This window comes from Cupressus sempervirens, chromosome 7, assembly GCF_028749045.1.
Source record: "Cupressus sempervirens isolate cs-2001-9-10 chromosome 7, ASM2874904v1, whole genome shotgun sequence".
Lineage (NCBI taxonomy): Eukaryota > Viridiplantae > Streptophyta > Pinopsida > Cupressales > Cupressaceae > Cupressus > Cupressus sempervirens.
Genome location: NC_143124.1, coordinates 647898640 through 647970728, shown reverse-complemented (window position 1 = coordinate 647970728; position 72089 = coordinate 647898640).

Sequence of the window (72089 nt, the reverse complement as noted above, 5' to 3'; positions counted from 1 at the left end):
GATCAACAATACATCATCTCATCCATGTCTTACTTGGTCTTAGTGCTCCTTACCAAATAACTCAACCTTTCTCTAGGTACTCTTGTTATCTTATCTTTCAAATCCTCTTCATCAATCAAACTAATGATAACATTATGACCAAAAAGAAATGGTCTCACTAGCAGGTTTGGCATCATTGACAAAAATAATGATTGTTCCATGATAGGTTCTACACTTCAAACAATCTCTTTTCAATAACATCTTCGTTAAATTCAAAAGAAATCCCATTTAATATCATATGACATTCATTCCATTTTGAGATAAACTGGCAAAACACCATCTCATCATACCCTCCTACCATGCTTTCCATGAAGAAAAGGATTCTACCTTCTTTGCAAAAAAACATGATTGCAAGGGTTTTTTTCGCAAGCTTCATCAATTTTAGTAGGTTCAATTCTGAGTTTGGGTCCTCCAAAGGTGAAGAATTGAGACCACAAAAGGGAACAAGTGATGGCAAAAATGGTAGAAAGGCACTTGTTAACTTTAAAAATAGACCCAAAATGTCTTATTAAGGAGTAATTATGACCATAACTCCACATTTTTTCATAATCATTGTCATTTATAAGAATCCACCTCACACCATGTGAAGGACACATGTACATATACAAGCTTTGATTAATATTAATGTAGATAGTTTTCACAAGATCGTCAAATCTATCACAATCATGCTTCTTGGGAAAGTTTCCAGACTCATATTTTTATTATGACACCATAAATACTCATGCCAAGTTATCATCCTATAAATCCATATGGAAGTAGTAGGCTACCACATCAATCTAATAAGTATGCTCCACAAATTCTAACCAGTCACCATGTTGACTGAGAAGCCACATTGGTCATATGAAACAAAAATAAAAAGAACCTAGGGTAGAGCCCCAAGTGCACAAATTTGAAAAGGTGTCAGTCATAGAAAATCATGGTAGTGGAATTCTCCTCTTTCCCTAAAAGGCTTTGGGTGTTCTTTGATAGTTGTTAGTAGTACAACAACATCTCAATCCCTCTAGCTCTAATCCAACCACTTCCATAGAGTCTGCTAGCACATTACCTTCCTAGTAAATATGGCCATTTTTTTGTTCCTAAAAACTATGATTTAGGTTAATGATACCAAGGAGGCTCTAGAACAATCTCCTACCATCCTTATCCTTTCTTTGGAAAAGTTCAATTATGATTTTGGAGTAACCTTCTATCTTCAAGTTAGTGATGCCCATAGAGGAATCTATTTTAGACCCCAAAGAAGATCCATTCATTCAGCTTGATTAACTATATGGTCAATGCATGGGAGGCCCAACATAAGATGCCTTTAAGTGACTAGAGTGATTTCTCAATATTTCCCTACCAACCTAAGTAGTAGTAATGAGAACACCATCAAAATCAAATTTTAACTATCCAAGAAGGGGAGGGGTTCATCTAACCATAGCTCTAGCCATTTTTTTATAATTTTCAAATTTGTGAAAACCATAAGATGGGATCCACCTTTTGGTGATGCATTGCTCCATTAAACATAGGGGGAATTTGGGTATTTTTTTTAAATTAGAGACATTCTCATGAATTAGTTTCAAACTAGTTTGTAAAATGACCACTTGGATGACTTTAGTGTCCTTGGAATGTTTTTTTTCCTTTCTTTCTAGATTCACCAACATATGCAGGGAGTATTTGTTTCCAAAGGATTTTGAGCAATGGTTTCTTGGAGGTGCTTTTTGGGTGGATGAATTGCTTGATATCCTCATTAATACCCCATTTGATGTGCATCTTTCTACAAACATGATACCATATAGAAGAGGAAAAATCACAATGTATAAAGAGGTAATTAATGCTTGCTTATTTTGAATCTCAACATCAAGATTGAAGGAAAAACACTCTTATTTCTTTTTTTGTATTTAATGCATTTCTCAAAAAATTTAGCATGTAGATCAAGAAGGTGTCTCCATTCTTAGCTTGCTTCCACCATAGAGGATTCACCAAATATGAGAGTATCATCCACAAAATTTTGTAAGACTAAAGGGAAGATAGTAGCAGAAAGTTTAATTCCTTTAATTCTTCCTTGGTCCAATAGATTCTACATATGCCTTCCCATCACTTTAGTAACAAGAATGGACAAGTAAGGGAATAAAGGGTCCTCTTGCCTCAATCCTTTATTCAATAAGAATTACTCACTTCAAAAGCCATTAAGGATGACAAAGTAATTGATAGTTCTAAATTAGTCCTTAATAATATTGATGTTTTTTTTGGTTAAAGCCAATTATGCTTAGAACTTTGTAAAGGAAGGTCCAATTTACTTTATCATAATCCTTATAGATACCAAGTTTAAAGGCAATGTCTATATTTTTTCTTTTTTCCATAAAGTGAATGATGTTATGGGTAGAGATATCCATGTCCAAGATTTACCTCCCTAGAATGAAGACTTTTTGGTTGTGGCTGATAATCTTGTCCAATTGCAATTTCACTATGTTAATCAAGATCCTAGATGTGATCTTATAAAAGGTAAAAATGCTAATAGGTTTGAAGTCATTCATAGATTTGGGATTTTTTTGTTTAGGGACAAGCATGATAAATTTTTTTCATTGTTTTGTTTTAGGATTTTTCCCATTCTTATAAAATCTCTTGCAACTCTAGTAACATCAATCCTAACAATATAACAAAATTTCACCTTGAGCTCTGCAAGCACCCATAGAAAAGACTATCTTTTTGACTTTCTCATTAGATACTCTAGAGATGAGGGAATTGTTATCTAGAGAAATGATATCATCAGGTAGGTGATTTATTAGAAGATCTTGTAGTATCAGCTTACCTCCTCCCTTATCAAAATAGAGGTTCTTGAAATAGCTAGTGACTAGGTGTTTTAGGAGTTTTTTATCATAAATTTTTTCCCTTTCATCATTGAGAAAGGATCCAATATTGTTACTTTTGTAGTGGTTTGTCACTAATCTATGGATAAAAGAGGAGATATGATCCCCCTCCTTGAGCCATTGCACTCATGACCTCTGCTTCTAATAGATCTCTTTGTTAACTTAAAGATTTTTTCCACATATTCCTACAAATTTCTTCATTTTAAATGGCCGGGGAGGAATTTATATCTACCAACTATTTTTGGACATAATTCAATTTAGTATACAAGCCCTTCTTTTGGGAGAAAATATCCCTAAAGTTAGTTTTTCTCCAACCTTTAACTTATCCATCAATAATCTCCATTTTACTACAAACTCTATGTTTAGTGGTAAAATGGAAGCACTTTAAAAAAGATGTAGGCTTCCACTTCATGGGATCACTAAGTGATTCAAATATATGTGTGTAGGAAAGAGGGGAATTTCCAAATATGATTCTGCTTATGATCCAAATTAGATTAGCTAGGACCCAAATGAATAATAGAGCTAATAATGAATTTGAATTGTAAGGAGGAATGAAATGCAAGGAAATGTAACCTCTTAGGCCCTTAATAGGATAATGTGAATGTGAAATTGAAATAATTTCTTGGATAATGTCTAGATGCTATGTAAACAAAATTAGCCCACTTAAGATGCAAATCTAGGGAAAAATATTAAAGAAATTAAATTATAAATGACTCACCTCGTAATGTGTAGAGGAAGATATATTTTTGCTCCAAAACTTGTAGATCTAAACTATATGTGAATATTTGTGCACAAATCTTAGAATGAAATGCTGAAAGGAAAAAATCTTGACATTTCCCCAGAATCTCAAACTGAAGGACGAGGTCAAAATGGTAATCTATACTACAACTAGGTTGACATAGTCTAACAATCTACAACTAATGATCATAGAAAGCTTGTGAACTGTAGGTTCCAGATCAATAATCCTTTTTGCTCCCAACCTGATAATCAACATAGAAAAGAAAGGTTTAGAGGTTGGGTTTTGATGAGGGCTTTCCTTGGTCAAGCCATAGGCTAAGAAATTAACCATAATTGATAAATGTAAATGTAAGTGACTGAAAGACAAGATAAATGTTAATATTCACCTTATTTATATATATGTAAATGTAATGTAGATCTTGAGTTAGGAATGTAGGGTATCTCCACTCTTTGCAATAGATCTACCATAATCCCATCATGGTGTTATGGATATAAAAGTGTATCAATAAAAAAGATGGATTCTTCAATGTAGAGATGATACCATGATGACCAACAATAAAATAGATCATGAAGAGGAAATTCTCACAAAGGATTCTCTAATGCTAGATAGAAATCTCAATGCTTGAATGCTTGAAAAATTTGAATACTTATACTCCTTGAATGAAAAAGGTAGAAATATTCATTTGAGAACTTATATTACTTGAGGGTGTGTTGTCATGAATGAGATGACATATGAAAATGAATCCTCCAAGTCTCCTTATATATGATTTTTTGGGCAGGAAAATATTATAGGATGACTGGATAATGGTCAAAAACTAATTAAACTTGTTAGGCCTTTTGGGTCCCAAGCTCTAGAATTTATGGGAACTAGGTCAACCTGGGAGGACTAGTCAACTTGAGTCAACCTGGTCTAGACTAGGTTGAACTAATTTGATCTAGTCTCGAAGGTCCATTCCTAGGTTCCATAAAAAGAAGAGGTAGGTGCCATAAAGATAGGGTGGATGGATGAAGAAGACAAGAGAAACGAGATGTAGTGCCTCTCCCATTTGACTTCTTTGAGTCATCTTGAGGGATGCAACCTTGCTAATCTTTTGTTGAGATGGCATCATGATTGTGACCATGAGTGGTCTACACCATTGAGGTGATTGGATTTATGTTTCTGTATCAGTTGCTTTAATTATTCTTTTAACTAATCTATGAGATTATGATGTGATTTATGGTTCACTAAGGTTTGTGCTAGTGGTTACCAAGACCGATGTGGTATCATGAGGTTGTTCCATGATTACCTTGAGATGTGTGTAGAGATTGTACTATGTACTATTACCATGCTACACTGGACTAGGTTCCTATAGCAGTGGGTAGTCATGCTTATGACTGTGTTCGCTTATATCTTTTGAGTGCCTTTAAGTGTTGTTTAAATAATCATTAATTAATTCTTAAGCAATTAAAAATGGATTGTTCATGTTGGATTATTTGGTTATGTGCTGCAGACATTTACCTTGTTATATTTTGATTTGTGAGATATCTGTTACTTATGTGATGATTTACAATTGAGACGACCCAAGGGTTAGATGTTATACCTTGATTTTAGTATCATAGATATTAGACTACTATGCTGTTTAGTTAATAATATTGCATGACGATGCCATTTTGAGATGACAGTGTGTTTTATGATGATATCTGGTTATCTAGTATTTGGACATACCTCTGATTATGTTAGATGATGGATTTAATGCTATGGTTATTTACTTCATTCCTGCATTGTTATGCTTTATGCGAACATGAGTGATGTAAATAAATTATTTTAATATAATTAAATAAATGGTTAAATTAGGTGATTTAATGCATTTATTTCTTTGGCTATGTTATTATATGCAATTGCACTTGATCGTGTTGTTTAGTGTATAGGATTTATATCCCTGGTAGTGGCACATGGAGTTAGTGATTCGACCTTTCATATATTGCCAATGTCATCTCTGTATGGTTGACATATCCTTATTTTAAATGTTTAAATTAAACCTTTCGGTGATTATTAAATCTAAACTCATTTGCATTATGTGATTAGACCAGTAAGCGTGTTTGTGCATTTAGAGGTTCGCATTGTCGCGAAAGTTATTAAGAAATTTATGTGTTTTTGGGATTTTGGTCTTTTTAATTGAGTTATTTTAATTTTTGGCAGCTTTGCCATAGATGAATTCCTATTTATAAGAATAGCCTATTTTCATTTAGGTCAATTCAGGGTTTAACTAGGTTGGCTGGTTATTTACCCTAATCGATTATTCACTCAAAAAGTGAATAAGTATCCAAAAAGGAATTTAATTCCTCACTTCTCACTTTTGAATTAGAAAGTTGGAGAGTAAAACCCAAAATCCTCTTCATGAGGATTTATTATTTTGTTCGTTGTGGGAGCTACAGGCATGGGATTGTCGCGAGGTTGAGCTCGTTGGATCCAGCTCAGGGAAACCTTGGATTGCCGCAATTTTCGGCCACTTTTGTGGGCGTTTTATTTTCTGATTCAGATTTCCATTTTGCCCTTTTGGCTATGAGGTAGGGCTTTCTCGTTTTATTGTTTCGGCTCCATTTCTGCTTCTGTTTTTGGTAGCCATTTGTTTGGAGGTTGAGAACTAGTGTCCCCCTCCGTTTTTGTATGTTAGTTCTACCTGGTTGGGCGGGTATGAAAATTTCCCTATTTTTTGAGATGAGGGTTTGGGGTTTTACGTCGTTATGCTGGCCGTTTTTGCATACAGTGTTCAATTCCATTTGTTTTTGGATTTTTGGGGTTTTTGTGCCTAAAGGCCAAATGGGTTTTAATTTTGCAATTTTTCCAAAATTTGGGGTTTTCACCTCATTTTACGTGCTGCCCTATTTTCTTGAGTTTTTTGGGCACAATGTGGGTCATGGACCTTGATGATCTGTTTGGATATTAGTCATACCAGTATTACACTTTATATTGCATTGGGATGCGTGTTACATTCGTACTCCCAATGTTGTGTTCGGTTGAGTGATTTTATACTTGGTGTTATTGTTTCTTTTTGACCTTTGATTTTGTTTCATGAGCGCTAGGATTTGTGTAGAATCCATACTCTTAGATTGAGGCCGGTTGAGTGAGTTCATGATGTTTGGTCTTGTTGCATCATTGGGATTCGTGTAGAATCCATACTCTCAGATTGAGGCTGGTTGAGTGATTTTATGATGTATGGTTTTATTGGCTTTGGGATTCATGTAAAATCCATCCTCTTGAGTTGCTTTCAGTTGGGTGTTTTGTTTTGCATTGTGTTCTCATCGTGCCCTTGTGTTGTGATCTTTGTGATGGTGGTGCGCCACACACAAGTACGTGCGTGCACATTTGTTGGGTGACTTGTGAGGCCTAATCTTCTGTGGTACTTCCAGAAGTTATGATTATTGGGGTTGGGATGGGAGTATGCATGCCCATGGGCACTTGTCATAGGATGAGCATGGGTAGGGTAGGGTAGAATATGGAGGGGACTTCTATCTCATAGCTTGGTGATCTTAGTCCCATAGGGTTGGCAGAGGATAGGAAGTTTTAAATAAGTGATAACTAAATAAAATGTGTGAATGGTAATAAAAATTAAGATAATAAAATGCTATGCCGAGCCATTCTATTGAGGGATGCTGAATTTGCACGATCCAAGCTTGGGCTTTTCGATGCCAAGAGACTGTCCATGATGTCAAACCCTACTTAGTAGCCTTTTGAGTGTCTAACCAGGACCTGTACTCCTTGCAACCATCATACTATCTAGCGTGAGTGTTAGCCTTGGATGTTGTGCTTTATGTGTGGTTGTGGTTGGATCATTATCTCCATCAGCATGGTGGGTGTGGACCTACAAGTTTCACATGGTTGGGAGGCATAGCTACCTTCACCACTGCTAGGGATAGTGTACAAAGATAGTCTTTTGTCCTAGTGTGACCGTTGCTAGATGTTTTCACTTGGTACTTTGGGTTCTAGAGTATGCTTTCTTGTGATTTATGCTTTCATTGGAATGCTTGGATATCATGTTTAGATGATGTTAGTTTACTTGATGCATTCCCATATTATTGATGTTTAGCATGTGATAGGTGATGTTATCTACTGTAGGATTATCTTATGCTTTTCTACTAGCATGTTAGATTCCTTATCCTTATATTGTTGCATGTTTTAGTAGTGACATCCCTATTACGACAGTACTGACGATCTGATCGGTGGCTTGGGATGTTACGCACGAGGGATGGCTAGGATCCATGATGGTCTTATGATGCTATTGATGGTTGGGAGGAACCGCGCACTTAATTTGGTTGTTTTGCTTTTGGGATATTATCTCTGTACATTGCTATGTTGCTTATGTTCACTACGATGTTGCATTCAATATGTTCATTACTGTTATGGTTTAGATGGATAGATGTTCCTCTTCTATTGTTGATTATGCTTTGAGTGTTCATTCCTCAATTTTTGTGGATCTGGTACTCCCCGGTGTGGAGGTTCTGAACTCAATTTTTCTCTATTTTTCCCCTTTTGTGTTTTTCTTAAGTGGTTTTGTGTTTCTATGGGTGATATTTTATTAGCATGGTGCGACATAAAAATGTATCACATGCCCATAGAAGCTGTGTCGTACGATGTTGGAAAGTATCGCACGCTTCTTGAAGAAATATCGTGCGATACTGGAAAGTATCGCACCTCCTTTGGAGAAATGTCATACGATACCTTGAAAGTATCGCACGCCCTTGAGAAAAGTGCCACTCAAACTCTGAAAGTGTCGCCCTCCTTCTTTAGAAATGTCGCGTGATACTTTTTAGTGCTATATTAAAGTATCGCATGGGTTTTGTAAAAACCTACGTAGGCCGGCAGCGGGCACTTTTCGATTTGATCCAAACTTTTTGAGAGTTGTTTTGGATACCCTTTTCAGTGTTTTTTGACCCTATGTTGTTACTTTTGTATTCAGGTTGTTTTCTTTCAATTCATTTTTGCGTGTTTCTGTTATAGTCCTTTGGGGTTTAAAATATATCATTTAAGTATAAGGAATTATATATTTAATTCCTTATACTTAAGATATATTTTAATATATGCGACGAATATTTTGAGATAAGTTTCAGACCTCTTGGAGATAAGATAAAGATTCTAGGAAATTTTAGGGCTTCAAAAATCTAGACTTAGCCAATTTTAAGGGCTTCAGGATTTCAGGCTTAGCCAAATTTTAGGTTTCTGCATTCTACCCCAAATTGGTGTTTTGTTGATGAGTGGTCATTTCTTGAGCCCTCATCATGTGCGTTGTTGTTGTTGGCTTTGTTTGTGTGTGTCAGTTTGGTAGTGGCATTTGGAGATTCGTTGGTTGCCAAGATTTTGTTGAAGTCTTCCATTGTGATCATTGCAATCCCTATATGATGTTGTCATGTGCATTCATACTTGTAAAAAAAAATTCTTGGCTTGTATTTCATCCTTGTTTCCAAGGATCTCTGGGCAGGGCATTACACGAGATATTGAGCCAAGACATATCTTGTTGACAATTGGCTAATAGAGATATGTAATTATTTTCATTTATGGAAAAACATGATGTAAATTCTCATAGGAAACCTTGAAAATAAAGATACTTAGTTTTTGGTAATTAAAAAATTGTATAAGTATAGAATTTGGTATACAATAGTATATTGTTTTGTTTACAACTTATTGGTAATGTCATATTATGACTAGAAAAGTTAGATGGAGATAGTATACATGTTAGTGATGATGTGTATAACCTTGGAAGTCAGTATAGATTGTACAAATTAGAGATACTCATGTTTGACATGAAACAAGATAGTGGAATTGAAGGAAAGGATTGTTTTGTTTACAAAATAATTACTTGTCCAATTAGGGCCGACATCCTAGTTGTTTACTCTAAGTTGGAAAAGTATATTTTCATCTTAGCTAACCCAAAAGAAATTTGTGTAAAGGCATGGTATTTATGTAAAGCACATTTTGTGATGAAAGATGTAAGTTGTGTGAATATTGTGATGTACAAACTTACTCTTAAAGCGATATATGTGAAATTTTGTATAAGCTATTTTGTGATCTTAGATCAAGATGAAGATCAAAGATCAATCAATGAAGAAGTTATAGTACCAATAATCTAGAAGTCTGATCACTTGTTTGGGCAATGAGCTCTTCTTGTAATTAAATGTGCATGTTTGGCCAACGAGCTCATCTTGCATCTACTATACTACAACTCCTAACAGGGTTGGAGTCTCCTAACATGGATTCAAAGTCTCCTAATAGGGACTCCTTATAATAATTTTTTCATTGACTCCTAATAGGGCCCATCCTCTGACAAGGAACTTATTTATTAGTATATTATCTAGTGGGTATCATCCCCACCGAGGTTTCCCCTTGGCCAAGTTTTCCCTAGTTGACAAAATATGGTGTTATGAGTCATCTTTGTGCATGGTTACTATTACTATTCAACATTACTTTATTGTTTTATTAATCATGGTTTAAAGTAAGAAATAATATCTAGTTGGCAACTAAAGTTTGTAGATTATTGATTCACCACACCTCTCAATAATTCCTATTTCTAACAATTGGTATCAGAGCACAGTTACTTTGAATAGGCTTAACAACTTAAGTAAGACCCCTATGGATATGGAATAGTTGATGAAAAACTTTGAAGAAGCTCTTGAAAAAATTGATCTCCTTACTAAAGAAAGAGATAAGATGAAGGACATATATGAAGACTCCAAATTATACATTGGTCAATTGAAGGAAAAGATTGAACATCTCAAATCTAAGCCTAAGTCTACTGAATCGAGAACTAGTGATGACTATTCAAAGCTGAAGACATAATACAAAATCTTGAAGCATGAATTAAAGATTATGAATCTGAAGTTAACTTTGAGAAATGATCCTATCAAAGTTGAATTTGATTTGAAGACTGAGAATGTAGATCTTAGAGTAAGTTTGGAAAAGAAAACATCTAAATTTGAAACTTTGAAAGAAGCTCTTGAAGAACTTCATAAGTACAATACCATTGTGAAAGGTGAATTAACTCAGTGCAAGCAACAACTTGAGAAGATTTATTCTAGAAGAGAAAAGCTTGATGATTCAATGTCAATACAGAGACCTACTTATGATAAGACTAGTCTTGGTTATCTAATTAACATGTCTATGAAGAAAATTGAGATTAGAACAAATCCAAAAGAAAAAGGTAAGTATGATGATAAGATTGAATCCAGTCAATCTTATGATAAATCCAAAGAAGTTGGACAAGAAAAGGAAGTTGAAATTTTGAATGAACCAAAGAAAGTGGAATCTCCTAAGAAAAATAGGTATGAATTTAGAGGTAAGTGTTTTTCATGTAATGAAATAGGTCATATGAAAATAGATTGTACAAATAAGTCATTTAATCATGTTAAGGACTTTTATTGTCATAATTTTCATGGTATGGGTCATAAAGAAATTGATTGTAGGAAACCTAAGTATGAAAATGATAAAAGGAATAGTAGAATCTCTAGAAATACTAACCCTATAGACAAAAGAAGATCTAATGAAAGGACATCGAGAGAAGGAAGATCTTATGAAGACATAAGATAGATCGTGTGTTATAAGTGTAACAACTTAGGATACATTGCTCAAAATTGTCATGCACCTAATGATCAACAAAATCCTAAAAGAAAAGCACCAGTGTGTTACTTAGACAAAAACTTCAGACATACAACAAAGTACTACAGAATGGATAGAAACTTCAGAGATAAAAGGAACAATGGAAGAAACTTCAGGAATAGAAGAAATGATGGAAAGAACATTGGAAATGATAGAAGGAACCATGAAAGGAACTCCAAAAATAAAAAAGATAATGAGGAACAAAGAAACATTATCAGTGAACTTTGAGAAGAACTTAATAAAGTATTTGTAAAAGGAGTAGATATCTCAAAGGAAAAGTTAGATGATGATGAGATAGGAAGATCAAAGTCAGTTGTTGAGTTTGATTCAACTAAGTTGAATTAAGCTTGTTCACAACATCAAAATTTGAGAACTTCATCTAGAAACTAAATTAGAGGTAGTGAAGTTGGGAAAAGGTGTATCTAGTTAAGTTTAGATAGTACCTAAGCTCACTTCTAATTTGGAGCTTGTCTAAACAAGTTATGAAGGAATTAAGAGTTATTGGTAAAGGGTTAATTCTATAGCAGAAGATGGAAAGTATGTTTTTGCAAAGAATTTTATATAGAAAAGTTTAGTAGAGTTTTTTCATGGTGGAAAGTAGCTATGGAAAACCTTTGGTGGCATTTGAAGATTGGATAAATGATCTTGAGTAGTTGATTACAAAATGTAATTGACAGCTTTTTTATGTTTGCAAATTATGCAATTAATGCAAGTTTAAGTTGATTGAATAAATGGAATAAAAAATTGATTTTCACTTCATTTCAAATACATCCAAAGTGAAGATCACTCAGAAGTGACTTGTCAAGGTGATTTTGAAGTAAACCCTATTTTTAGAAAGAGGCATTTTATCATTTTTTTGCAAATTTGTTTGGCAAAATTTCATATTTGATAGAATCATAGATATTTCAATAGTACACAATGTTGAGAATGAGGATAGACCTAAGTTGAACGTTGTTTCCATAAAACCTACTAAAGGAAACCCTAACTTAGTGTTATGCATTACTCCAAACAATGTAGTATATCTTGAAGATGTAGGAATTTATCTTAATAGTAAATTTGAGTCTATCGGTAGTGAATACATGAACAAGGATATGGAATTAGTTTTCAATCATGACATGACAGTGAAGTCTAGATTTGAACATTTAAAGGAACTAGACCTTTTCAAATATCATTTCTATTGTGAATTGGATACAAATGAATGGACACATATCATATTAAGTAGGATACATGATGGAAAACTATGGATGCAAGATAATGTAATTGAAATTTTTGTCAACATTATTCATGAGGTAACTAGTCTTAGTATACAAGGTAGTGTACCTATAGGTGAGAAAATGGTCAAGAAGAAAGTTGAGAGTTATACTGAAGTAGTGTACAATGGAAAGGCTATGGTGCTCAACACCATCAAGCAAGATGATGTAAGATTTATGAGTAGAATCATTGCCTACTCTGTATGTGCAAGCTCAAAGATTGATGAATTATTAGTTGGATTTATCTATGTAGCATATAAGATATGTGTAGAGAAGGAACAAGTAATTATTAGTGAAATTCTGAGAATGCAATTACTTGAGAACCTAGAAAAGATCAAAAGAATTAAGAATGGTGTGTTTAGATTTCAGTGATTGATCAATCACATATTCTTTCATGCGCTTAAGAGATTTCCATATCTATCAATCACTGAGATAATGAGTAGTGAAAAATGTCCAATGAAGAAGATCATAGAAGTAAGTAGAAGGTATCTTGTAGATAAGATATTGGATAGTGGAAATCTAATAATGAAAACATTTTAGAATGAAATGAGATAGAGATTCAAAATTTCACCTACAATTGTAGATAGATTTAAATAAGACATTTGCATTATGGTTGATACAAATAATACTTATATACAAGTAGTAGAACCTCAAGAAGCATTTCTTGATCCCTTGGGTTATGAATTGAATGATGATACAATAGTTAGTCATATTGATTTATTGTTGAAATCAGAGAAAGATAAAATAGAATACAAATTTGGAACTTATGATGAGATTACCCAGTCAACTCATCAAGAAACCTTGGAGAAGGCATCACAAAAGAAGATAGAGTCTATTACAAAGAAAACCTTATTAGAGGCTAGTATGACTAAGAGTGAGTATGAGGTAGTTAGACAAACTATGAAACAAGGCATACTAAATATACAACCTTTGTCAGTACCTATTGTAGAGACATCTTCAGAGCAAAGCATTCCATATGCAACCATGTTAGATGTGTAGCCTAGTGAGCCAAAGTAAAAATATGAGAGATTGGTAGAAGCTATGACCACTAAGGCAAAAAGGGTAAAGCAACAAGCCACTGGAATAGGAAAAAGGAAAAAGACATTGTTGATGATTGTCAAATCTAGTAATGAAGAGGAAGATGAACAAGAGATTAAACAAGTAGAGAAGGTGACATCATCAAAGCAATCAACAGGAAAAGCTTGGCAACCCTGGAAACCAAAGATAGAAAAGATCAACATATCTATTGCTAATGAAGTTAACTTTGTTTAGATGAACAAATTTTATGATTTGTATAATAGTTTTGAGAAAGATCAGATTGATATCTCTACTGTGAGATACATCATAGAAAATAATATGAAATTGAAGGATATTGAGGGCTTAGTAAATTAGAAAGTCTATGATAGACTTATTCAAAAGAAGGCTTCAGTAAGAGAAGAAGATCTAGAACTTTGGAAGTCTATGCTAAGAACCATTTGCAAGATTGATGACAAAGAAGAGATTAAAAGATTATTGACTAATATCACACCTTACTTGAGAAATAAAGTAAGACCATTTCTATTTATGGTGGGTGAAAAAGATAAATTAAAAAGTGAAACAATGGTAGCTATCAATCAGATGTTGATAGAATCAAATACATCATCTTCACCAGCACCTAGAACCTCAAAAGTGTCAGTGAGTAGTGACACTATGTAGATAGATCAGACCAATGTTACCATTAACATTGATGATACTAATCCATTTGAAGGTTCCAAACTTAATGAACCTAATACCAAGGATATTGAAGACAAACAAAGACTAATTGAAGAAGAAAAGAGGTTACCTGAAGAAGAAAAGAAGAAAATAGAAGAGGCCAAGCAGAAATTGTTTGAGGATGAGAAGAAAAGAAAGGAAGATGAAGAAAAGAATAGAATAGTGAAAGAAGAAATAAGAAAGAAAATAGAGGAAGACAAGAAGAAGAGATTGGAAGGGAAAGAAGAAGAAGAGAGAATAATGAAAGAAGCAGCCAAGAAGCAAATGAAGGATGAAAGTAAAACTTCTAGTTCATCTACTCCTCTTTCACTTGCCATCTTAGCATCTGATGATGATGATCAAATAGATTTGATCTCATCCCTATCAAAGCTTATTCAAAAGAATAGAATAATAAAGAGCCTGCAAAAAACCTTGATGGAGGTTCTTGATAGATTGCATAGTACTTTGGCAGTACAACACACAGAATTAGATCCTAAATAGAGGGCACAAGCAATGTTGAAATTTTTTGATGAAGAATTTACTAAACTGTTAAATGTTGTAGAAACAAAGGTACAGATTTCACATGATGCTAACTTGTTTAGCACCATCTGTCAAAACATTAAGAATAATTTGGTTAGTCTTGAAACTTGTATCAAGGAACTTTAGAAATGTCATTAGGATGGTAAGATATTGTACATTAGGTGTACTTTATCATAAAAAGTGACTAAAGACATTGACAGTTAGATTGGAAGTAAGATGAGTGAGCTAGTGGCTCTATCTAGCTAGATCTAGCATCCATCTTGTAAAGTTGATGATTTTGAAGGACAAGTGGCTAGCATCCACAATGATATCAGGAAACTAGAACTTTGAAAGGAACAAGTTTTGTAGAGGATATTGGATTTCAAAGAGTCTACTGCCATGAAAGTATTTTTTTTGAGAAATAGTTGGAAGAATGTGTTAAGGCCAAGGACACCTATTCTAACTTCTTGTATTCAAATCTTAATGTAGTTGAGATTGCATCATATGCTTTATGTTCAATTCTCATCTTAGCTAAATCCACCAAGGTGACATGGAATAAGGGTATGGGTAATCTCAAGGAAAAATTTGATGATTGCATGATCCTATCAACTTAAGGCATAAGGATAACATTTTTGATAGTTTTTGACATTTTGACCTTTGCCATTGATGTCAAAGGGGGAGTACACATTAAAATTGTTAAGGGTAGAAGTACATCTAAGGAAAATAAATATTGTAAAGTATATTGTAAGGGGGAGCATATGTTAAGATGGAAAAATGTAATAGATGCAATGTTATTATATTGTTTATGTAGTTTTTGTTACTTAGCCAATTTTCCCTATTTTTTTGCCATCAATGCCAAAGGGGGAGATTGTTGACAATTGGCTAATAGAGATATGTAATTTTTGTATGGTAACACATGATGTACATGCTCATAGGAAACCTAAAAAATAAAGAAACTTAGTGTTTGGTAATCAAAAAATTGTCTAAGTATAGAATTTGGTATACAACAATGTATTGTTTTGCTTACAACTTATTGCTAATGTCATATTATGACTAGAAAAGTTAGATGGAAATAGTATACATGTTGGTGATGAATTTTATAATCTTGGAAGTTAGTACATACTATACATAAAAGAGATACTCATGTTTGAAGTAAAATAGGACAACAAAATTAAAGGAAAGGATTGTTATTTTTAAAAAATAATTACTTGTCCAATTAGGGCTTAAATCCTAGATGTTTACTTTAAGTTGGAAAAGTATATTGTGGTCTTAGCTAACCCAAAAAAAATTTGTGTAAAGACATGGTATTTATGCAAAGGACATTTTGTGATGAAGGATGTAAGTTGTGCGAATATTGTAATGTGTAAACTTACTATGAAAGTGATATATGTGAAGTTTTGTATAATCTATTTTGTGATCCGAGATCAAGCTAAAGATTAGAGATTATTCAAGGAAGAAGTTATAGTACCAATAATCTAGAAGTTTGATTACTTTCTTAGGAAGTGAGCTCTTCTTGTAATTAGATGTGAATGTTTGGGAAGTGAGCTCATCTTGCATCTACTATACTACAACTCCTAACAAGGTTGGAATATCCTAACATGGATTCAAAGTCTCCTCATAGGGACTTCTTATACTAAATTTTCTCATTGACTCATAACAGGGTCCATCCTCTAACGAGGAACTTATATATTGGTATATTATTTAGTGGGTATCATCCCCACTAGGGTTTTCCCTTGGCTAGGGTTTTCCTAGTTAACAAAATATGGTGTTATGAGTTATCTTTGTGCATGGTTACTCTTACTATTTAACATTACTTTATTTCTTTGTTATGCATGGTTTAAAGTAAGAAATAATATCCAACTAGTGACTAAAGTTTGTAGATTATTGATTCACCCCCCTCTTAGTAATCCCAATTTATAACATATCCATGGTCTAAAGAGGGAATTATGAAGAGGGAGCTAAAAGGTCTTAAAGGGAAAGTGAATCCATTTTAAGATGATACATTTTGCCTCCACTTTAGCGAGAGTACGATTTTCCTTAAACTCTTGGTAAAGTAGAGTAGTATCAAAAGAGAAAGCCTTATCATGATTTAGGAGGAAAATAAATCATCAAACCCCCAATAGACGAGTCTTTTTCACATCAAGAATCTTATAAGAGAGATAAGAACCAAAAAAAAGGTTTGTGCACCTTATTATGAACCACACAAGGAAAATAAATAAAGGGGGAATGGTCTCTACAAAAGAAAAAAATGGATAATCTTAAATGGTTTAGAAAATGTGTATGATATGCTATTCAACCCATTGAAAGATGAAACAAATGGTCTAGCAAGTGCATGTGGCATGCTAGTCAACCCATCGAGGGATTAAGCTTCAAGGGAACTCCATGTCCCAAAAAGAGGAATTGAAAAGTGACCCAGGCAAAAGGATGCATGTGTTCTCAAAGGATCAGAACAAGGTCAGGCTTCCCAGATTGGTAATAGTCAAAATAAGGGTTGAAAGAAGGATTGGGCCTCCCAAACCATCAATAGGTTATAGAGAGATCCAAAAGAAAGGAAACCAATACCCCAGTAACAACTTAGAGAAACTAGAAGGAAACAAATGAAAGAGGGTATAAACATGAAATAGAAATGTGTAGATTTAGGTATACCTTAGAAATCATACCAAGCACTAGAAGATGAATTATTAAAAGTTATACACATAATCCATATTTTTATTCCAAGGAAAAAGGATAAGTGGAGTGTATACCCCCACAAAAAAGTGATTACAAATAACTTGATGAGAGAAATGACTTTAATGGAAGAATACATGCATCCATTGAATAACATTTCCACTATAACATGCCTCCAAGAAGAGAAACATATCAAGAAAAATGAGCACATAAAAAAATAAATAGAACAAAATGGATCTAATAACATTGGGGTTAGTAAGATCATATGAAAACATGTAATATTATATCAAGTATGAAAATATCATCATTCCATAAAGGAGGTAGAGATACAACACAATGGAGGAAAATACATAGAAGACATGCAAAGAAGATTATTTTTGGGGCAATAACATGGAGACCAAAATGAATTGGTGCTACCATATCCCAAGTGACCAAGAAGAGTACACAAGATCACTAGTATGAGCAATAGCATGAGTATGAAATAACACATAACAACACATAAGAAGAAAATAAATACAAATAGAAGAATGTGAATGATGTGGTAATTAATTTATCCTCTTGAGGTCAATAAAGAAATAAGGATTTTCTAAAGTAATCAAAAGACAAGACATAGAGCAAATAAACAACATAGGGGAAAATACAACATGAAAACATAAAGACTACTATGATGAAGAAAGTCCACTTTAAGGATTATATGTGTGCCCCCCATATTGGTTTGAAATGCTAGGGGAAGGATAGCTACTCACGAGAGGAACAATATCCTTTGTAGTAGGAATCACAACTAGTTCTAAGAAAGGAATTTGGGAGTCACTATGATCAATAATAGGAGTGATTGTAAGCTGGGTAGAAAGCATATTAGGAAAATCATTGTCTAGATCAATTAAATCTTCATCACTACTATTATCTAAAGTATCTTCCATATCTAGATTAACAAAATCTAAAATATGAATGGAATCATCATGTTTATCCATGTGCAAAATGTTACCTTGTTTGACTTCTTCTAAAGACTTATGCATAGTTTGATCAAAGGAAGGTAAATGTAGAGAAGAAGATGAAGGTTGAGAATCAAGAGAATGAGTTGAAATTTCTAGAAATTTTGATGGGAATATTGATTACAAATAGTCTTATTAGATATAGTAGCAAGATTAGGATCAACTACCATAGGTTCCAAAGAAGGAATATAAAAAAGTTGAGTAGGTGTGGAGGGAGGAATAGGTTTAGTAATAAAAGGAGCATAAGGAAAGATGGGTTCACATGAAAAAACCTTAGGAAAACTCAACTCCATAGTCCTTACTACTTTATGTTGTTGATAGTTTCTAAAAAGATGACCAAGATGAGTAGGTGGTTTTTCTAGACAAGATGACCAATAAAAATCAATTTCAACACAATCTCTAGGATGCGATGGTTTATAAAGAGAATGAAAAATAGTAATAATGTTTCCATCATGATAAATTTAAGACATTTATGAATAAGAGAAGCTATGGCTTACATGGAATAAATCCATGGAATAACAAGCTTAACTTGAAATTAATTAGAAGTAGGAATAACGACAAAGTTAGTAAAAATAGATTTTCTTGATAAAGTCACCTTCAAAGTAATAGAAACTTGAGGATGATAGAGAAGACCATTACAAGCTTGAATCCATGTAGGAGTAGAACCATAAGTATCTCTATTTAGACTTTTGTTAAAAAGGTGTTTTTCAGCGATAACATTCATAGAAGAGGAAGGATCAAACAAAGTACCATGAGAAGGAATATGAGCAACTCTAGTAGTGATGTAAAGAGGCCCATTAGGTGCCTTAAACATATTAGATTGACTAAAGATAATAATAGTTGTCAGTTTAGGTTTAGGTGGAGAATAAATCAAAGGATGGGTGCTAACTCAACATGATTAACTACATGATTTTCTTCTTGTATCTTCTCATCATAATCAATATGGTGATAGGAAGAAGAAGGTTGATTGATAATATTTGCTAAGTGAGAAGGAAAAGGATTAGTATAACTCTAACAATTTTTATTAGGTGGAATAATATATTTATTCACATTATTAACTTGAGCATCAACATAAATAACCTTAGAATCAATAAGGTCCTGAATAACATTCTTCAAACCATAATACTCTTGAGTATCATGACTTGGTTGATGGTGATATTGACACAAAGCATTTGAATAAAAAAAAAGGCAATAGATTACTATGATCAATAGGAAAAATAGAGAAAGGTTAAGAGCATAAGCATGAATCAACTTAGTCATTGTTACAAGTTTCCTTCCAAGTGGTATCAAGCTATGGGTTATTTTTGTAACCCTAGATTGAATCCATGGAAATGCATGAGAGGATAAAAGAAAGGAAAAGACATATGAGTTATTTAATATAGATCTAAGGATTTTGGATTTGTTGTTATGATGGGATGTTGGTAGATTTTGGACATGTGAAATTGTTGGACAAAAGGGTTTTTTAGATGTTTCATTTAAATGAGAGTTTTAGGGGGAGCTTGTAGAAATGACCTCCTAGGTAAAAATAGACATCATTGTTGGATACAAGTTGATGTTTCCATAAATTTTGATATATAATATGCCCTAGTTTGGCCATGTTTAGAGGAAATGAAAGATTTTTTTAGTTTCAGCCCACGATTGCAATTTTCATCACAAAAGAAAAATTGTAGTGAAAATGGTAAAAACACTGTCTCAGTAAAATAGCCATAACTTTCTCCTAGGATATCAGATTTTAAACTTCTTATAGGTATTGGAAAGCTAATTTAGAGCACTACAACTTGGTATAGGTTTAGTTTTGTGATTTTGATATTTTGTTAGGTTTTAAGAGCCCAAAAGTTAGATGTTATTTATTTTGAGCATAGATTAGGGCATAACTTGGGCATATAGAGTTAGATTTTGGACTTTGAGTAGTCAATAGAAAGCTCTTGGAGAGCTCTAAACATTAATTCAGACTTGATGTAGGTTTGGCATGATTTATTTGGTGATATATTAATATAAATAGTTTATGCTATATATTAACTATGGGAGCATCGTGAGTTTATGACATTGTATGTTTGGAGATTTAAGATTTGATGTTATTGTATACTTAATTCATATTTTAGATTGGTCTCATGATGATATGGTTATCAGTGTTTGGCTTGGATATGTTTGATGACTTGTTGGCTCTAAAGGTTATGAAGTATTATAAATGGTCTATACATACATGTTGCATTTATAGCTTGGATATGGGTTGACTTTCCCATTGATCTTTCACTATTGGTGCATATTCAGAATGGTGGCTTGAATTTGGATTGTCTATGCCCTAAGTCATATAATTTGCTGATTTTTCTTCATGTAGAAGGGATGAGATGTTGTTACCAAGTATAGTCATGGTGAAAAATTGTGGTTGACTATTTTATGCTGACAGGTTGGACATATTGAGAGTCAAATGCTTGGTTCATAGATGTGATCACAGTGTCATGGATTTTGGCATGATAGATTTAGATATATAGGTACATCCTTGATGTTCATTGGTTTGGATTCCTGATTGGGTTATGGTGGTATATCTTCTTGGTTGAGGATCTTGGTTATTTAGTTTCTTTTGAGGAGCTCATAATGTGCACTTTGAGTTCTTTGATGGTTTGATGCCTTGGTTGATTCTCATGGTTAGAGGATGGTTTTCATCATTTTTTCATGGATAGATTGGATACAAAGTTTAATGAGAGCTTGTGATAGTGATGGGGTGATAATGCAGGATTAGTTCCAAGTTTGGTTTGTATCTTCTTGGGTTTGGAGATCTTGGTTTCACTTGGTTCTAAAAATTTGGTTGTGTGAGTGTATACTTGTAAGATCTTCATGTAGGAGATGGATTTTATGATGCCATGGGTGACTTGGTACAATGGTTGAGTGGGAGTTTATGCTAAATTTATTGAGTGTTTGTAGATGTTGGAGGTTTGTCTTGAATCTTGTTGCTGCAAAAACATCTTTAACATTTTCATAGTGCACTTGGTTATCTTCATGGTTTGTGAAGATGGTTATATTTTTAGGACTCATAGGGTTCTTGGTTATCTTCATGGTGTGTGGAGATTTTTCTTCATGATATGTGGAGATAGTTTTCTTCATGGTGTGTGGAGATGGTTGCATCTTGAGGACTAGTGAGGTTATTGGTAAAGGTGTGGTTAATGCTTTCATTTGTCATGTTATCATTGGTGTGAGGATGGTTTCATTATTATGTCATGGTATACTCTTGATACACATTTGGAGTTGTGACATGTTTTAGTACATTCATATGGAGCATGTTATCTCTTTGGTTAAGATGGTTTAGATCATGTTGTCATTTTTATGTTCTTGAGGCCATAGTTAAAACTTTGACATTGATCTTGGTTTAGTTTCTTAGTGTTGAGTACATTGATCATAAGCTAGATACTTCATGATATTGCTATGTTTCATTTGGAGTTGGCATGGATTGATTGGTTATAGGTGCTCATGGATACTTAGAGATGATGGTGACAATAAATTCTCTTGGATTAGAGAAGTATTTGTTGGGATAGTTGATGGTTTCAACAAGAAGTCTGAGGGGCATTTGGTTGATATGGACTTGAGAGGATATTGTTCTTAGTTGAGTCTTGGTTGGAGACATGGATATCTTGATGAGAATTCTCATTCTCCACTCTTGGTCTACTTGAGAGGTATAGCGCATTGTTTCTCTCAGGTGCATTATATTTATGCTTATATTTCATGGATATGGATCTTGAGCTATGGTACATGATTTAGTTCTAGAGGGTTCATTCGAGAGATGGTTTAGTATTGGCTATCTCCATTTGCATATGTTGTTGTGCTAGTTGAGTTTGGGAGATGATTTTATACTGGGTGTATTCCTTGGTTTAGGAATGATTTATGAGTTTGATCTTCTTATAAGAGGCTTACATCCATGATTAGTTATATGGTATGGTTTGGGTGTTGTTGGGGCTTCTTGGTTGGGGTTTTATGGAGGATATCATACTTGCACAGTTTACATCTAGAGGTGTGTGCAGAAGGACATGATACAGGTTATGATTTTCATAGTTTCTCTTTGGTCTTAGTTATATTTCTACATGTTTGATTTTGCTTACATTAGAATTGAGATTGGTTAGAGATTGTGATCATTGGTTTGTGCTCATCTATGTCATGTGAGAGATGACATGGTTATTCCTTTATCTCTTTCCTCTATTGGTTGTGAAGAGCTTCGGAGATTGTTGGAGATTTTTTATGAGAGTTGTTCTTGCAAGTTATTGGTTTATGTATTGTGGTTGTCCTTGAGACTACATGGATTCACTTCTTTGAGCTGTTGTGAGTGGATTGGTTATAGATTTAGTATATATGTGTCAGGTATTGCTCTTGAGGCTTGTGATTGCAGGTTATAGATTGGATATGTTGATGATGTGAGATTCACTTGGTATACCTTTGGAGGTATGGATAGTTGGATGGGTTTGGCACTTGTTGTGGGTGTTATTTTAACTATGGATATTTTTGACAACTACAGATACATGTGATTACCTTTGGATCAAGTTTTTGTACTTGACATTTCAGTTGGTACAAGATTTCATGATCTTCTAATGTGATAGGTTGGGTGGTTTTTTCTTTGGATCGCTTCTATGTATGTCTAGTAGCAGTGGCATAATAAGAGGTGAGATCATTCATGTTTGAGATGCTGAATACTTTGATTTTGTTGTATGTACTCAGATGGAGCACTTTGTATACTTTGATCCATGATGGTGGATGTACTAGGAGGGATTGTTCCCTTGTTCATTTTATGTGGCTACGGATTGACCCTATGCAATGTATACAACAAGTAGGAGATTTTTGAGATTATGGCTATTGCACACATTGCATAATATTGCTTATATTTTATTATGTGATGTTGTATCCTAGAACACCTAGATGGATGTGTAACATGGAAAGATTCCCTTGGGATATGATTGATGAGTTGTATTGTAACATTGTGATAATATTTCATGTAATTATTCAATATTGGAGAAAAAAATTAAATTTTTAATATTAAATGTGGGGTCAATGGATTAGGTAGCACATGGTTTTAGCACATGGTCTATGTAATACCACTTGGTGGTTTTGTGAGACTTGCTACTATATAAGTAGCCACAAGGGTAGTTGTTGTAAGTGAGAAGTGAGAAGACAAAAGGAAAAAAGGGAAAGAGTAAACCAGGACAAGGCTTGATAGGTTAGCTAAGGGAGCATTTGTGAAAGTTGAAAGCATGGCATGGGATGTGTGGATTCATGCTTGTTCACATAGATTTCTTGATTGTGGCTATGGCTTTGAAGGCTTCCATGGTTGTATTGCAATGATATTTTTGCTAAATAATACATGGTGATGGATGCTTTTGGAGGTTGGTTTTTTTTCTCAATGAGGGTTTCCCAGAGTATATCTTGTGTCACATTTTTGTGGGTATGTTGTCTATTTTCTTGTATGTGGATTTTAATTCCATATTTATTTTAGATCTACTATGGGTTATGTGAAAATGATTATATTTCTTTGTTGCAAGTTTCCTTACAAGTGGTATTAGAGCTATGCTTTTATTATTGTAACCCTAGATTGAATCCATGATAATGCATGAGAAGATAAAATAAATAGAAAGATATAGGAGTTGTTTATTGTAGATCTAAGGTTTTGAGTTTGTTTTTATGAAGGAATGCTGGCAAATTTTGGGCATGTGAAATTGTTGGACAAAAGGGTTTTTCAAATGTTTCATTTAAATGAAGGTTTTAGGGGGAGCTTGTAGAAATGACCTCCTAGATAAAAACAAACCTCACCATTGGATTCAGGTCAATGTTTCCTTAAATTTTGATATATAATATGCCCTAGTTTGGCCATGTTCAAAGGAAATGAAATAGTTTCTTAGTTTCATCCCGTGATAGCCGTCAAATTTAATTTTGTTGGAATTTTCGTCACAAAAAAAAAAATGATAGTGAAAATTGTAAAAAGGATGTCTTAGTAAAAAATCATAACTTTCTCTTAGGATATTGGATTTCAGACTTCTTATACATGTTGGAAAGATAATTCAGAGTACTACAACTTGGTGTAGATTTGGTGCTATGATTTTGACATTTTGTTAGGTTTTAAGAGCCCAAAAATTAGATGTTGTTTATTTTGATCACAAATTAGGGCATAACTTGGGCATACAGAGTCAAAATTTGGACTTCAAGTAGTCAACAAAAAGCTCTTGGAGAGTTCTACACATTAGTTCAAATTTAGTGTAGATTTGGCATGATTTATTTGGTGATATATTAATCTAAATAGTTTATGATATATATTGACTATGGTAACATTGTGAGTTTATGACATTGTATGTTTGGAGATTTAAGATTTGATGTCATTGTATACTCAATTCATATTTCAAAATGGTCTCATGATGATATGGTTATCAGTGTTTGGTTTGGATATGTATGATGACTTGTTGGGTCTATGAGTTGTGCAGTGTTGCAAGAGGTCTATACTTATAGGTTGCATTTATAGTTTAGTTATGAGTTATCTTTTTCCATTGATCTTTCATTATTGGTGCATATTCAAATTAGTGGCTTGGATTTGGGTTGTCTATGCCCTAAGTCACATGATTTGCTTATTTTTCTTCATGTAGAAGGGATGAGATGTTGTTACCAAGTATATTCATGGTGGATAATTATGGTTGACTATTTTATGCTAACAAGTTGGACATATTGAGAGTCAGATGCTCAGTTCATGGATGTGATCATGGTGTCATGGATTTTGGCATGATAGATTTAGATATACAGGTACATCTTTGATGTTCATTGGTTTGGATTCCTAATTTGGTTATGGTGGTATATCTTCTTGATTGAGGATCATGGTTATTTAGTTTGTTTTGAGGAGCTCATGATGTGCACTTTGAGTTCTTTGATGGTTTGATGCCTTGGTTGATTCTCATGGTTAGAGAATGGTTTTATTATTATTTTGTCATGGATAGCTTGGATACATAGTTTAGTAGGAGCTTGTGATAGTGATGGGGTGACAGTGCGTGATGAGTTCTTGGTTTTGTTTGTATCTTCTTGGGTTTGGAGATCTCGGTTTCACTTGATACTGACAATTTGGTTGTGTGAGTGTAAACCTGGAGGATCTTCATGTAAGAGATGGATTTTATGATATCATGGGTGAATTGGTACAATGGTTCAGTGAGAGTTTTTAGCATTGATATATTTATTGAGTGTTTGCAGATGTTGGAGGTTTTTATTAGATCCTATTGTTGCAGAAGCATCTTTAACATTTGCATGGTGCACTTGGTTATCTTCATGATTTGTGAAGATGGTTAGATTTTGAGGACTCATGGGGTTGTTGGTTATCTTCATGGTGGTGGAGATGGTTCTTCATGGTATGTGGAGATGGTTTTATTAATGTTATGTGGAGATGGTTTTCTTCATGGTGTGTGGAGATGGTTGCATTTTGAGGACTCACAAGGTTCTTGGTAGAGGTGTGGTTTATGCTTTCATTTGACATGTTATACTTGGAGTTATACACATAATAAATGCCAGATAATAAATCTTTATTATATTTTCATATTAAATAAACACTTCATGAGAAATAATTTATTTGAAGTGGAGGGCTTTTCATATAATTTTATTAGGGTTTCCATCAACTCTTCTGTCATCTTCGCTTTTGTAATGTTAAATGTCATTGATAGTGCCAAACATAATTGAATGCTTCCAAGTGCCTATCCATCTAAAAATCTCCTAGTCCTCATCTAAAATAGTTCCTTATTTCTTGAATTTTCCTTCCAATGACTTCCATAAATCCTTTTGATACTACTTGTAAGGAAACTTACAATAAAGAATATAACCATTTCCACATAATCCATAATATATTTGAAACAAATATGCCATTGAAATCCACATTAGGGAGAATAGAAAACATTCCCACAAAAATGTAACATGAGATATACCCTAGGAAACCCTAATTGAGTGAAAAACCCAGCCTCAAAAAGCATACATCACAATTTAATATTCAACAAAAATATCATTTCCATACAACCATGGAAGCTTTCAAAGCCATAGCCACAATTGAGCAATCTATGTGAACAAGCATGAATCCACACATCCAATGCCATGCTTCCAACTTTCACAAATGCTCCCTTAGCTAACCTATCAAGCCTTGCCCTGCTTGACTCTTTCCCTTTTTGCCTTCTATCTTCTCACTTCTCACTTACAACAACTACCCTTGTGGTTGCTTATATAGTAGTAAGTCTCACAAAACCGGCAAGTGGTATTACATAAACCATGTGCTACGTAACCCATTGACCCCACATTTAATATTGGAATTTTAATTTTTTTCTCCAATATTAAATAATTACATGAAATATAATCACAATGTTACAATACAACTCATCAAGTATACCCCATTGGAATATTTATATGTTGCATGTCCATCTAGGTGCAACATTATATAATCAAATTAAATAATACAATGTAACAATATTATGTAATGTGTGTAACACCCATTATCTCAAAAATCTCCCACTTGTTGTATACATTGCATAGGGTCAATCTGTAGCCACATAAATAAACAAGGGAACAATCCCTCCTAGCACATCTACCATCATGGATCAAAGTACACAAAGTGCTCCATCTTGGTACCTGCAACAAAGTCAAAGTATCGAGCATCTCAAACATGAATGATGCCACCTCCTATTATGCAACTACCATCAGACATACATAGAAGCCATCCAAAAGAGAAAGCCACCCAACTTGTTGCATTAAAATATGAAAAAATCTTGTACCAACTGAAATGCCAAGCACAAAAACCTAATCCGAAGGTAATTAGATGTATTTGTAGTTGTCAAAATATCCATAGCTAAAATAGCACCCATAGAAAGTGCCAAACTGATCCAACTATCCATGCCTCCAAAGGTATACTAAGTAAATCTTACATCATTAACATATCCAATCTTTAACCGAAAATCACAAGCCTCAAGAGAGATATGTGCCACATATATACCAAGAAGCTCCCACTACAAAAGATAATGTCAAATATATAACCAATCCACTCACAACATCTCAAAGAAGTGAATCCATGTAATCTTAAGGACATTCACAACACATAAACTAATAAACTACAAGAAAAACTCTCCTAACCAATCTCTAATTCTCTCCAAAGTTTTTATAAACCAACAGAAGAATGAGATAAAGGAATAACCATGTCATCTCTCACATGACATACATGAGTACAAACTAGTGATCACAATCTCTAACCAATCTCAAATCTAATGTAAGCAAAATTGAACATCTAGGAAGATAACCAAGATCAAAGAGAAACCATGCAAATCATAACTTGTATCATGTCCTTCTACACACACCTCTAGATGTAAAGTATGCAAGTATGATCTCCTCCATAAAATCCCAACATGAAGCCTCAACAACACCCAAATCATACCATATAACTAATCATGGATGCAACGCTCTCATGTAGTACCTCTCCCATATGAATTTTGTAAGTTGTCTTGATGGATGCAACCTTGCTAATCTTTTGTTGTGATGGATCATGATTGTGACCATGAGTGGTCTACACCGTTGAGGTGATTTGATGTATGTTTCTTTATTAGTTGCTTTGATTATGCTTGGTTGAGTTATGAGATTATGATGTGATTTATGGTTTACTGAAGTTTGTGCCAATGGTTACTAGGATCGATGTGGTATCATGAGGTTGTTTCATGATTACCTTGAGATGTGTGTAGAGATTGCACTGTGTACTTTTTACCATGCTACACTGGACTAGGTTCCTATAGCAGTGGTCAGTCATGTTTATGACTATGTTTACTTATGTGTTTTAAGTGCCTTTTTTTTTGTTCTTTAATCAACCATTATTAAATGCTTAAATAATTAGAAATAGATTGCCCATTTGAATTATTTGGTTATGTGCTGTGGACATTTGCTTTGTTATATTTTGATCTGAGAGATATCTGTTACTTATGTGATGTTTTATATTTGAGAGGACCTGAGGGTTAGATGTTATACTTTGATTTCAGTATCATAGATGTTAGACTACTATGTTGTTCAATTGATCATTTTGCATGATGATGCCTTTTTTAGGTGATAGTGTGTTTTATGATGATATCTGGTTATCTGGTATTTGGACATATCTCTGATTTTGTTATGTAATGAATTTAATGCTATGGTTATTTGCTTCATTCTTGCGTTGTTATGCTTTATGTGAACATGAGTGATGTGAATAGATTATTTTAATATAATTAAATAAATGGTTAAATTAGGTGATTTAATGCATTTATTGCTTCAGCTATGTTATTATATGCAATTGCACTTGGTCATGTTGTTTAGTGTGCAAGATTTATATCTCTTGCAGTGGCACATGGAGTTAATGATTCAACCATTCATATTTTACCAATGTCATCCCTAGATGGTTGATGTATCCTTATTTTTATTATTTAATTAATCCTTTCGATGATTATTAAATCTAAACTCATTTTCATTATGCAATTGGACTAGTAAGCGTGTCTGTGCATTTAGAAGTTTGCATTGTCACAAAAGTTGTTAAGGAAATTTCTGTGTTTTTGGGTTTTTGGGCTTTTTAATTGATTTATTTTAATTTCTGGTAGCTTTGCCATAGATGAATTCCTATTTCTAGGAATAGCCTTTTTTTTTTTTTGGGTCGATTCGAGGTTTAACTAGGTTGGCTAGTTAACCCTAATCGAAAAATTTAATTCCTCACTTCTCACTTTTGAATTAGAAAGTTTGAGAGTAAAACCCAAAATTCTCTTCATGAGGATTTATTGTTTTGTTCATTGTGGGAGCTATGGGCATGGGATTGTCACAAGGTTAGGCTTGTTGGATTCAGCTTGGGAAAACCTTGGATTGCCATGATTTTCAGCTACTTTTGTGAGCTATTTATTTTATGGTTCAAATTCCCATTTTGCCCTTTTGGCTGTGAGGTAGGGCTTTCCTATTTTATTGTTTCTGCTCCCTTTTTTCTTCTATTTTTAGTAGCCGTTTGTTTGGAGGTTGAGAACTATTGTTCCCCTCCATTTCTGTATGCTAGTTCTACTCAGTTGGGTAGGTAGGAACATTTCCCTATTTTTTGTGATGAGGGTTTGGGATTTTACATTGTTATGCTGGCCATTTTTGCATATGGTGTTTGAACTTGATTATTTTTGAATTTTTGGAGTTTTTGTGCTCAAAGGCCAAATGAGTTTTAATTTTGAAGTTTTCCAAAAATTTGGAGTTTTTACCTCATTTTGCGTGCTGCCCTATTTTCTCGAGTTTCCTTGGCATGAGTTAGGTTGTGGACTTGGATTATCCATTTGGATATTAGTCAAACCTTTATTTCACTTTTATGTTGTATTGGGATGCATGTCACATTCGTACTCCCATCATTGTGTTTGGTTGAGTAATTTTTATACTTGGTGTTATGGTTTCTTTTGGACCTTTGCTTTTGTTTCGTGGACACTAGGATTCATGTAGAATCCATGCTCTCAGATTGAGGCTGGTTGAGTGAGTTCATGATGTTTGGTCTTGTTGCATTATTGAGATTTGTGTAGAATCCATACTCTCGAATTGAGGTTCATGGAGTGATTTCATGATGTTTGGTTTTATTGGCTTTGGGATTCATGTAGAATTTGTCCTCCTGAGTTGCTTTCAGTTGGGTGTTTTGTTTTGCATTGTGTTCTCATCTTGTCCTTGTGTTATGATCTTCGTGATGGTGGTGTGCCACACATGAGTATGTGCACGTACATTTTTTAGGTGACTTGTGAGACCCAATCTTCCATGGTACTTCTGAAAGTTATGATCATTGGGGTTAGGATGGGAGTATGCATGCCCATGGGCACTTGTTGTAGGATGAGCATGGGTTGGGTAGGGTAGCATATGGAGGGGGCTTCTATCGTGCATTCTAGTGTCCATTTCTCATTTGACTGAAGAAGTTTTTAAAAAATAAGTGATAACTAAATAAAATATGTGAGTGGTAATAAAACTTAAGATAATAAAATGTTGTGCCGAGCCATTCCCTTGAGGGATGCTGAATTCACATGATTCGAGCTTCGGATTTTTGATGCCAAGTGACTCTCCATGATGTCAGTCCCTACTTAGTAGCCTATTAAGTGTCTAACCATGACTTGTACTCCTTACATTGACTTAGATTCTGGGTTACAACCATCATACTATCTGGCGTGAGTGTTAGCCTTGGATGTTGTGCTTTACGTGTGTTTGTGGTTGGATCATTATCTCCATTAGCATGGCAGGTGTGGACCTACAGGTTCCACATGGTTGGGAGGCATAGCTACCTTCACCATTGCTAGGGACTGATGTATAGAGATAGTCTCTTATCTTAGTGCGATCATTGCTGGATGTTTTCACTTGATGCTTCAGGTTTCAAAATATGCTTTCTAGTGATTTATGCTTTCATTGGAATGCTTAGATATCATGTTTAGTTGATGTTAGTTTATTTGATGCATTCCCATATTATGATGTTTAGCATATCACTAGATGATGTGAATTTTTGTATTGGATTATCTATTGCTTATTGGTTAGCATGTTAGATTTCTTTATTATGTTGATTAGCATGTGATAGGTGAAGTTATCTACCTTGTAGGATTATCTTATGCTTTACTACTAGCATGTTAGATTTTCTTATGCTTATATTGTATCATGTTTTAGTAATGACATCCCTATTAGAATAATACCAATGATCTGATCGGTGGCTTGGGATGTTACGCGTGGGGGATGGCTAGGGCCTATGATGGTCTTATGATGCCATTGACAATTGGGAGGAACGTACTTAGTTGTTTTGTCATTACAATGTTGTTTATGTTCACTGCAATCTTGTTTTCAGTACGCTCTATTATTTCCATGATTTAGATGGATAGATGTTCCTCTTTCTTTTTCTTTGGCATATTGTTGATTATGCAAGCAAGTGTTCACTCCTGGATCTATGTGGATCCAGTACTCCTCGGTATGGTAGTTCTGAACTCAATTTTTCTCCATTTTCCCCCTTTTGTGTTTTCTTTAAATATTTTTGTGTTTCTATGGGTGGCATTTTATCAGCATGGTGCACACAAAAATGTATCACATGCCCATTGAAACTCTGTCGTGCATCCCCTAATTCTATTGTACACCTCTTGGAGAAATATCACACAATACTGGAAAGTATCACACCTCCTTGTCAAAAATGTCATATGACACCCTTAAAATGTCACACACCTTTGGGAGAAGTATCTCCCAATCCCTAAAAGTGTCACCCTCCTTTAGAAATGTTGCATGATACTTTTCTATGCTATATTAAAGTATCACCTTATTTTTGTAAAAGCTTGTGTGGGTGGGCAGCGGGCACTTTTCAATCTGGTTTGAACTATTTGAGAGTTGATTTGGATATCCTCTTTAGTGCTCTTCAACCCTATGGTGTCACATTTTGATTTCAGTTGTGTGTATTTCTGTAGTCAGTTTCTTGGGGTTTAAAATATATTGTTTAAATATAAGTTGACATATATTTAATTCTTTATACTTAAGATATATTTTAATATATGTGACAAATCTTTTAAGATAGGTTTTAGACCTCTTAGAGATAAGATAAAGATTCTAGGAAATTTTAGGGTTTTAGAAATCTAGACTTAGCCAATTTTTAGGGCTTTAGGATTTTAGACTTAGCCAAATTTCAAGATTCTGCATTCTACACCAGCTTGGTGTTTTGTTTATGTGTGGTCATTTCTTTGAGCCCTTATCTTGTGTGTGGTCATTGTTGGCTTTTGTTTGTATGTGTTAGTTTGGTAGTGGCATTCAGAGATCTGTTGGTTGCTAGGATTGTGGTGAAGTCTTCCATTGTGATGTTTGTGATCCCTGTATGATGTTGTCATGTACATTCATACTTGTAACAAAAAAAAAAATCTTGGCTTGTATTGAATCCTTGTTCCAATGATCTCTGGGTAGGGCATTACATCTCACAAGAATATACAACTCATAAACCATTTCTAAATCAAGGAATATGCCCAATATAAAACCATGTCCCAAACTCAACCAGAATAAAAACATATGCACATGGAGATAACCAATGCTAAACCATCTTTGAAATAAACCTTCAATAACTAAATCAAATACCATAGCTCAAGATCCATATCCATGGAAGAAAAGCATAAATAAAATGCACCTGAGAGAAACAATGGGCTATACCTCTCAAGTAGAAAACTGCCAAGTAGACCAAGAGTGGGCAATGAGAATGATCATCAAGATATCCAAGTCTCCAACCAAGAATCATCTAAGAAAAATTTCTTTTCATGTCCATATTAGGTGAATACCCCTTAGACTTGCTGCTGAAACTGTCAACTATCTTGAAAAATAATTCTCTAATCCAAGAGAAATCAACATCACCACCATCTCTAAGTATCCATGAGCACCTATAACCAATCAATCCATGCCAATTGAAAATGCAACATAGCAATATCATGAAGTATCTAACTTATGATCAATGTACTCAATACTAAGAAACTAGACCAAGATCAATGTCTAAGTTCCAACCATGGCCTTGAGAACATAAATATGACAACATGATCTAAACCATCTCAACCAAAGAGATCACATGCTCCATATGAGTATACTATAACATGTCAGTACTTTAAACACATATCAAGAGTATGCCATGACATAAAAATGAAACCATCCTAACACTAAGGATAGCATGCCAAATGAAAGCATAAACCAAAACTTTACCAAGAACCCCATAAGTCTTCAAGATGCAACCATCTCCACACACCACAAAGATAACTAAGAACTCCATGAGTCCTCAATATCTAACGATCTTCACACACCATTAAGATAAAATATGCACCATGCAAATTTTAAAGACGCTTTTGCAGCAACAAGATCTAAGACAAACCTCCAACATCTACAAATACTCAATAAATATATCAATGCCAAGAACTCCCACTCAACTATGATACTGAGTCACTCATGGAATCATAAAATCCATCTCCTACATGAAGATCCTCTAGGTGTACACTCACACAACCAAAGTGTCAGCACCAAGTGAAACCAAGATCTCCAAACCAAGAAGATACAAACCAAACCAAGAACTAATCCTGCACTATCACCTCATCACTGTCACAAGCTCACACTAAATCATGTATCCAAGCTCTCTATGACATCATTATAAATCATCCTCTAACGATGAGAATCAACCAATGCATCAAACCATCAAAGAACTCAAAGTGCACATCATGAGCTCCTAAAAAAAAGGTATTATCCTCAACCAAGAAGATATACCACCATAACTATATTAGGAATCCAAACCAATGAACATCAAGGATATACTTGTATATCCAATCATGTCATTCATGTGACTTAGGACATAGACAACCCAAATCCAAGCTACCAATTTGAATATGCATAAATAATGAAAGATCAATGGGCAAAGACAACCCATAGCTAAGCTATAAATGTGACGTGTAAGTATAGATTGCTTACAACACAACACAACTTGTAGACCCAATAAGTCATCATGCATATCTAAACCAAACACTAATAACTGTATCATCATGAGACCAATCCAAAATATAATCCAAGCATACAATGACATCAAATCTTAAATCTCCAAACATACAATGTCATAAACTCATAATGTTACCATAATCAATATATATGTAAACTATTTAGATTAATATATCACCAAATATACCATGGTAAAGCTACACCAAATCTAAACCTATGTGTAGAGCTCTCCAAGAGCTTTTTTTTGACTACTCGAAGTCCAAAATCTGACTCTATATGCCCAAGTTATGCCCTAATCTATGCTCAAAATAAATGTGTAACTTTTGGGCTCTTAAAACCTAGAAAAATTTCAAAATCATAGAACCAAACCTAAAAAATTTGTATTCCTCTGAATTAGCTTTCCAACACCTTTAAGAAGTCTGTAATCTGATATCCTGAGAGAAAGTTATGGTTGTTTTACTGAGACAATCTTTTTACCATTTTCACTGTGATTTTTTTTTGTGAAAAAATTATGACAGGAATAAATTTGATGGCCATCAAAGGCTAAAACTGAAAACCTCTTTCATTTCCTTTGAACATGGCTAAACTAGGGAAAATTATATATCTAAATTTAAGGAAATAGTGACTCAGAGTCAATGGTGAGGTCTATTTTTACCCAAGAGGTCATTTTTGCAAGCTCCCTCCTAAAACCCCCATTTAAATGAAACATCCAAAAAACCCTTTTGATCCACAATTTCACATGCCCAAAATCTATCAATATCCCATCATAACAACAAATCAAAAATCCTTACATCTATAATAAACAACTCATATATATTGCCCTTTCTTTTATCCTCTCATGCATTCCCATGGATTCAATCTAGGGTTACAAATATAAATCATAGCTTTGATACCACTTGTAAGGAAACTTTGCAAGAAAGGAAATAACAGTTTCCACATAACCTATAATTGATCTAAAATAAATATGCAATTTAAATCCACATGCAAGAGAATAGACAATATACCCACACAAAAATGTGACACAAGATATACCCTGAGAAACTCTCATTGAAGGAAAAACAAATAACACCCACATAACCCATAATAGTTTAGACTATCTTTATCAAAGGGATTTATGGAAGCTATTGGAAGGAAATTTAAGAAAAACAAAACTATGTTAGATGAGGATTGAGACATTTTAGATAAAAAGGCACTTAGAAGAATTCAATTATGCTTGGCACCATCAGTAACATTTAACATTACAAAAATAAAGACAACAGAAGTGTTGATGGAAACCCTAGAAAAATTGTATCAAAAGCCCTCCACTTCAAATAAGATATTTCTCACGAACCATTTATTTAATATGCAGAAGGTGGATCTATTGCAAATCATTTAAATGAGTTTAGTACTGTTACTATGTAGTTATTTTTTTTGGTGTTAATTTTGATGAAGAAATTAGGGCTCTCTTGATTTTGTGTTCTTTTCCTAAAAGATGAAATGACCTAGTAATGGATGTAAGTAATTTTGTTTCTAGATCTAATACCTAAAATTTGATGATGTGATCTGTGTTATTTTGAGTGAAGAAACTTGTAGGAAATCCTTAGGTGGATCTACATCAGGAAGTGCTTTGAATGCACAAAGTAGAGGTAGAGCAACTGAGAGAGGAAATAATTCTAAAAATTATGGAAAATCAAGAGGAAAGTCAAAGGGGAAGAGGTCTCAATCTAGAGGACCAAGAGATTGATGGTACTATTGTAAAATAGTGCACAAGAAGAAAGATTCTTGGACTTGAAAGAAAAATGAATGAGATAAACCAAAAGGGAACAAGGAGGCAAATGTGGTAAGTAAAAAATTTGAAGATGATGCTTTGCTTCTGTCTTTAGAAAGTGTTGATGATTCATGGGTTTTAGATTTTGGTGCTTCATTCCATGCTACACTTTATAGAGGTTATTTTACTGATTATGTCTAAGGGGATTTTGGGCTTGTTTATTTGGGAGATAATAAAACTTGTCAGATTGTTGGAAAATGAAAAGTTAAGATTAAGTTGCAGAATGAGAATCATTGGTTACTACATGAGGTAAGACATGTTCCAAGGCTGAGTAGGAATTTAATTTCAGCAAGGCAACTCAGTGATGAGGGTTGTGTAGTTACTTTTAATGATAAAAATTGGAAGGTTTAAAAAGGTTTCCTTGTAGTAGAAAAATGTGTGAAAGTAGGCACCTTATATCTTTGTACAGGTTATATTGTTCCTTCTACATTGATTGTGTCAGAGAAAAATGAATATTCAAGAACAATTGCTATAGTTGAGCAGGGAGAACACATAGCTACTATAGATTCTAATATAGTGCTAGGGCACAATAGACTTGGGCACATGAGTGAGAAATATATGAAATTAATTCATTCAAAGAAAGTTATACTAGGTCTAAAATGTGTCAATATGGATTTTTGTGAAAGTTGTTTGTATGGAAAACAAAAGAGAGTGAGTTTTGCAAAGATTGTGAAGGAAAAGAGAAGTGAGAGATTAGAGGTTGTGCATACAGATGTATGGGGACTAGCTCAGGTATCTTCCGTTGGTGGCTGTCATTATTATCTTACATTTATTGATGATGCAACTAGAAAAGTATGGGTTTATCTCCTTAGACAGAAATATGATGTATTTCAAACTTTTAAAAAATGGAAATGCTTGGTTGAAAATGATGTTGAAAAGAAATTAAAAAGTTTTAGATCTGATAGTGGTGGTGAGTAATTTAGTCATGAATTTGAAGATTATTGCTTGACTAATGGTATTCATAGATAGAAAACTATTCCAAGGATTCTAGAGGAAAATGGAGTGGTTGAACTCATGAACAAAATTATAATGGAGTGTGCAAGGAGCATAAGGTTGCATGAAGGGTTTCCCTTAAGCATGTGGGTTGAGGCTATCAATACTATTTTATATTTGATTAATAGAGGTCCCTCTACTCCTTTGGGTTGTAGTACTCCAAAGGAAGCATGCAGTAGTAAGAAGGTGAGTTATTCTTTTCTCAAAACCTTTGATTGTGAAGCATTTGCTCATATAGATTTTGAAAATAGAACCAAGCTCAAAGCTAAGTCAAACAAAATTGTATTTTTTAGATATGAGATTAATGAATTTGGTTATAGGCTTTGGGATTTTGAAAATTGTAAAATTATAAGAAGCAGGGATGTTATATTCAATGAGAAAGTGTTGTACAAAGATCTATTGTAACAACATGAGAAGAAAGAAGATGATTATGTAGTGCTATATGATACTCCAAAAGCTGATGTTCCATCAATTCCTCATGATGTGCAACAACCACAACAACAAATACCACACACCCCATTGAATGTTAGATAGTCAACAAGGATAAGTAGACCTCCAGAAAGATTTTATCCTTCCTTCTACTCTATTTTACTTATTGATGTTGGTGAACCTAAATTTTATGATGAAGCTGTGTAGGTGGATACAAAGATTTAGTGGGAGTCTGCAATGAAAGAAGAAATGGACTCTTTGCTAAAAAATAAGACATGAGATTTATGCAAGTTGCCTGTGGATAAAAAGGCTTTGCTAAATAAATGGGTTTACAAGTTAAAAGAAGAGGATGAAGGTTAGAAATGATTTAAAGTCGGGTTAGTTGTAAAAGGATTTGCACAGAATAAAGGAATTGATTTTGATGAGATATTCTCTCTTGTTGTTAAAATGACTTCTATTTGCACTGTTTTAAGTATTGTGGCTACTAAAGATTTTCATTTAGAGTAGCTTGATGTTAAAACAACCATCCTTCATGGTGATTTGGATGAAGAGACATATATGACATAGCCATAGGGATTTGAGGTCAAAGGTAAGGAGAACTTAGTGTGCAGATTGAAGAAAAGTTTATATGGCTTGAAGCAAGAACATCAACAATGGTATTTGACATTTGACAGGTTTATGCATGAGCATGGATAAAGCAAGTTCAGATCATTATGTTTATTTTAAGAGGTTGGATGATGATATCTACGTTATTTTATGTTTATATGGTGATGATATGCTTGTAGCTAGGTCTAACATGGATCATATTAAGGGGCTGAAATGCTAGTTAGCACATGCATTTTCTATAAAGGATTTGTGGGTAGCAAAAAAAATCCTTGGTATAAATATTTTTATAGATAGGAAGAATAGAAAATTGACATTATCGTAGGCTGACTATATTCAGAAGGTGTTGCAACATTTCTCCATGGAGAATGCTAAAGCTATCATCACACCTTTATCTAGTCATTTGAAGTTGAATAAGGAGATGTGTCCCAAGACACAAGAAGAGGAGGACAAGATGTCTAAGCTACCCTATGCTTCAGCTATAGGAAGCTTAATGTATGCTATGGTATGTACTAGGCTAGATATTGCACATGCAGTGAGAGTTTTTAGCAAGTATATGAGTCATCTAGGAACTGAGCATTGGAATTCAATTAAATGGATTCTCAAATATTGAGAAGAACATCTAGTACATGTTTACACTTTGGAGGCTCTTTTACTACTTTACAGAGATACATTGACTCAGATTTGGTAGGGGATATTGATACTAGGTGGAGTACTATAGGTTATGTATTTACTTTTGGTAGGGCAGCTGTGAGCTGGGTTTCTTGTTTACAATAGATTAATGCTTTTTCCAGTATAAAGGTAGAGTATGTTGATACTATAGAGGCAGTCAAAGAGATGATATGGCTTTAGTTCTTCATGGAAGAATTAAGAAACCCATAGAGGGATAATTATTTGTTCACAAATAGCTAGAGTGCCACTCATCTTGCAAAGAATTCAGCTCTGCATTCAAAGACAAAACACATACAATTGTGGTACCATTTCATTCAATTAGTTTTGGTCAATGGATAGTTAAAGCTAGAGAAGATGCATATGAATGACAAACTAGCAAATATGTTTACAAAGGTAGTGACAAGGGAGAAGCTAAAATCCTCTTCAGCTTTGGTTGGTCTTCTAGACTGAATAGACTAAAAGAACAATAGAGTCCAAGATGGTTTAGTATTCTAGTGGGAGCTGTAAGTTTAATAGTGCTATGATCAGTCTCCAAGTGGGAGGTCATTATTGTGTAGTTTGATCAGGTCAAGAGGCACTACCCCTTGACCCTGTCTTGTGGGTGCTACCCCCAAACCCCTGTAGAAATAATTTGGAGGGAAACTACGCTGAATAAACCTCTGAGTCTGATTAGGCTCCACATCACAATAGTATCCTACTTGGAAACTAATCAAACTCCATAATAATAATAGTCATCACCTCAAACAAAACTCAGATAGTTGAGTATACTAATAATTATGATGAAATTGTTAGAAATATAAGAGGAGTAATTAAGAGGGGAGGGATGAATTAGTTACTACTAAAATAAATCTCAGATCCCTTAGATGTCAATATAGAAATGCAAATTGAAAACTGAATACTACTAAAGCTCGGTAAACACACATAAAATGCTATAACTTGGTAACAACTGAATTAGCTCAGTAAATGCTTAACATATAAACTTTTAGATGTTTTCTATGATTACCATTACTTTAATTGAGTTGCAAACATATAAAAGAAAAAAAAATGAACACATTTGACACTAGGATTTAACGTGGAAACCCAATTTGGGAGAAACCACCAATTGTAACTAGTTACTATTTTCACTCTTCTAAAGTGAGCCTTGTTAGGAGCGAACCCAGTTAAAGGTTACAAAACACACTGTTAGGTGTGATCCTGTTAGAGGATTTAATCACCTTGTTAGGATGGCCTTGTTTGAGGTCTTAAGATATTTTAACAGAACTACCACCTTGTTAGAGGATTTGCAAATAGCTATTAAGCCAACTCTATTAAGAGATTTAGATCATTGCTATAATTGTTAGAGAGTAACAATGAGATGACCTGATTTGAATACAACTAATTTGCTTATTACAGATCTCTATTTTGGCTTTTACTTGATCCTTCCTGATCGAATATAGCTTTTCTACTCCACAAGGATATTCTTCTTATCCTTCAAATTCACTTCCTCTTCTCATCATTAAATCTTCAATAAAATCTTCATGTTTTTTCACTCTTTTTGAAATTACAACTTGACCTTATACTTATATCTTCCACTTTTTGAAGTCGACTCAAATACAACTTAGAATAATTAATATTCATCACCTTAGTCAGCTAGAATCAATAGATAAATCAATTAAGTTTATTATGCACAAATAAGAAAATCCTCCATTAGCCGACCTAGCTCGATAGAAACTAACTCATAAATGATTTCCTTTGTTGACCAATAGAAGCTCGATTAACACTAAAAACTCACAAAAATCCTTTGGCAGCCAAGTGAGCTTGGTTAGTATTGGTTCTATCCAACTTTTCTTCATTAACTAAGTCAGCTCAGTTAACACTCAATTTCTGCATCTTTTTCTTTGACACCTGAGTGAACTCAGTAGACACTACATTTTGAATTAGGAAAACACAAGAGTGCTCAGTACACATAGAAGACTATCTTCACTGCCTGAGTGAACTTGATATATACTAATTGATAATGATTATGACATTTGTGTCACATCAAGGAGAATACACAATTAATCAATTGTATGCAACAATCTCCCTCTTTAGCATTGATGGTAACACATGTCATAGCACAATGAAATTTTGGATTCAGAGTTAAGAAGTCCCTCTGTTAGTATGACCTCTTCCTTTCACTAAATTCTATTTGCAACAACTTCTACCAAGTTCATTCAGAAATTTCTTCCTCTTTCAACAAACTCTTCTTTGGAAAACTTCTACCTCTTTGGTTCCTTTCTTTAAAATGGTTCCAAAAATTTCTCAAAGATATGACAGTAAAATTCTCCCTCTTTGACAACACATGCCAAAGAAAATAATTTCACAAATACCAATGTACTTTAAGTATTGATTCATTTATAGTATGCCCTTTGCTAATCTTGCACCAATTGATTAATCTTCAACAGGTTCTAGTTGATGCATCACTAAACTTTATTTAGTGAATTTTAGATAGGGGAATGACCCCTAGCTTACCTCTTAGATATAGAAATGCATCCTTAGGTAATGACTTAGTGAGTATGTCTATAATCTATTCTTTTGTATTCACATATTCCAATCTGACTTCTTTATCTTGCACTAATTCTCTTAAGAAGTGATATTTTATAGCAATGTGCTTTGTTTTGGAATGCATTACTGGATTCTTTGATATATTGATTGCATTGGTGTTATCACAATATATGACTACTAGATCTTTGATCTCTACCTTCATTCCTTGAGTGAGAGTTTAGCTTTAAAAGTAGATTCAATAACCTTTGAACTAGGAACATAGTTATCAAAGTTATCTAACTCAAAAGTTGTCAATCTTCCAACTAGAGCATCCAAAGATATTTTATTATTTGGATCACATATCATTTCTTGAATAGTAGATACTCTAATTGCATAAATAGGAAGAAGAGTTCTAAGTACCTTGCTTACAACTATTTTCTCTTCATTGTCTCCTCTAGATGCTTTGATTGCACTTACACTTGCTTTGATCCTTTCCACATATTTTGCAATGCTTTCATCTTCTCTCATTCTCATTTGGTGAAATTGTCCTCTAAGGCTTTTTGCTTTGGCTCTTCTTACATTGTCATCTCCTCCATAGATATCTTTCTGTTTGGTCCACATTGCATGAGTAGTTTGGCAATCCTTTACCTCATCAAATTCAACATGACTGAGAGTAGATGCAATATCAATCATCATGATATTATGATTCTTCTTTTCAACAATATCTTTAATTTATAATGTTCTATTGGGAGTTTTGTATTCAACATCAAGATATTTGTAACCTAAATCACTAATGGTAGCCAAGTGTAACCTCATAAGGCCTTGCCATGCTACAAAATTATCTCTCTTCAGCTTGGGAATTTCTCTTTTGTAAGACATCCTAATATTTAGCTGAGGTCCTTGAAACCTTCTCTGCAAGCACCAAAAGATCTGATACCAATTGTTGGAAATATAAGAGGAGTAACTGAGAGGGGAGGGGTGAATCAGTTACTACTAAAATAAATCCCATATCCCTTAGATGTTAGTACAGAAATGCAAACTGAAAACTAAATAATATTGAAGCTCAGTAAACACACATAAAATGCTATAACTCAGTAATAACCAAATTAGCTCGGTAAATGCTTAACATATAAACTTTTAGATGTTGTCTATGATTACCATTACTTTAATTGAGTTGCAAACATATAAAAGAAAATAACATGAACACATTTTACACTAGGATTTAACGTGGAAACCTAATTTGGGAAAAATCACAAATTGCAACTAGTTACTATTTTCACTCTTCTAAAGTGAGCCCTATTAGGAGCCAACCTTGTTAAAGGTTACAAAACACACTATTAGGTGTGACCCTATTAAAGGATTTAATCACCCTATTAGGAGTGGCCTTGTTAGATGTCTTAAGACAATTCAATAGAATTGCCACCTTGTTAGAGGATTTGCAAATAGCTATTAAGCCAACTCTATTAGGAAATTTAGATCATTGCTACAATGGTTAGAGAGTAACAATTAGATGACCTAATTTGAATGCAATTGATTTGTTGATTATAGATCTCTATTCTAGCTTGTACTTGATCCTTCCTAATTGAATACAACTTTGCTGCTCCACAAGGACATTCTGCTTATCCTTCAAATTCACTTCCTCTTCTCATCATTAAAATCTTCAATAACATCTTCATGTTTTTTCACTCTTTTTGAAATCAAAACTTGACCTTATACTTATATCTTCCACTTTGACAAGTCTGCTAAAATACAACTTAGAATAATTAATATTCATCACCTTAGTCAGATGGAATCAATAGATAAATCAACTAAGCTTATTATGCCAAAATAAGAAAATCCTTCGTTAGCTGACCCAGCTTGGTAGAAACTAACTCAAAAATGATTTCCTTTGTTAACTAATAGAAGCTCAATTAATATTGCAAACTTGTGAAAATCTTTTGGCAACCAAGTGAGCTTGGTTAGCACTGGTTCCATCCAAATTTCTTTCATTAACCAAGTGACCCTAGTTAACACTCACTTTCTACATCTTTTCCTTTGACGCCTTAGTGAAATTGGTAGATAATGCCTTTTGAATTAGGCAAACACAGGAGTGCTTGGTAGACATAGAAAACTATCTTCACTACCTGAGTGAACTTGACATATACTGATTGATAATGATTATGACATTTATGTAACATCAAGGACAATACACAATTAATCAATTGTATCCAACAGAAATATATAGGAAAAAGTAGTCGTATCTAAGGACGTAGTAGCTACTTTATCATCAACTATATTTGTAGACTTGATTTTGATGAAATTGTTAGGTTTACAAAACTTGTTTAAATTTTTGACAACATCACTCTTATCACTAGAAATAGGAGCCATCTGAGTAGAGCTCTTGAGTTGACTCACTTGTAACTAGTAATGGTGAAGCACTGCACATAGGTGTGAAAAGGAAGTATACCAAATAAGGAGAATCTTATCCCTAATATATTTTTGTAAATTAGAAATAAAGATAAGTTGAATATCATGATTGGGCATAGGATAATAAATCTGAGCATACAAATGTTTAAATCTACCAATAAATTCAGTTAGTTTCTCTTCAATATTCATCTTACAATGCATTAAATTAGTTAAAAAAATTTGATGACCAATATTATTTTAAAACTATTGAATTAAATTGTTAGCAAGATTTTGAAAATAATCAATAGATTAAGGAGGTAGAGAGCAATACCATTGCAAGGCTCTATCCCTAAAAGTACATGGGAATAACTTATCCATAAACCTATAATCATAAGAAAAATCACTACATATAGTCTGGAAAGTTTTACATGAACCACATGATCTCCCTTGAAATTATAAGTCTCAAGATGAGGTACCTCAACATGTTGTAAAATAAAAACATGAAGGATATCTAATGAAAGGAGATTAGAAACATCACATGTAGGAATATTGTACTTAGATTAAGTTAATTAAGCAAGCTAGATTGAGTTAATTAAGCAAGTTGTAGATGCAAAGTGGTGATGGTTTGAACAAATGCACTAATGGTAGGATTGGAAGAAATGCTAGTAGGCATAGGTATGCTAGATGGGTTAGGAAAGTTATAAGAAGAGGAAGGAACATGTAAATATGTTAGCGGGGTGAGAAGGAATGGGTAAAGAGTTTGAATAAGTAAAAGGAACTACATTATAAGAAGGAATTGTAGAATGAATGGAAGTAGGAAGAACACTCACAGGAAGTGAAAGGATAGGAAGACCGACACTTAAAAGTATGGACACATGGGTAGAAGTAGTCATAAGAGGTAGAGCATATGTAGGTATGCTAGAAAGAGTGGTAGAAATTAGGATAGAAGGTTCAACGACTATAGAAGGAGGATGATATCCTAACTCGTGAGTACATTATATCAAAGACTTCACATGAGTATTAATAAGGTGAGATTTACGACAAAAGATAGAAATATTATTGTCATCATTAGTAACAAGGTTCTTAAGAGCTTCAATAACAAAAATATTATCAAGATTATCATTTTCTTGAGCAACCCAAGTTTCCAACTTATAAAATTCACTAGAAATCTTATCAACTTGCAAAGGAGGAAATCTTAAAGCATCATCATAATGGGATGAGTGAGAAGAGCTTTTCTCTATTGTAGGATTTAAATCAGGAGTAAAGACGTGAGTGTCATCATGAGTCTTAGGAAGAAAAGAGCAATCATGATCAAAAGAGCCCATGAGTCTATGACTTCTCCTAAAAAGAATAGTATAGGTTGGACTTCATGTAATTAACCTCATAAAAGAGGAGATCACAAAAGGAAATCCTAATCAAATATTAATATAATAAAGATCTTAAAAGAGAAATCTAGCTGCAAGATAGAAAAATATAACTCTAAAAGGAGAAGAGAGATTGCCAAAAGAGGAATATGTAACTCCAAGAAAGAGGGTAAGAAGGTCAGGTTCACCAAAAGAAGGCAAACACCTAAAACAAAAAATCTAACTCCAAAAGAAAAGGGGCACAATTCAGGTTCACCAAAATGTTTAGTGGTAAAATGGAAGCACTTTATATAAGATGCAGACTTCCACTTTACGGGGTCACTAGGCCATTAAAACATGTGTGTAGGAAAGAGGGGAATTTCCAAATATGATTCCACTTATGATCCAAATTAGATTAGTTGGGACACAAAGGAATAAGGGAGCTAATATTGAATTCAAATTATAAGGAGTGCAATATAAGGAAATGTACTCTCTTAGGCCCTTAATAGGATAATGTGAATGTGAAATTGAACTAATTTCTTGAATAATGTAAATCTATATGCTATGTAAACATAATTAGCCCATTTGAGATGAAAATATAGGGGAAAGACATGAAAGGAAATAAAATATAAATGACTCACCTCAAAAAATGTAGAGGAAGATATATTTTTTCTCTAAAACTCACAAATCTACATTGTATCTGAATATCTATCTATGGATCTCAAAATGAAATGGAAAAAGGAACAAAACCCATATATCTCCCTAGAATCTAATACTAAAAGACTAGGTTGACTTGGGAAGATGTCCTACAACTAGGTTGATGTAGTTCGATGATATGCAACTAATGACTCTAGAAAGCTTGCAAACTATAGGTTCTAGATTTATAATCCTTTTCGCTCCCAACCTATAAATCAATATAGAAAAGAAAGGTTTAGGGGTTGGGGTTTAATGAGGGCTTGCCTTGATAAATCCCTAGGTTAAGGAATTAACCATACTAAAAAAATGTAAATGTAAATGAATGAAAGACAAGATAAATGTTAAGATTCACCTTGTTTATATGTATATAAATGTAATGTAGATCTTGAATGAAGAATGCAGGGTATCTCTACTCTTTGCAATGGATCTACCATAATCTCATCATGGTGCCATGGTTATAAAAGTTTATCAATGAAGAAGATGAATAATTCAATGTAGATCTCCTTTGATGGCCAACAACAAGCTAGATATTGAAGAGGAAATTCTCACAAAGGATTCTCCTATGCTAGATAGAAATCTCCTTGCTTGAATGCTTGAAAAACTTGGATACTTGAACTCCTTGAATGGAATAGGCAAAAAAATTCATTTGAAAGAAATATCTTAGACTACTTGAGGGTGTTTTGTCATGAATGGGATGAGATATGAAAATGACACGTCCAAGTGTCCTTATATATGAGTCTTTGGGTGGGAAAACAATACATGTGGACTAGATAACAATAAAAAACTAATTAAACCCTTGAGGTCTTTTGGGCCCTAAGCTTTGGAATTCCTAGGGACTAGATCAACCTAGGAGGACTAGGTGAACCTGGGTTGACCTAGCCTAGTGAGGCCAACTTGAGTAGTCTTGGTCTTGGAGGTTCAATCCTTGGTGCTACCAAAAATAGATGAAGGTGCTAAAAAGATAGGGTGGAAATGTGATGAAGATAGGAGAAAAAAGAGATCAAGCACAAGCATATCCATGGTCTGAAGAGGGAATTATGAAGAGAGAGATAAAAGGTCTTAAAATTCAAGTACATATATTTTAAGATGATACACTCTATACATAGTTGAACCAATTATAGGCATTGAACACTACATTCTAACTTGAAAAACTTGGATACTTGAACTCCTTGAATGGAAAAGGTAGAAATATTCATTTGAAAGAAATATCTTAGACTACTTGAGGGTGTTTTGTCATGAATGGGATGAGATATGAAAATGACACCTCCAAGTCTCCTTATATATGAGATTTTAGGTGAGAAAACAATACATGTGGACTAGATAATGGTCAAAAACTAATTAAACCCCAAGGCCTTTTGGGCCTTGAGCTTTGGAATTTTTGGGGACTAGATCAACCTAAGAGGACTAGGTGAGCATGGGTTGACCTAGTCTAGAGAGGTCAACTTGAGTAGTCCTGGTCCTAGAGGTCCAATCCCTAGTGCTATCAAAAGTAGATGTAGGTGCCAGAAAGCTAGTGTGGAAAGAGGAAGAAGATAGGAGAAAAAGGAGATCAAGCACAAGCATATCCATGGTCTAAAGAGGGAATTATGAAGAGGGAGATAAAAGGTCTTAAAACAAAAGTGCATCTATTTTAAGATGATACACTCTATACATAGTTGAACTAGTTATAGGAATTGAACACTAAATTCTAACTATTTTCCTATAGGTGGGGTGAGAGACCCACATGATTTCGTATCTAAAGGGGAGAAATCTCTTGGGAGGAGTCAAGCTATTTGAGAAGTAGTGAGTTATGGTTAGAGTTTGTTCTTGGAAGGGCGACTAAGGTAGAAGAGTTTCCAATAGTCAAGGAGGCCAAAAACCTATCTAGAAGGACTTGTATGAGATGGGAAATTTTTATTATTATACCAAGTGAAATGGTTACCAACCATATCAAAATCAACCAACCTAGAGTAATCAATAAAATCTATTAGGTCATCCATGTTGTTACTATAATCATTGAAGCCTCCATTGTAGTGCATCTCCCATTTGATTTCTGTAAGTCATCCCAATGGATGCAACTTTGTTGATCTCTCCTTGAGAAGGGATCATGATTGGGACCATGAGTGGTCTAAACCCTTGAGGTGATTGGATTCAGGTCATTGTATTAGTTGCTTTGATTATTCTTATGGATGATTTATGAGATTATGATGTGTTAGATGGTTCACTGAGATTTATGCCAGTGGTTTTCAGGATCAATGTTGTATCATAAGGTTGTTTCATGACTACCATGAGATGTGTGTAGAGATTACACTGTGAACTATTATCCTGCTATATGGGACTAGGTTCATGTAGCAATGGTTAGTCATGTTTATGACTATGTTCACTTATGTTATTTTAAGTGCCCTTTTACTATTGTTTAAAGAACCATTATTAAATACTTAAATAATTAGAAATGGATTGTCCATGTGGATTACTTGGATATGTGCTATGGATATTTACCTTGTTATATTTTGATCTGAGAGATACTTTTTACTTATGTTATGTTTTATATTTGAGATGACCTGAGGGTTGGATGTTATAATTTGATTACAATATCATAGATGTTAGACTCCTATGCTATTTAGTTGATCATATTGCATGATGATGCCATTTTGCGATGACAGTATGTTTTATGATGACATTTGGTTATCTGATATTTGGACATATCTTTGATTATGTTATGTGGTGGATTTAATGTTATGGGTATTTACTTCATTCATGCGTTGTTATGCTTTATGTGAATGTGAGTGATGTAAATGGATTATTTATGTATAACTAAATATATGGTTTACTTAGGTTATTTATTGCATTTATTACTTCAACTATGCTGTTATATGAAATTGCACTTGATCGTGTTGTTTAGTGTGCAGGATTTATATCCCTGGAAGTGGCATATGGAGTTATTGACTCAGCTATTCATATTTTACCAATGTCATCCATGTATGGTTTATGTATCCTTATTTTCATTATTTAATTATAACTTTTGGTAATTATTAAATCTAAACTTATTTGCATTATGTGATTAGACTCGTGAGTGTGTCTGTGTATTTAGAGTTTTGCATTGTCATGAAAGTTGTTAAGAAAATTTTTGTGTTTTTGGGTTTTTAGGATTTTAATTTTATTGAATTTAAGTTCTAGCAGCTTTTCCATAGATGAATTCCTATTTCTAGGAATAACCTATTTTCATTTGGGTCAATTTGGGGTTTAACTAGGTTGGCTAGTTATTTTCTCTAATCAATTATTCACTCAGAAAGTGAATAAGTATTGAAAGAGGAATTTAATTCTTCACTTCTCACTTTTGAATTTGAAAGCTTGAGAGTAAAATCCAAAATCTTCTTCATGAGGAATTATTATTTTGTTCATTGTGGGAGCTACAAGTGTGGGATCATTGCAAGATTGGGCTCGTTGGATCCAGCTTGGGGAGACCTTGGATTGTTGCAATTTTTGGCTACTTTTTGTAGGCTTTTAATTTTATGGTTCAGTTTCCTATTTTGCCCCATTTCTCTATTAGCTAGGGCTCTCCTATTTTATTGTTTTAGCTCTATTTCAACTTCTATTTTTGGTAGCTCTTTGTTAGGAGGCTGAGAACTAGTGTTCCCCTTCATTTTTGTATGCTAGCTCTACTTGCTTGGGCATGTATGAGCATTTCCCTATTTTCTAGAATGAGGGTTTGGAGAATTGCACCATTATGTTGGCGATTTTTGCCTATAGACTCCAAACCCATATTTTATATGATATTTGTGGCTTTTGTGCCCTGAGATGAAATGGGTTTTAATAACAAAGTTTTTGAGTTTTGAGGTTTTTCACCTTGATATACATGTCGCCTAGTTTTCTCAGGTTTTCTTGGCATGATGCTAGTTGTAGACTTGGATTATCTATAGGATGTCAGTCAGACCATTGTTTTAGTTTTAGATTGCACTTTTATGTTGCATTTGGATGTGTGCTGAATTTGTACTCTTGACTCTATGTTCAATTGTGTAATTTTATACTTGGTGGTATTATTATTTTTGGACCCTTGTTATTGTTTTGTGGACACTAGGATTCATGTATAATCTATACTTTCAAATTGAGGTTGATCGAGTGAGTTCATGATGTATGGTCCTTTTACATCATTGAGATTTGTATAGAATCCATACTCTCAGATTGAGGCCGGTTAAGTGAGTTTATGATGTATGGTTTTATTGTTTCTTGGGATTAATGTAAAATTTGTCCTCCTGAGTTTACTTTTTGTTGAGTTGTATTTTGGCTATGTTCTCATATAGTCCTTATGTTATGATCTTTGTGATGGTGGTGTTCCACACATGAGTATGTGTGCATACATTGTCGGGTGACTTATGATGCCCAATCTTCCATTTGTACTTTGGTGGAGTTATGATCATTTGGGGTTGGGTTGGGAATATGCATGCCTATAGTCACTCATAATTAGATGAGCATGGGTAGGGTAGGGTAGCATATGGAGGGGGCTTCTATCTCATAGCTTGGTGTTTATGGTGCCATAGGGTTGGCTGAGGAAGTTTTAATTAAGTGATAACTAAATAAAATGTGTGAGTAATAATAAAACTTAAGTTAATAAAAATGCTTCAGTGTGAGAGCCTTTTGTTGGGAAGTTGAGTGTACACAGTTCAAGCTTGCGATTGTTGATGCCAAGTGACTCCCTATGATATCAGCCCCTACTTAATAGCCCATTGAGCATCTGACCAAGACCTATAGTTTATGCATTATCTATGATCTTGGTTTTAGTCTTCATACTGTCTGGTGTGAGTGTTAGCCATGGACATTTTCTTTATGTGCATTTGTGGTTGGATTGTTATCTCCATCAACACACTAAGAGTGGACCTATGGGTTCCACATAGTTGGGAGGAATAGCTACTTATACCACTACTAGGGAATGTTGTATAGAGACAGTCTATTGTCCTAGTGTGACCATTGCTAGATATTTTCACTTCCTACTTCAGGTTTTGGAGTATGCTTTCTTGTGATTTATGCTTTCATTGAAATGCTTGAATATCATGTTAGATGGTGCTAGTTTATTTGACACATTCCTATATTATGATGTTTAGCATATGATTAAATGATGTGAATTGCTTTATTGGAGTATCTATTGCTTGTTGGTTTAGCATGTTAGATTTCCTATTCATATGATGTTTAGCATATGATAGATGATGTGGTTGATTTATTGGAATATCTAATGCTTTAATTTTAGCATGTTACATTTCCTTATTCTTATGTTGTAGCACGATTTATTTGTGACATCCTCATTAGATAGTTTTGATGATTTGGTCGATAGTTTGGGATGTTATGCATGGGGGATGGCTAGGAACCATGATGGTCTTATGATGCTATTACAGTTGGGAGAAACCACATAGTTAGTTTGGTTGTTCAAATTATTGTGATGTTTCTTCTAGTTCTTTTCTATCACTACTATGTTAGATGGTTAGATGTAGTTTCCATCTTGTAGCTTTTTTTTTGAGTGTCCTTGCCTCGACTATGGATCTGGTACTCCCTAGTGTGGAAGTTTGATTTCTTGTTTTATCCCTTGTTTTGGTCCTTAGAGTAATTCTTTCTTTTACTGGGTGACCATGCATCAACATTGGGTGATACATTAAAGTATCACATGTTCAAAGGAGAAGAATTGTGTGATACTAGAAAGTATCGCATGCCCATGTAAACTCTTTCATGCACCATTTTGTTGTATCGCATGCCTCTTGGAGAAAGGTCATACAATACTTGTAAAGTATCACATGTCTTCTTGAGAAGTGTCATCTAAATCTTGATTATATTTTACACCTTCTTTAGAAAGGTCGTACGATACTGAAAAGTATCATATCATGCTAATTTAAAGTATCACCTAGGTTTTAGAAAAACCTGTTTGGGTGGACAATGGGCACTTTTCAATTTGACCAGAAGTGTAATGCCCCGCCCGAAGATCCTTGGAATAAGGATTCAATACAAGCCAAGATATTTTTTTTTTACAAGTATGAATGCACATGACAACATCATACATGGATCACAAAGATTGCAATGGAAGACTTCACCACAATCTTGACAACCAACAAATCTCTGAATGCCACTACTGAACAAAATGACTGATGACAAAGAACACATAATTGAATTCAAATCAGACACATTTTGAATTTAAAATGTGACACCAAAGGACTAAAGAATGCCTAAGAGGGTACCCCAAACAACTCCCATAAAGTTTGGATCAAACCAAAAAGTGCCTACTGCCTACCCGCATAAGTCTTTACAAAAATCCAAGTGATACTTTAATACAACACTAGAAAGTATCGCATGACATTCCTAAAGAAGGAGGGCAACACTTTTAGGGACTGGGTGATACTTCTCTCGAAGGTGTGTGATAATTTAAGGGTATCATACAATAATTCTTACAAGGAGGTGTGATACTGGAAAGTATCACATGATATTTCTCTAAGAGGCATGTGATAGATACAGGGGACACATGACACAATTTCAATCAGTGTGTAATACAATATTGTATCACACCATGCTGATAAATGGTCACCCAGGGAACTCAAGAAACACTTAAAGACAAACAAAAGACTAAAACTAAGTTTAGAATGTCCACACTAGGGAGTACCAGATCCACAAAGATCAAGGAGCAAACACTCAAGTGCATAAACAACAAGATGCCATGAAATAGGAAAGAGGAACATCTATCCATCTAAACCCAAGCAGTAAAGAACATATTGGAAGAAACATCATAGTGAACATAAGCAACATCGCAATGTATAGAAATAATCATCACAATAACTGAACAACCAAACTAAGTACGTGGTTCTTCCCAAATGTCAAAAGCATCATAAGACTATCATGGATCCTAGCCATCCCCAGTGCATAACATCCCAAGCCATTGATTAGATCATCAGTACTATCATAATAGGGATGTCACTACTAAAACATGCTACAATATAAGCATAAGGAAATCTAACATGCTAGTAGAAAAGCATAAAATAATCCTACAAGTAGATAACATCTCTTATCACATGCTAATCCTCATAATAGAAAAATCTAACATGCTAAAACAATAAGCAATAGATAATCCAATACAACAATTCACATCATCTAGTCATATGCTAAACATCATAATATGGGAATGCATCAAATAAACTAACATTATCTAAACATGATATCCAAACATTCCAGTGAAATCATAAATCACAAGAGAGCATACTCTAGAACCTAAAGTATCAAGTGAAAACATCCAACAATGGTCGTACTAGGACAAAAGACCACCTCTATACACTACTCCCTAGTAGTGGTGAAGCTAGCTATGCCTCCCAACCATGTGGTACCCATAGGTCCACTCACACCATGCTGATGGAGATAATGATCCAACCACAAACACATAAAAACAACATGCATGACTAACACTCATGCTAGATAGTATGATGGCTGTAACCAAGAACCTAAGACAATGCAAGGAGTATAGGTCTTGGTCAGACACTCAATAGGCTACTAAGTATGGGATGACATCATGGAGAGTCACTTGGAATCTACAAGCCCAAGCTTGGATCTATGCAAACTCAACTCCCTCAACAAAAGGCTCATACACTATGTAGACTCAACTCCCTCAACATAAGGCTCATACACTGAAGTACTACTTTATTATATTAAGTTTTATTACCACTCACACATTTTATTTAGCTATCACTTATTTAAAAAATTCTTCAGTAAAATGGGAAATGAACACCAAAATGCACAAGAGAAGCCCCCTCCTTATGCTACCCTTCCCTACCCATGCTCATCCTATGACAAGTGCTTGTGGGCATGCATATTCCCAACCGAACCTAAATGATCATAACTTCCAAAAGTAACAAGGAAGATCAGGCCTTGCAAGTCGCCCGATAAATGTATGGGCATGTACTCCCTTGTACCACACCACCATCACAAAGATCATAACACAAGGGATGGATGAAAACACAATGCAAAAGATAACACCCAAGTGAAAGCAACATGGGAGGATAGATTCTACATGAATCTTAAAGCCAAAAAAACCATACATCATGAAATCACTCAACTGACCTCAATCCAGGAGTATGGATTCTACATGAATCCCAATGATGCAACAACACCAAACATCATGAACTCACTCAACCAGCCTCAATTTGGGAGCATGGATTCTACATGAATCCTAGTGTCCATGACATAAAAGTAAAGGTCCAAAAGAAACCGTAACACTAGGTATAAAATCACTCAACCAAACACAAAGTCGAGAGAATGGATGCGAAATGCTTTCCAATGCAAACACAAAAGTGCAAAAAAGGTTTGAATGATATCCAAATGGATAATCCAGGTCTATGACCCAACTCATGCCAAGAAAACTTGAGAAAACATGATAGCACAAAAAATATGATAAAAAATCCAAATTTTGGAAAAACTTTCAAAGTAAAACCCATTTGGCCTTTGGGTACAAAAATCCCAAAAATCCAAAAATAATTAATTTCGGACACCATATGCAAAAATGACCAGCATAATAGTGCAAAACCCCAAACTCTCGTCTTAAAAAATAAGAAAATGTTCGTACCTGCCCAACCGAGTAGAACTAGCATACATAAATGAAGGGGAACACTAGTTCTCAACCTCCAAACAAATGGCTACCAAAAATAGAAGTAGAAATGGAGCAGCAACAATAAAACAAGAAAGCCTTACTTCATAGCTAGAAGGAAAAAAAAAGAATCTGAACCATAAAATAAATAGCTCGTAGAAGTAGGTAAAAATTGTAGCAATCCAAGGTTTTCCCGAGTTGGATCCAACAAGCTCAACCTTGTGACGATCCCACACCCAAAGCTCCAACAAAAAATAAAATAGTAAATCCTCATGAAGAGGATTTTGGGTTTTACTCTCCAACTTTCTAATTCAAAAGTGAGAAGTGAGGAATTAAATTACTTTTTAGATATTTATTCACTTTTTGAGTGAATAATTGATTAGGATAAATAACTAGCCAACCAAGTTAAACCCCGAATCCACCCAAAAAAAAATAGACCATTCCTATAAATAGGAATTCATCTATGGAAAAGCTAACAAAAATTAAAATAAATCAATTAAAAAGCTTGAAAACCCAAAAACACAAAAATCTCTTTTAAAACTTTCACGATAATGCAAAACTCTAAATGCATAGACACACTCACTGGTCTAATCACATAATGCAAATGAGTTTGGATTTAATAATCACTAAAAGGTTTAATTAAACAATTAAAATAAGGATACATCAACCATACAGGGATGACATTGGTAAAATATGAATAGCTGAATCACTAGCTCCATGTGCCACTACTAGGGATATAAATCCTACACACTAAACAACACGATCAAGTGTAATTGCATATAATAACATAGTCAAAGCAATAAATGCATTAAATCACCTAATTTAACCATTTATTTAATTATATTAAAATAATATATTTACATCACTCACATTCGCATAAAGCATGACAATGTAGGAATGAAGAAAATAACCATAGCATTAAATCCATCACCTAACATAATCGGTGATATGCCAAATATCGGATAACTAGATACCATCATAAAAACACACTGTCATCTCACAATGGTATCATCATGCAAATATGATCAAATGAACAATATAGTACTCTAAAATCTATGATATTAAAATCAAAGCATGACATTTGACCCTTAGGTCATCTCAAAAGTAAAGCATAACATAAGAAGATATCCACAACACATAACCAATGAATCCAAAATGGACAACCCATTTCTAATTAGTTAAGAATTTAATAATGATTTTTTAAACAACACTGAAAGACACTTAAAAGATATAAGTGAACACAGTCATAAACATGACTAACCACTGCTATAGGAACCTAGTATAGTGTAGCATGGTAATAGTACATAGTACAATCTCTGCACACATCTTAGGGTAATCATGGAACAACCTCATGATACCACATCAATCTTGGTAAGCATTGGCACAAGCCTTAGTGAACCATAAATCATATCATAATCTCATAAATTAGTCAAAGCATAATCAAGACAACTGATACATAAACATACATCAAATCACCTCTACGGTATAGACCACTCATGGTCACAATCATGATCCATCACAACAAAAGATCAATAAGGTTGCATCCATCAAGATGAATTATAGAAGTCAAATGAGAGAAGCACTATAAGAAGCTTTTTGTAGGTTCTTTGGTTACCCTTTAAAGTGTTCTTGAATCCCTTGGTTTTGGATTTGATTTTAGAATGTTTTGGATTTGAAATCATTTGCATTTTTTCATGGTTGTTTTTTGGTCAGTTGTGGCATTTGGAGATCTGTTGGATACTAGGATTTATTGGTAAAGTCTTCTGTTGTGATATTTGTGATCCTTGTATGATGTTGTCATGTGCATTCATTTATCTTGCCTTATTTTTTTTTCTTTTTCCAAGGATCTCTAGGCAAGCCATTACATCCAGTCATACTTCCTTGAGGGGTAGAGAGGGGAGTTGAAGTCTCCATCCATAAGTTTTTTTGCATTAGAATCATGAAAAATACAATTCATGATTTCTTCCCAAAGGTTTTTCCTATTAGTCCTAGTGTTGGGAGCATAAATAATGAACATGTGCCAGTGATTAATATCCTTTTTGAAATAAATTGCCAAACAAATGAGAGAAGGACAAAGAATCTTGATCCACATGGTAGGAATTCTAAAAGGTATCGATCCCTCCTAAGGCTCTTGAGGCTTCATAGTAAAGGAAATAAGCCCTTGACCAAAAATTAGTCATCATCATACAAAAAATTGAGTAAGACTACTTCTTGTAGGAGTAGGATATCAACTTTGTATTTATATATATATATATATATATATATATATATATATATATATATATATATATATATATATATATATATATAAAATTTTATAGCATATTTATTCCTTGGTATATTTAGTCCCCTAATGTTCCAAGAGAGGAAAATAATTTATTACCCTTTGGTTTATTTCTAGGGATAGTTTCCAACTAGTAATAATCTCTCTTGTAATAGCCTTCTTTGCCTTTTTCTTTTCTCTTTTTGGTTTACCAATCCCCTTCAACATTACCCAGGTTTTCATCATCATCAACAACAAAAAGCTTATTGGTAGGCTTGGTTCCAAGCTACTATAAAATAGAAACACACTAGAGAGAGAGTTTTTATGCTCTCTAGGGGATTGAGGGTTATATCCTTTGAGCTTTCTTTAATGCTCAATTGGTCTCCCATTTGAACACCCTTAGGTGATAGTGAACTACCAATATCCCCTTCATTTGAGATGGTTTCTTTAGAGCTATCAAAGATTCTAATTTTGAACAACGAGACAACTACTATGGGCAGTGTCAATAGTAGGGGTTAGGGAATCTCCCCCTCTTCAAGCATGATATTCCCTATGAGCGAAGGGGATAGAGTAGTATCAACCACAACTAGGGTGGTGTTAGTTTTATATTTATCTTCAACCACACCTAGGGTGTTAGTGTTGTTTGAGTATTCACCAAGAATAATTTTAACAATGCCCATGGAGGTGGTTTACTCCTTGTCCTTCACGTCCAAGGGGGGATGGTTCTTACAAGTGGTTGAGGAGTAACCTTTTACCTTGTGCTTCTAGTAGTAAAGGGTAACATTCTTATAAACTAGATCTTGGGTGTACTTCCCAAATCTTGATTTGAGCACCATTATATGGTCTTATAAATAGTCATATTAACATAGAACCTAACAAAGATTAGTAATGATTTGGAAAATCTTACCATATCTATCAAGATGTAGTTTCCAAAGGAGTCTCTAATCTAGTGGAGAATATATTCATACTAAAACTATAGGGGAAGACTTGGCAACCTCACCCAAGTAGGAGTTATTCAATTGAGCTTAGTCGAAGGGTTGAAAGCCAACTTCCACTTAGAAAGTGTGGGGAAATTCTTGTTATTAATCCATGAGACAAAGAGAATGCAAGAAATGTCCTCCACACTTGTAAAATGGAAGAGGAAGATTCCTCCTAACATGATTGAGACTTCTACACTACCTTTAAGCTTCCAATGAGATGACACCCTTTTCCTTATCATAGTAATGAAGTGTCAAAAATTAAAAAATATTCCCACTATTAAAAGTTTAAAATCTATTATAGTGAGGTCAATAATAGAGTCTAGTAAGGTATTTTTTTTTCCTCCTCAATAGTTATAAAATCCATAAGTAGAGATTCAAGCATATTCTCAGGGGGACCAAAAGCTCATCTTTCTAGCTAGCCCTGGGGGGATTGAAATCAAGAACTCAAAACCATTGTCAGACCCTAAGAAAGAGTTGATAGGGGTTTCAATGATTAGAGGAACTAACCCAGGTAGGTCTAACCCTAAGGGAGGGTCAACAAGTGGGGGGATAAATCCTCCCTAAAACACACCATTGTAAAATTTGAGAAGACACGAGTGAGAAACTAGAGAGCAAGAGGTGTAGAGCCAGTAGGGTGTGACTCCTTTCTTATATCTTAGTTTGTTGTTTTGTTTAAATTAAAAAAAAAAAAGGATTTTAATTAAGATTAAAATTTATTGATATTAGTATTGATCAATTACTTAGTAGCAATAATTGATAATTTATTTATTTAACCATTAAACATAATGTTAGGAGAGCATAGTTTTTAGTGAATGACTTTGTTCTTTTTCATTAATTTTTTTGAATAGATGTATTTAGTTTGGAAATTCATATGTATGTATTCATTATTTACACACATATATTTTTATTGGTCAACTTGAACTTTGGAAATTAACTTGATTTTATTATTGGTTGAAACTTATGCTTATGTGGTGTTTTATTTTATGATGGTTATTGGGGAGTTTTTAGTTGACCACTTAGGAATTTGCACTAGAGGTTGGAGTTATGGTTATTGTTTATTATTAATGTATGGTGTGGTTATCTTTTTGATTATATTTACCCAACCTTTGTTTAGTCTTAAGCTCTTGTTGTTATGTGTACTTTTGAGAGCATTTATGATTTTTTTTTTGAGGACCAATACATGTACTTGCATTGCAGTTTCTTATCACACTTTATATGATTTATGGTTCTCTATAGTAATATGTGGACTTAGGAGAGGTCATATTGGTACATCTTACATCTTAAGGAAGTGTCTTACTATAGTTCAAAGTGTATTGAGAAAGTGAAATACTAAGGGGGGGGGGGGGGGCGGGGGGGGGGGGGGGGGGGGGGTGGGTGCGGTGGTGAATTAGGATCACTAAAACTTTTATCCTTCAAAGAAAATAATAAATTAACTGTATTCACCACTTAATCCATCTCATATCTAGATCATAAATAACATAACCTTAAACTTTAATTTGTTAAAATATAGTACTCTTTACATCTGTAAGATTAAAAGTAAACACAACTCAAAAGATTTTGGTTACCTAGAAACCCTCCAATGTGAAGGTAAAACTGGGGTGGGGATGACACCCACAAATCATCACTATTATAGTAACAAAGCTTTCCTATTAGGGATATAGAGGTGATCACTTCTGATGATCTATCATGTGAGGGGTCTATCTTGTTAAGAGCCTTACAAAACTATTAGGTCTACCTTGATTAAAGGATTTAAAACTCACAATGAAGTAAGAACTCTGTTAAGAGACTTACTTAGGCCTATTAGGTCCACTCTATTAAGATATTTACCTAGATTCACTTGTTAAAATGTATTAGTACCCGATCCTTTGGTTTGCACTCACAATATTGATTGTGGATCTCTTTCTACTCTCTGATCTAATCTCCTATTTGATATATATTTTCTCTTCTCTTCATTGCTTCACTTAGTCACTATACTCTATTACTTCAAACTTCGCTTGCAACCTCCAAAACATAATTCCTTCCCATATTCATTTACTATACTTCACATTATTGTTGATTAGGGTTTGGATCTACTCTAAAATAGACATCTGTAGAGTCTTCTATAATATAGTCAATGATCTAGATGGTTCCCTTTTTCCTCTTGATCTGATGGCTAACTCCTCCATAGGGATTAGTGATCAATGAAAAAAAGTGTAACAAACTCTATAACAAACTCTACAATCTTTAAATGTCATTTTCATGTTGGCTCAACATGGTTTACCTCATAGTTTGTGCCATTCCAAACATTCTTGTTGAAAAAATGTTACTAAACACCTATAGTTCTTGATGCTTGGTTATAACTATTCTTCCTTCTTATGCTCAGCTTCAACTAGCTTGACACTAGCTCACTCTACTTTACTTGAAATTAACTATACTTGGCTTCCATAGGGATACTCAGTGACCATAGAATTTCTCAACTCCTATAGAGCTCAACATATACAAGATTATTTGCAAGTCTAAAAAATACATAACTTGGCCTATATAGAGTGATTTGGTTGTAGTGATCACTGACCAACTCTACCTTCTACATGACTAAGTGTTTGGCACTAATAGAAAACAAACCTAAAGAGATCAACAATCTCCCCTTTTGACATTAGTGGACAAAAAACTTTTTCATGATTACATTATTATAGTACAATAAAAAAATGATAGTACTACCCCTATTTCTATGACTCAGTCCATATATGACTACCAAGTTTTTTACATCATACTCATATATTTATTACATATATTACATGACTGAAATAGTCATATGTAATTTTGTCATACTTTTGACCTGACTCTATTGTTCATTTGTTCTCTAAATGATATCATTTTTTTGTTTCCTTCGAAATCTTCTACTATCTCCCTTATTTTTGGCATTGATGTCTACTGCTAGAGTTGGGAGGATGGAATCAAATGTTACTTATCAATAAATGGCTTGCAAATTTGGATGATCATGGCAAGAGAATGATCCCCTCTAGTTCTAACTAATTTCAAAATTTGAATCTTGATCTCCAAATTTGCAACCAAGTCAATCAAACTATCAAAAGTAGAAATATTGTGACTTGATTGTACTAGATCCTTTGGTGAATCTAACTCACATTGCATTACCTCCAAATGAGGTATTAACAGGAGAAAATTTTATCCCTCATTCCATTTTCTATTGTATGTAGCTCAACTAGCCTCCATTGTGCAAACAATAGTCTATTGTAATGCATTGATCTTGATCTAGTAGATTGAGAGATAGAGTTACTTGAATATTTTAAATCACCCTCAATATTTTGACTACTAGCTTGAAATTCATTTGTGAACCTGGGCACATCACAAAGAGGATTGTATTGATCTTGTATTTTCTTCACAAGTTCTTCTAGATTCTGTACAAGTGCCAAAAATTCAACCTTCCTCAATGCAATGAAAATAGAGACCTTCTCAAGTACATTTTTCTCAAAATTCTTTTCTAACTAGACCATCAATTTTTCATTTGTCTCTATAACCCCCAGGGTTTAATTTTTCAATAATTTGCACTAACTAAGATATAATAGGAGCTTGTTTATCAATATGATGAATGCCAAATGCATCAATAAATATATCCTTTATATCATGCAACACTTGCCTCTATTGTTTCTCTCTCCTCATTTGTTCTTGCCTTTTCTTTCTTGACAAGATATCTTGCAAGATAATTGTCTACTCAAATGAAAGATTCTTCAAATCCTAGTTAGGTAATTCAATCACTTCACCCAAGGTAATAGATTTACCTAGAGAACTCAACCTTTTCTTCTTCCCTTTACTCTTCTTGGGTGTACTACTGCTTGACAAAACTAAGGCTAGAGGGATGAAGGGGTTTCACCACTCGGCCTATCTTCAGTACCAGCACTAGTGGCAAAAAAATAGTACTTGGAGCAATTTTTATTGTAGGGACTTGAAAATATTATGCAAATGTGAAATATGAAGTAGCTAGGGGTTAGAATGTGAGCTCTCACACTTGGCTCAGTTTGTGATACATCAATCTTATTTTCTTTCATCTCCTTTTCACGTGGCTTAGTCTCCTTGTTTCCCTCTGATAGAGGTCCTGAGACTTGTGGTCCTTTCTAACTTGTAGTAGATTGATCTACTTTAGATTCTTTGTCATTGTCTTTCTTTTCTTCTTATGCTTTTTTGTATTTATTTTCTTTAATTGGCTCCTAGTAACTTATCTGTGTCTAAAATGGTTGTTAGATCTATGCAATAGAGTCAACAACTAGAACTCGTGTCTCTCCTATCTTAGGATAGTCCTTTATTTTATGCAATACCAGAGTGTTAGGTATGGTTGAAAAAATATGGGATACATTACCTTGCTCTTGAGAGCTTGATACACATGTGTCTTCTTCATCAGTGTGAACAACTTCTATTGTTACAATGTTTGTCTCATTATCCTTGAGCTTCTTCAAGTGTGTCTAGGTCATTGTACACATCTTTCTAATTATCCAATTCAACATCTCCAATACATTTACCATTATAATCCTTATTAGTTTCCTTTTTAGTGGCTAAACCAAAAATTCTCTTTCATATCAATCCACTTTATTTTACAAAATCCTTAATCTTATGTTGCAAAGTAAAAAATTCTCTATATTAAGAACAAATTTATCCCTATACTTCTAATTTTTTTTGTAATTTTCTTTTTTTTTAATTCAGGCATTATGTTTGCCAGTGCTCCTTCTCTAATCTACCTTCCAATATTTATTGCATGTTTCTTTTGAGCATCAATTCTATTATACAACTCATTAGGAATATTGTTACCTATCTCTATATGTGTAGTTTTAAACTTAGCCATCATATCTAACATGGCTTCTTCTACCTTAGTCTTATTTGTTGCACTTAGTGTTCCATACTTTATGAACTTAAAAATAGATAAGCCTACAAAATTCCTAATAATATAACATACCTCATTGACTAATTTGGGCTCTGTGTGTACTGTAACTTGACAATGACCAAGTTCATCTAACTCCATCTTTTCTACATATTCCTCATCACCATCTTTTTTGGAAATGAATTTCTTTCTTGTCTATTATGGTTGACCTTTGGTGTTAGATAATTTTCTCTTTGTACTACTTGTGCATCTTGAACCTTCTCCTAGTTTTGTAATCTAGGAACTCCTTTTCTCAAAGGGGGGCTCAACACTTATTGTTGTAGCTGCCCTAGTTCTTGGTCTGATTTATGTAGGGGGAGAGAGGGGTTTTTTTATAACTTTCTTTACATATTTCTTCACCTTAGGCTCTATAATTGTGACTTTCTTTCCCTTATTAGCTTGTGGTGAGACAAGTTCTAAGGCTTTACCCTTCTTCTCTACACTTTCTCCCCCTTCTTTTGCATCATCATCACTTCCTCTATCTTCTCCAAGACCTTGTGTAATCATTGAGGGTCCTTCACCTTCATCATATTTTCCTAGTTTCTCTTCTAGGTCTTTTATCACATTCTTCCTCTTTCTATCAGAGGAAGAAATCTTAACATCTATTTTTATCCTTGCCTTTTCTTCCCCATATTTTCCAAAGGGCTCAGTCTTTGCATCAATCTCATCAGAAATAAATGCAATGATTGCTACACTTACATCATCAATATCAATTTTATAAGAAAATTATTTAAGCTAGGCTACTCTTGTCTTAACTTCTGGAACATATGTGTAATTAGTGTCCACTAGAAAATACACATCATTGTAGTAGTTATCTACTAAGGATGTAGGAATCCTTGATCTTCTTCTCATCTTCTATTTGAACTCATCAAAGTATCCATCCAATAAATTTCAAAACTATCTTTGAGATTTGCAATATATTCACTTATCTATCTGGTAACATGTTTCCCTTTCTCCCAAACAACATTACCAATAATAGGAAAACAATTTTGAACATAAAAGAAGATGCACATTATCAAGGATAGAAACTTACATATAGAGTTCTTCACTTTTTTGATTGATAGAAAATTCTCTACCAATTACAAGAATTGGAGGTCAGCAAGATAATACTCATGATCTTTCATGACAATCTTCCAAACTTGGTCTACTTCAATACAGAACACACTATTTAGTCAACTTGAGTGGTAAAACTTGTGTGCAATCAAACATACAAAAAGGTCTATTAATGGATCTATGATACTTGAAATTGACATTCCATGACCATTCCACTTAGCCTTAGTGTTTTCCTCAATAGAATCCTTTCTTTGACATCTCATGGTCTTCTTCTTTTCAAATGTAGGATACCTTGTGACTACATACATAATATTCTTTGTGATTTCACTGGCCCATTCTCCAATCGTAACTCCATATCATGAATTTGGCTCAACACCACTTTAATCCATTCAATTTTGAAATTTCTCAAAAAATCTAGGAAGAGTGTTAACCCTTTCTTCTCCACAATCTTGAATTTATCTTTGAAAACTCCTTCATCACATAGTTTCTGGTATGCCATTTGAACCTTGTAGTCTCCAACTTCACTAATCTTACACATATAATAGCTCCATACATCATCTATCATAATAACCCTAGGTGGTATCGATGATAACACACCCATTGAGTCTCCTTGAAGAGTAATATAAAAAAAAAATTAGTATTTAGGTGGAGGAGAAGTTTCATTCTTCACCAATTGAACATTACTAACCTCTTCACCTTGATTCTTCACTACTAATGTTGATCCAAATGCTATTTCTTCATTTAGGGTTTGAGATTCACTTCCTAAGTAACTCAATACTTTTGATAATCAATGCTTGATCACACTTCACCAAAAACTTTGCTAACAATCACCTTTAGAATCACTTCACAATTCACTCAAATCACTCAAGCTTTCAAAATATGAATGCAAAGTGTGTAAACTACATTAAAATTTTCACTATATACCTTCATTCATTCAAATTAGGGTAGTCATAAATGTTGTGTACTTTATTAGGTAGAATCCAACTATCTTGATCATTATTAGTCGTTTTGATAGCTTGGTATCCATTACACAACTCGATCACTACTATTTAACACAGTCAACACATTAATGCAATCATTGTAGGCATTCAATCTATATTGGAATGCATGTTCAATATAGAGAATATTACTGATGTCCAACACTATCAATTTAGTTGATTTCATTTCTTGGTTCTTTCCACAAATTTATCCTAATGCACCTTATCTTATGAAAATATGATCTTTGGTACACTTTGTGTTAGAAACTGATGTATGATATGGAATTTGAATATAAAGTTCCTTACATACCTTTCTTGATCAGTTTGAAGTAGTGTGATTACCTTCTCCATTGGATTGGGTGACCTTGGCTTCACTTGTTTCATTGCTTCCAACTTCTACCTTCTTCTTCTAGGTTTGATTCATCTCCTTCTTTGTTTTTTCTACATCCACTTTGCCTTTTCCCTTGATGTGCTCATTGCTTGGTTTTGGTGCTTAGGTCATGTAATTTTTGCTCACATGTCTAGTCTTGTGATGACTATAAAAAAAAGAAGCTTCCATTCAAGCATTTCTTTTATATGCCTTTGAAATGTGTCCTTATGAAATTTTATGGAATGTGAACATATTCTCCACAATAATGAGAACTATACTTGATACCAATTGTAGGGCCCATTTTCCGTTGCACCAAAAGCCATGACTGTTAGTGAACATGGAACACCACATAATTAACCACCTATGGGCAGGGGAGCGCGTCGCATCACCCAACAATCTCCCCCTCGACGCGCATACCAGGTGCTTACGCGGGTCGGCAAGGCACCGAGGAGATTTGAACCCATGACCAGGCCAAAACCAGGCTCTGATACCAATTGTTGGGCCCACTTGCCATTGCACCAAAAGCCATGACTATTAGTGAACATGGAACACCACATAATTAACCACTTGTGGGCAGGGGAGCGCGTCGCATCACCCAACAATACCATGTGTTGTATTCCCAATTATACGATATACCTTTCTTTGATGCATTCTCTTGCCTTTTGGGTGTTGAGTCAAATTTTCCCTTTGATCTACATTCATGTGCTCTATGTCTATACTTTTTACAATTGTAGTAGCTATCCCTCAAATCTAGGTGCAATAGGTTTATTGCTAACATTTGATCTACATTCATGTGCTTGATGACCTTGTTTGTTTCAATTAAAATAGTTACCAATAAACTTGGGCTTATGATATTTCTTACCAATCTTTCTTCTACAAATGTTTGCAATGTGTCTAAGTTTTCCACAATGTAAGATGTAGGTTGGTTCCTTGGCTTTGCATTTATTTTATCTCCACTCTTGGATGATTCTCCTTCTTTAGAAGAGTTCTTGATATTTCCTAAACCAAACATGTCACTAGATGATCTTGGTGATCTCATAAGTTCTCCAAAGTATCTTAAAGCTTCACTAGCTTTGTTTATCCTTTCCAAGAGTTTCTTCTTAGATCTTAACTCATTCTTCAGTTGGTCAATTTGTGATCTCAGGTTTGAAACCTCCATGCCTTTTCTATTTAGCTCCTAATTTACAAGTAGCAATTGATTCATCATGTCTAGCTAATTGTTTGTGAGATTTCACACATTAGATGATCTTTCATCAAGTCTTGTAGCCATTTGTCCTTTTTCTTTTGCTGCCATGAACTTGTCTTCTTTAGCTTTCTTTTTCTATTTAGTCACTTTACATAGCCTTATAGATTGGATATCATGTTCTCTCTTTAATCCTCTCACTTCTTCATTCAAAAAGTTGCTCTTCTCCAATAGGTCTTCTATAGCCACATCATTTTTTTCTAGAATTTCCATCTTCAAACATTCCTTTAGTATCCACTTCTGAATAGAGTGTGTCATTTTGTTGAATAGCCATCTCTTTCATTTTATTTAAAGACTTCTTCAATTCCTCCCTTGCTCCTTCAAGCTACTACAGTATGATCTGGATGTCAAGCATCTAATTTTTAATGATCTTTCCCAATTTGTAAGCTTCCATATCCAAGATCTCAACTCTCAAGTGGACAAACTTCTTCTAAGAGAACAAGGCTATGATATCAAGAGTTGGAAATGTATTTAGAAAGTGAGATACTAAGAGGGTGGAGGCAAAGGGGGTGAGTTAGAATCACTAAAATTTTTATTTTTTAAAGAAAATAATAACTTAACTGTATTCACCACTTAATCCATCTTATATCTAGATCATGAATAACACAACCTTAAACTTTAAATGAAAAAAAAAAATCTAACTAACCATCACATCCAGGAGATTCCTCAGGGTCTGCTCATAAATGTCTTTGATAGTCTTGGTTGCAGCTTCCCATCTTGGTTGCAACCTCTCCAATAGCTCTTTGGAGATTTGAGAGGCTATCTAGTCTGGGGAGTATTTCCATTTACCCATTTTGTTCAGTACTAGTTCCTCAATCTGCATTTTCTCCTATTCTGTTCTGGTTTCAAACTTCAATGCTTTGAAGTTTGTGAAGCTAGCTCCTGCATCTAATTGCTTTAGTCTTGCCTCAAGGGTGAGTGGAGGCTTAACAAGTATAGGTTCCTTCTTTCCCTGTCTTGTTCTCCTGGAGAACACTGCAGTGGTTTGCTTTGTAGGTTTGGTGATAGTCACCTTACCTTTCTTTCATTGAGGCTCTTCTTTTTTTTCAGACTTGGTTTCCTCCTCTTCTTCATCTTCTCCTCTCCCTTCTATTATCATGAGAGGGCCAACATCTGTTTTCAGTTTGGCTATGTTCCTCTTTCCTTTGCTAATGGCCTGAGGGATTTTAATTTGGAGCTTAATTCTGGCCTTAGCTTCATCATATGTTCCAAAAACTGGTTGCCTTGGATATACAGGTTCATTTACCAGTGCTTCTATGATGTCCCTGGTTTCATCAATATTTATCTCATAGGGAAGAGGTTTCACCCATGCTACCCGAGGCCTGACTGCCTGTATGTATACCTTGTCACAGTCTACCATGAAACATACATCTTCCTTGTACTCTTCAACAAGTCTTGGAGGAATTCGGAACCTATTGTTCATTCTTTCCTTAAATTCTTCAAAATAACTATCCAAAACACTGTCAAAATTTTCACCTAATTTGGCGATGAATTCATTAATTTGATAAAGAATTGGGATATCCTTTTTCCATACTATTGATCCTTTAGATGGAAAGGACTTTAGAACATAGAAAAACAAACAAATCAAAAGTGAACCAAATTTATAGGAGTTGTTCTTGGAAGTCCTTATGCTTTCCATATTTTTATTGAATTGGGACAAAAGCAATTCTGATAAATCAAATTCTACATTCTTCTTTACTATTTTATATGCCAAATCCACAGCTTCACAGGATACACTGTTTGGATGGCTTGAACTATAGATTTTATGAGCAATGACGTGAATGCAAAATCTCAATTCAACGTCAGTTACTATACTGAGCTTAAGTCCTCTGCCATCCCATTCTGCTTGGGTTAGTCTCTGCAATTCTTCCCAACCTAGGGTTTTGGTAGTCTTGGCTTTGCTCAACATGGGGAGTCCAATAATTTTGCTAATCATTTTCTTAGTGATAGGTATTGGTTGCTCTAACCACATTTGGCCATTGTGAACCTGACTGAGTACATACCTAACCCATTTTATTTGAAATTTCCTTGGCAAATGCGAAATATGGGTTAACCCTTTTGTTTCAAGATGTTTATGTTCAGGTTTCAAGGTTCCATCTACACTCATTTCACCTAGGGCATTGTCAATTTCTAGGTTTTCAAGTTCTTGAATGGAACACTTGAAATGAGAGCAAATGTCATTAATAAGAAGTACCTCTGGAGGGATTTGTGACTGAGCACCCTTAGGGTCCAATGATTCTGCAATTGTCAGTGCCAATTTGAAGTTCGGGGTCTTCCATTCCTCTCCTCTAACCAGCATTTCTGAACCTTTCTTTGTCTTGGAGCTGCCACTTCCGGATGCCATTGCTACTTGGTAGTTGTAGAAAAATTCTGAATAGATTCTTTGCCCTTTTGAAAAAAATCGCTCGAAAATGCTTTAAGCTCGCTCTAGAATCGCAGAATATAACTTAGCTCTTTGTTCGCAGTGAAAAATGAGATCAAATTTTGTCCCTTTTGACAACAAATTTTCCATAAATGTTTTGGTATGATGGTAGATGAAATGATAGGTTGTCATCCACTAGCTCAGTAGATATTATCAACTCGATGATCAAATAAAAACATTGAAGTACCGACCTAACTCAGTTAGGTCACGAACTGACCTTGCTCGGTTGACACAACTCGGTCAATGAAACTTTGTTGTGCCTGACCAAACTCGATAAAGTCTTTTACCGACTTAACTCAGTATCTGCTACTCGGTTAATGAAGCTTTGTTACACCCGACCGAACTCGGTAAAGTCTTGAACCATCCTGAAGTCAAAGTGTATCTGAAATACTGATTTGATCATCCTTCTTCCTTTGGAGCTGCTTAGGATAAATCTTGGAGGATGCAGTTCCAATATTTCTTTTATGAATATTAATTGGAAATGGTGGAATCACCCATTTCTTGAGTGAAATTTCCATTACTTGATTTATTTTGCTTGGTAGATTTTGGAATCCACTGTTGCTTCATTTGCTTCTGAATGTTGTCTGCTTTGATTTTCTTCTCATCTTCAATTCTTTTGATATTCATGCAATTTTTAGCTATATGACCAAGTTCTGTACATGTATAGCATCTTACTGTAGTGTCCTTTTTCCTTAGGTGATGTCTAGCACAATTTATGCCAGAATGTCCATATTCTCCACAATAGTGACATTTGCACTAGGTGTTGTAGTCCCATCCAAATATGGCTTTGACAATCTATTTAGCTAGATTGAATGATTTGGTTTTGCATTGGAATGCTTTGTGACCATGATTTTTGCATTTGTGATAGTTGCCCTCAAATTTTGGTTTTTCTTTACACTCATTTGCGTTATGACCATGCTGATTGCAATTGAAGCATTTGCCACTGAATTTTGCTTTCCCATTACTCTAGCATTTGTTTGATGTATGTCCTAACCTGCCACAGTGATTACAAGTGGGTCTTCTATTCCTTTGTTCACCTTGTTTGGAGGATTCACCTTCTTCCTTGTATCCAAGACCAGCTTTACCCTTTTTTCTATGAAGGTTTTCCTCATTTTGTTGATTTAATTGATTTATATCTGTTTGGGATTTCATCATTCTTTCATTGACTTGCCTTTCAGAGATTAGGTCATTTTCCAAGCTTTCATTGATTTGTCTTTCAGTTCTTAAGTCACTCTGTAGACTTTCATTGATTTGCTTTTCAGTGTTTAAATCGTTCCTTATTCTTTCATTTTGTGCTCTGAGAATCCTGATTTCTTCATTTGCATTAGAGAGTTGATCTATAAGATCTTCATGCTGATGGGATTGATTATGAATTTCGTGACTTCTATCTTCTAATTCTTCTTGTGCTTTGTTTCTTTGTTCCAAAACTTCACATAGCCTGATTGACTATATTTCTTGCTCTCTTTTAAGCTTTCTTACCTCTTCTTGCAGAGATCCATTCTTTTCTAGAAGTACTTTGATTGCTTTGTCAGCTCCTTCTGAATTACTTGATGGTAACAAATCTTCAATCCTTTCTTCAACATAAAGATGGTCATTCATTTGTCTTGGAAGTTCCTTTCTTCTTTTTAGGGATTGAGAAAGATGTTCCTTTGCTTCTTTGAGTTGAACCATGGCCATTTCTAGATCTAACTTTTCATTTTCTATAACTTTCTCCAGTCTGAATATCTCCATTGACTTTGATCTTTGCTCAAGCTGTCAAGCTTTGTCCTGAGAACCAAATAGCTCTGATACCAATTGTTGGAAATATTCAAGATATAACAAGTTACTGAGAGGGGAGGGGTGAATCAGTAACAATACAACTTTTAAGTTAATTCAGCATAAACTGAAAATCATTCATTCACCTAATCTGATGCATGCAAGAGATAAATAAATATTCATAACACATATGCACAGAGATTTTGGTGACCCAGAAACCTTCCAAAATAGAAAGTAAAACTGGGGTGGGGATGAAACCCACAAAGCTTCTTTTCTGCAGTAGGAAGTTAGCCACTTAAGGCATACAATGATCACTTTTGGTGATCTGCCCTGTTAGGAGCAAAGAGGATAGCTAGATCCACCTTGTTAAAGGATTTAAAACACACTTTACAAGTATGCACTCTATTAGGAGATTTATACAAAGACTATTAAGTCTACCTTGTTAGAGGATTTTTAGATGATTCACCTGTTAGGATGAACCAATCAGATCTACATATACCTTGATTAGATCCTTTGCAATAATCACCTCTTGTGATTGATGAAATCTTTACTGCACCTTGTGAACCTTGCTAATATACTGCTCTGCTACTGAATTCGCATTTGTCTCTTGTATCATACATGTCTCTTATCCATTACCACACTTACAACTTTGTATTATACACATATATATACCATTTCAGTAATTATAGATGCAAGGTCGGCTGAACACAAGTAAACAAAATATAACTGAGTCGGCCAATAGTAAAATAAACTCGGGTTCTTCAGACAGACTTGATGACCTTCTGATACACGACATCCACTACGTTATACGGCATCGTCATGCAGTCGATAGAGGTAGGGGCTCGGTTCATACTAGTCATACAACGTTTCCTGGAACTCAGTAACCATTGGTGACTCGGTAGATATAGTGTCACTCGGTAAAAACTAATTTCTTTGTTAACAGACTAAGCTCGGTTAACACTGAGTCCTTCTTCACTCGGTCAATACTGAGTCCATCTTTACTCGGTTAACACTAAGTACATCTTCACTCAGTTAACACTGTGTCCATCTTTACTCGGTTAATACTACTTCTATCTTTACTCGGTTAACACTAAGTGCAACTTTATTCGGTTTGAACTGTGTCTTCGACGCTCGCTTTGAACTGTGTCTTCGACACTCGGTTTGAACTGTGTCTTCGACGCTCGGTTTGAATTGTATCTTCAATGCTTGGTTTGAACTGTATAATGAGTGTTGTCACTAATGGCAAATACCTTTATGCCAACATGCACATTGAAAAGATAATAGTGATATTGCACTACCCATGCTTGAGCATTGGTATCATATAAGGATGAGAATGAGATGATACCTAGAGAGTAGGTATGACTATTATTCTTTATCTTCATGAGAGAGTATTCTAGTTTTGGATGGGTCACCTTGAGGGTCCAAGGTCCAACGTGATTAGTCCTTGGTAACCCAATGCTTGAGGGTCCAAGGTCTAGATAGAGACCAGTCTAGGGTAATTCAAAGTTTACCATGTGAAGAAACTCTCTAATATGTAGCCTAATTCTTCTCCTTATATTTTATAATTTCCTTTTATGATTGGTATTTATTTGGTAGTTTTTTTAATCTACTATTGGTAATTGTTGTTTAGTAGTTGGTTTTTGGAATGTAGTACTGGCATTGGTACTTTGATATTTGTTATATTTTCTTTATCATTAGTTGTGGTATCACATAAGATAGATAGTTTTTAAGATCCTTGCATAGGTTTTGTGTTATTGATTTCATGGTTTGTTATTCGAGTGAGACCTCATGTTATCTCCTTATCATAGTGGGTGTGAACCATTTAGGTTTCACATGGTTGAATGATTTTGATTCTCTTACCATTGAGATCCAATGGACTTGCATCAATGTTGGATGTTTTATTGTAGTAGTTGTACCATTCTTATTCTTATCACTTGGAGTCTCTCTCTTACTCTCACTTGATGTATCTAAGTATCATGTAGTTTGTAACTTTGAGATCCATATGGAAAAATGTATTGTATTCTGTTTAGATTATCATTACATATCCTAGGATATTTCAAGTGGATGTTATATATATTATTGGATATACCTTGTGATATCATTTTCATTTATGTCTTATATGAGATCATATATTTTGATTCCTTTATGGATGTGGACATTGAACTTAAGATTAATTATAATTAATAAAATTTACATATATGTGATTCTATATTATGGAACCCTTGAAAAACT